Consider the following 72089-nt stretch of genomic DNA (forward strand, 5'->3'; position numbering starts at 1 on the left):
CTTAAATGTACAAAATAAAAGTATGCGATAAACAAAACTGCTGTGTGTACATTGGTACACATGCCACATATCTTTGGAAAGCTACATTTCTTGATTTTCTATTGATATAAACCATTTTAAGATACAATCACAACAGCAGGTACAATCTATATCTTTGTCAGACCACCAACATATAAACAACCAATAACAAAATTTAGGCAACTCACTTATGAAGCCTCATAGTATTCAACTGATCCATAACTTCCCGACAAAAACGGATCAAACCAATTACATCGAAGAGTGGAAATGACTGACGCATCGTATAGCCAATGAAATTCTGAAAACAGTGATATGCGGCTTTAGTGGGACGATTAGGGCATGGTGCTGTAATGTGTGTGCGCAAAATTGCCTTGCCATTACCCAGTGTTTTGTGCGTCTGTGCGTAAAAGTTTTGGAACTGTTTACACATTTGCCGATTTAAATATGGTGAAACGGATGCGAAAAACAGGATATTCACCCCAGGATGTGATATAAGAAGGTTAAATTAAGAGTTTGGAGATGAAATTTCTGAAAACAATACGGATAATTCGGAGGCAGAGTAAATGTTTATGGAGAGATGAGACATTGCTCTGGACAAGTAAGTGTTTTCTTGTGTTTTATAACATATATTACTGTATATTCCGCATAAATAAGCTTTAGTTTGAATAATGAATACACATTTTGTAATTACCCTTTGTCGTGTTTTTCCTCAGTGAGTGTTTGAACCGTTTGTGCGTGTTTTTTGTATTTGTTTGTGCGTGTGAGTTCATTGAGTGTTTGAACCGTTTGTGCGTGTTTTTTGTATTTGTTTGTGCGTGTGTGAGTTCATTGAGTGTTTGAACCGTTTGTGCGTGTTTTTTGTATTTGTTTGTGCGTGTGTGAGGTTTTAGTTCATTGTTTGTTTCAGATGTATTGACATGCTATATAGATGTTTTGTATATTTACTGTAAATATGTATTTATATATATATATAAATGGACGTGAAATATATATATAAATAAATCAATAAATATAAGTTGAAAATATGAATATATGTTGTGTTTGAGAGTCTATTTGTTACAATGCGGGGAGGTGGGGGAGGGTAGGCCCATCTATTTGTTACAATGCTTACATATTTTACATATAATACATATTTACACAGTCGAAAAGAAAAACTATATATATATATATATATATATATATATATATATATATATATATATATATAGAATACAGAAAAGATGGAAAAGTTGTGTCTAGCTTTGTAAATTACATTTATTTATTCTCACTGAATCAGATAGCGATTGGGAGCCGGATGCGGGCCACATAAAGTGGAGCAGCAGGACAGCACCTCATCAAGAGAGGAGGGCTTTCAGAGAGACCCTTGCTGAGGAGCTGGCAGAGTTGGGGTCTCACTCCACAGCAAGACCCGTATCTCCTGCTCCACGAAGAGCACATCACAGGCCATTGCACATCACCAGATCTTGCACCGCTGGTCGTCTGAAGTGCAGGCAGTGTCATGCAAAGACACCAGTGAAGTACTCTTCCTGTGATGTGCCTTTGTGCTTTGTACCCAAATGTGACTGCTACAATGACTGGCATGTTGCTAGAAACATGTACAATTTTATAATGGTTTGTAAATACTTTGTGTAAAAATTCATGTAAATAGTTTGTTGTGTATTTTTTATAAAAAAAAATTGTCCACCATAGCACTAGTTTTGACTCTTTTATATGCACAACATTTAGTTTCAAGAAGGGAAAAGGCACTCTAATGTGTTTATGCATCAGTTACTCTGTGTCAGCAAAACTAATAGTGGATCTGGATATGGAATATGATAGCTCTAAGTGTCATCTTTCATTAGAGCCCAAAATTATGACTGTACGTTGAAGCATTCAAAAGTAGTAGCCTTTTTGTCCTAGGTTACCAAAGGGTCCTTTTGGAGTATCCAAAAGGCACTTTTGTAAAACGCCTGGGTGTACCCTTAGAAAAACATGTGTGAAATATTCATTTTTTATGGTATTGTTATAACATTTGAACTTGGACTAGGTAAGGATTCATGCTGTGATCCCATTGTGTTCTCAAGCTAATAGCTACAAGTTATAGTCATCTGCAGGCATCTGTATGCAAAAACAAATTTCAGGCGGAAAAACAAACTTCTATTTCATTGTGTTCAAACTTCTATTACTCAAAATCAGTAGCACTTACAGTAATTCTGACTGCTGGGGAAAAAACTTCAGAGTGTCCCCTTTCAAATGTGACCAAAACCATGCATGTACTCCAAATGGTTCAAGAACAGCTTTAAATTTACTTTGGGTTATGCCTTGATTAGGCGTTTTAGGCTAATTTTACAGGATTGAGAAGTTTTGAATAGATGTAGTGGTGTCAGGGGAACTTGAAAATATGCAGGTGGTATGACAGGTGAGACCCCATTCTAGGACTGTGTTGGTGGACCCATCAATATTGGGATTATTCTGCAAAAGACAGCGGTGCCCAAGGACTACAGGGAAGTTGGGAGACTCCTGGTGTTGAAAAAATGGAAAGGCGAAGGTCTCATGCTGAGCTAAGGCGGCCCCCTGATGGGCAACTGCCTCAAGAAGATCCTGTGAACTGGACGAATCTGCTGGATCCATTTTGTGGCTCAGTGTTTTCTGTCAGGAACTCGGGGGTGACGCAAGGTCAAAGGAACTGAGCGTGGAATGTGGACCCAGTTGCAGAAATGAGAGCACAGTCAGGGAATACACTAAATGTTATTTCCAAACTGAAAACTCCAAAAAATGTCAAAAGATTTAATAGAAAAAAAATATAAAATATTACTAAAAGAAGATCTCAAATGTTCCAAAAGGTCAATGCATAAATCCAAAAAGTATTCGAAAACTCAAAGGGTAAAAGAGTGTCTTCAAAAAAGAAGGAAAAAAAAAGAAAGAGAGAAAAAGAAGAAGAGAAGGAGAGAGAAGAGAGAAGAGAGAAGAGAGAGAAAAAAAAAAAAACTAGAGAGGTTGGTCTCAACATATCAAACCCTGAGCATAGAACAGAGGAACAGAGCAACTTAAATACACTCACAGAAAAATGAGGCACAGGTGAAAACAATAACACTTGATACAAAGGCGGGGAAACTGAAATAAAATGCAATGAGGGCCTCTAGTGGCCAAAACTAGTCCATAAACATAACAAATACAAATTTCAATTGCATGATATTTAGAGTAAAAGAGCTGAATATGCACTATTTAGACTATGGACAAGGTTTTATGAAGGAGGTGAAAAAGCAGCCAAGCTCCTGTCCAGACAATTAAAACAACAAAATGCTCCTAACATTATTCTGGCAATTAAGAAAGGAGATACTATGTTATCATCGACAAAAGAAATAAATGAGGTTTTCCAGAAATTTTATAAACATTTTTATATATCTTCAGGTAGTCTGGATGGAGAAAAACTGAAACAATGTTTTTCAAATATAGAGCTACCTAAATTAGATGTATTGCAATCCGAGTCTCTAGACCTTCCATTACACAAGAAGAGGTCAAAGCTGCAATATCTTCTAAAAAATCTGGCAAATCACCAGGGGCGGATGGATTTCCAGCTGAATATTATAGAAAGTATGTTGACATAGTGGCCCCAATTCTAACAGAAGTCTATTTAGAGGCGTTTGAAGCGGAAGTATTACCTTCTACTTTCATGGAAGCATAAATGACACTGATACATAAAAAGATAGAGATTCAGCTGATCGCGCTAATTTTAGGCCAATAAGTCTTATTAATGTGGACTAAGGTATTGGCAAAAATGTTAACTTCACGGTTAGAAAAGGTTCTACCAAGTACAATTTATAAGGACCAAGTGGGCTTCATCAAAGGAAGGTCATCAGATGATAATGTGAGAAAGCTAATCCATCTGATGTGGCTAAATTCTTCAGAAAATACCCTGATCGCAGCTATATACTTAGATGCCGAAAAAGATTTCGACAGGGTTGAGTGGGGCTTTTTGGCCGCAGTCCTGTCGAATTTCGGGTTTGGTCACATTTTTAGGTCATGGGTTAGTTTATTATACAAAAACAACCTATAGCGGCAGTGATGACAAATGGCATGACTTCCTAATTTTTGACAATTTCAAGAGGTACTCGTCAGGGAGTCCCATTGTCCCAGTTGCTATTCATAATAGTTTTAGAGCATCTGGCCATTGTGATCAGAGCAGACCCAAACATTATGGGAGTAAGGGGGTAGAGGAGGGGATAGAGCACAAATTAATGTTATATGCGGATTATATTTTGATGCTATCTCGTGATCCTCTCAAATCTCTACCTCCATTAATGAGCATTATTAAATTATAATCAGGTGTGTCAGGATACAAGATAAACTGGGAGAAATCTGAGGCTATGCCAATATCTAGAACATGTCATTCCCATACAGTGAACTAATTCGGCTTTAAATGGATTTCAAAAGGTATGAAGTACCTTGGGGTTAAACTAACGCAGAATTTGGAGGATATAATGATGCTGAATTATGAACCATTGCTGTCAAAGATAAAAAATTATGTGGATAAATGGGAACTGCTGAAACACTCTCTGTGGGGCAAAGTGAATATTGTCAAAATGGTTATTGCTCCGCAGTTAAATTATATATCCATGATGACCTGTGAACATTCCAGACTCTATCTTTAAAAGATATGATAAAATGATCAAGGACTTTCTATGGGAAGGAAAAAGACCCAGGATTAAAATGAGCAAATTGACCTCCCCAAAGGACAAAGGGACCTTGGATTACCTGATGTGAGGATGTATAATCTCTCTTTTGAAATGGCCAAATTGGCTAAACGTTATGACAAGTCAGATTCTGAGTTGGACTGGATCAAGATAGAACAGAAACTGGCCTCACCGTTTCATCCCATTTAAATTTTTCACAATGCTCTGGAGCTAAATGGGACTCAAATCCAGTGACAATACACTCAAGACATGTCTGGAGCAAAATTCATAAAGTGTGCAGGTCATCAATTTATAGACAGTCATATGCATCATTGTGGAATAACACTGAAATTTACATAGGTAAAGCAAGGGTGTTTGGGAAACAATGGGAGCTTAAAGGGGTAACTGTAATCGGTGATCTGTATGAGAATGACATTTTTATGTCATACTCTGAATTGGTGAAAAAATATAATATTGGGGGCCAAGAAAATTTTTGGAAGTATCTGCAGATTAGACACTGTATCAAGAAAAAATTCAATGCAAGTGATAACCCTGTTTATGCCTTCTTCAGTTGCCACGTGAAGCTCAGACTGCTTCTATGTGTTACAAATCAATGCTTAGAGTAACTGCAGATAACTGTAATAGCCTGAAAACAATATGGCAGAAGGATTTGGGGATTAATATCCATGATAATGACTGGCTGTACATCTTATCTAATGTGGGTAAAAACATAAGGGAAGCTAGGGGGAAATTCATTCTTTACAGGATGGGGATAGCTGGAAATAATCTATGCTGGAAATGTAATGAAGAAGAGGGTACGTATCTACATATGATTTGGGAATGTTCTTTAGTTCACCCATTCTGGTGTAAAATTCTGGGAGTACTGGAAGAGTGGATGGGGCCTAATTTACCTGTGGAACCACAACTATGCCTTCTTGGAGATAAAACAGTGGCACCCAAAATAGCAAAAAATGCATTTACCCTTATTAAGATTGGTTGTATTACAGCTGCCAGGATGATTTTACTCAAATGGAAATGCGGGAGAGAGAGAGAGATCGTTTACGGACATGTCCGTCATGTGTGTGTGTTTGTCTTTTGTTTAAGTTAATCATTAAAATATTATTTATGTCGTCAAGCCGGTTCTTGCCTCCTCCTTTCCATTGAACTGCATGACATACGCATAATCAGTGGTCTACTTACAGTCTGTTTGCATCATATCAGATATGGTATTATCCTTTATTTATATTGGCTTAACCCTTGTGCACTGTTCAATTGTGAGTCACACTTTGGATTTTCGCAGATAAAATATGACCCGAACATTTGTGTGTAATATTTTCCCTTTAAAAAAAAAAAAATTTACTAAAGTAAAATCAAGAAAATGTGCATTTTGAGGTGGGGAATTCTATGGTATTTAGACCTTATTTAGCTCTAAATTACACCATTCATTTTCATATAATACAAGCAAATTTTGATATCTTCACTTCAATAATAATAATAAAAAAAACACTTAATTTCAGTAAATTGAAAGAGTCAAAACATCATCATTTGTCATGCATTGGGGGTCTCTGGTGACATCTGCTGGAAAATAATAATAATAATTACATGAAATGACAACTATGTCCAGTATATGGCCTCAGTGCTCTATGCATTGGCTGATCTCTATAAGCTCATGTTCTAAAAACCTTAATTTATAGATATTATCAGTTATTACCAAGTCATGCATTGGAAATCATATAAAAAAAAACTATTATTTGTCATATTGTTGCACTGTCATATTTTGCAATGATGCTCCAATATGCTGTCAAACATGAAAATGCTCCACAGTCAAATCTGACTGTGTAACAAAGAAAAGACAGAGCTATTATTTGGTTACCTGTCATTTATTGCAAACATCAGAATTCTAGCATAAGCTTGATAGACTCAGATTTTGACCTGCGTGGTACATTTGGTACATATAGACAGGCTTATCTACACCTGTAAGGGCCAAATGTCCTCATCAGTAAAAAAAAAATAATACATTCCTAAATTGGTCAGATGATGTTAATCTTAAAATCTAGTGATTTGCACATGTTTGTTTGATGGGTAGGTTTAGGTGTAGGGGTATAGTTTGATAATAGAAAACACTTTTATCCTGATATAAAATCATTGGAAGTCAATGAGAGATCACTAATATAGTCAAACAAACCTCTGTGTGTGTGTGTGTGTGTGTGTGTGTGTGTGTGTGTGTGTGTGTGTGTGTGTGTGTGTGTGTGTGTTTCTGCACTGTGGATGTTTTATAGTCTCACCCCTTCATTTATGTGGTTGTGTTCTGCATTCTGTCTGATTTGTATACTTATATTTGACCAATAAAAAAAAAAAACTATTATTAATAAAACTGTATTTCTATCTAGTCACTTTCTAAAGAAAAAAAATGTGTGTTCAATATTACAAAAGGAAAAAGCCATTTTCATGTAAAAAAAAATAAAATATTTGAAATTATTAATGCCATAGAGTAAGTAATCATTAGCAGTCCTTTTCTAAACAAAATATATTGATTATGCAAAATGTCACGGTTATGTACCTTGGTTAACCTGAGATGAAGAGAATGAGATATTGCGTGCTACCTTATTTGGGGAGTGTCCTTTCAAACGACCTAGTTGAAACCTCCCTACAATAATGCCAATATAATACTGGAGTGGTGGTGGCGTAGTGGCTAAAGCACAGGGCTGTTAATCAGAAGGCCATTGGTTTGAACCCCATGGCCACCACCATTGTGCCCTTGAGCAAGGCACTTAACTCCAGGTTGTTCCGGGGGGATTGTCCCTGAAAATTTGCACTGTAAGTTGCTTTGGATAAAAGCGTCTGCTAAATGCATAAATGTAAATGTAAATATTCTAATATTGGCTATGGCCTTTTAGGCGTGAAGCAGTCTGCTATAAAAGCAGGCATGTAAACACCATTTCTCAGAATTGTCTGACTGAGGGCCAAGAAGTGTATTGCTAACATCCCAGAAGAACTCAGAGTGTTGTTGAGTGTGATCATTGTTCTCGGCATGAACCATGGAATCTATCAAGACCAGTCTCATGACAATAGGCGAAAGGGTCAATAGCTATTAGCATTTTTAGAAATAGCATATTTTTGGTGGCAATGTCCTAAAACTCCCTTCAGAGCATGATGCCAAATACACGTACAAAGTTTCGTAATGATACGCAAAAGTTGTTCGTAAAATAAAGCATTTTATGACTCAATTCAAAATGGGCGACATACAAAATGGCCGACAAAGGAAAATGTGGTATCGTTGGATTCGCTATACCTCACTGAATCTTGATGATTTTAGGACAAACTGTTCAGAAGTTATAACAAAAGTTTGCTTTTTTTATATCTCGTGACCACTAGGTGGCACAGTTCAGAAACTGAGCAGGCACCATCAAGTCATGGAGCCTATGACAAATAATAAGTTTGGCATGAATACGCTAAAGCATTACAGAGATATACCCTCATGTCCATTTTGGTGTGGTCTTTGTCGAAGCGCCATTAGAAAACGGTATGGTTTATCAAAATTCTGTGAACAAATTTTTGTCGCAAGTGCCTCTAGATGATGCAGGCCAATTTGTGTGCAAATCAGACTAATGGCCTAGGGTGAGTTTGAAAAAGTAGGTTTTTCAGAAAATTCTAAAGTGCTAAAAAATTATCATGACAGAAAATTTATTCACCACTTCGGGGCTTGGCCCCTAATAAAAATAATTCTGTAATACATGTTAAATGTGTATTGTGTAATGGAATAGGGGAGTTAATGTCCATTATGTCATTTGTGAAAGTAACGAGTTACTCAGTACTTGAGTACACTTTTAATTGGATATTTTCTTACTAGTAATTAATTATTTATGTTAGTAATTTTACTTCTAATTAAGTAATTTTTTTAAGTAATTGTACTTTTACTTGAATACAGTTTTGTCTACTCCACCTCTGTGCAGGAGGGAAGGTGAAGGTGAACCACCAGTGCTCTGAAGGGCGTGGTTAGAACCTTAGGCACATAGCCTTTTCTGGGTTTGTCAGTGGCTTTTGAAAGACTGCAGCCAAATTTCAGACATAAATTGTCAATTGATAGTGCATGTAAGTCACTGATCCATTTTACTGAGGCCAGAGCCAGCAGTCGTGCAGTCTTAATGGAGAGCATGAGCAAATCAACAGAGTCCAAAGGCTCGAAGGGGGGCCCTGCGAGTGCTTTTAGGACCAAAGTTAGGTCCCAAGTCGGGACTGTAGCCAGCTTAGGTGGATTTAATCATCTTGCTCCTCTAAGGAACTTTATGATTAAATCATGCATGCCTATAGTGGCGCCAGCTTCAGGTGCGTGGTACACAGATATGGTCACCACATAAACTTTGAGCTTTGATGGAGTGAGTCCTGCATCTAATCATACTTGAAGAAATAGGAGAATTTCATGTATGGGGCAGTTTAATGCATTGCCATGTGAAAGACACCAATCAATGAACACAGGAAACTACTCGATATCGAGCTCTTGGACGTGAAGCATCTCCTTGTCAGTGGCGCATACACACTCCTCACCCTCGCTGGGGGAGGGCCGGTAGCATCATCTACTGAACACGTACCTGATGCAGCGAGAGACATAAGATCTCTCATCCCCAGTGTCACAACTGCCGAACGAGCTCATCATGCATATTATGTACCAGCATAGTAGATGCATTACATGGAGATTGAGGGGCTCGCAGGGCATGTGCTGGCACAATGTCCTCCTCAGATTCATCTTTCTCAACCTTGTGGCCCCGCCGTACCTCCTTGTGTGATCCCTCAGGTATCACAGAAGAGGCTGGTGGGAGGGCTTTGGAGGTTGAATCGTCTCTCAGAACGAGAGTGATTCGCGAGTGCAGCATCTTGAAACTCATGCCCTCGCATTGAGGGCAGTCTGTCTCCATGAATGCTGAGTCTGCATGGGCGAGGCCCAGACAGAGAGTGCAGCTCTCATGCCGATCTGATGGTGGGATGGGCCTCTTACACAAGGAACACTTACGGAACGACATCTTTAAAAAGAAGTGAACACGTAAGTGACTGTTTTAGATTTTATATATATATATATATATATATATATATATATATATATATATATGCATTAAACAATTGCTTTATAAGGATACACAACTCCTGCCGAAGGAGGAATCAGGATGCTAAAACGGCCCGTTCACCAGTGAAGCATCAAGCGGTGAGGCAGAGTGATGTTCACCAGAAAACTGCAGGGGAAAGGAGAGTCTTCTTGCTGCCGCGAGATTTCGCCCACTGACTCCTGTAATCGATGGCGAAGCAGTAGAGGGCTTATAGATGAGAGATGAATCGCTGTCTTGAAGGAAGAAAATGGTGGGAATGAGGAATGGTGTTTGTGCACCTGCTTCAATAGCGGACAGCTGTGCGCCTAAAAAGGCAGGACTCAAACACCAAAGAATGCCATTAATGTAGAGAGGTTGTGTGGAAGGACACTCCCCATATGTGTTAGCACGCATTGTCAAGTGTACTGAGTTGTTTGTACTGACATACAAAATCGTCTATTCTTGTTCTGAGAAAGGAAGGCTACTCCATCTGAGAAATTGCCTAGAAACTGAAAATCTTGTACAATGCTATGAACTACTCCCTTCACAGAACAGCACAAACTGACACTAACCAGAATAGAAAGAGGAGTGAGAGGCCCCAGTGCACAACTGAGCAGGAGGACAAATACATTAGAGTGTCTAGTTTGAGAAACAGATGCCTTACAGGTCCTCAACTGGCAGTTTCATTAAATAGTACCTGCAAATCACCAGTTTCAACGTCAACAATGAAGAGGCAACTCTGGGATGCTGGCCTTCTAGGCAGAGTTGCAAAGAAAAAGCCATACCTCAGACTGGCCAATACAAAGAAAAGAATAAGATGTCCTGGACAGAGGAAGATTGGAAAATTGGGAAATAGTGTTATAGACAGACGAATCTAAGTTTGAGGTGTTCGGATCACAAAGAAGAACATTTGTGAGATGCAGAGCAAATGAAAAGATGCTGGAGGAGTGCTTGACGCCATCTGTCAAGCACGCTGGAGGCAATGTGATTGTCTGGGGGTGCTGTGGTGGTGGTAAAGTGGGAGATTTGTACAGGGTAAAAGGGATTTTGATGAAGGAAGGCTATCACTCCATTTTGCAACACCATGCCATACCCTGTGGCAATTTGAATGACCCAAATCACAGCTCCAAACTATGCAAGCTTGACAGTATGTGTGAGAAGTGCCCATCAAGCCAATCCAACTTGTGGGAGGTGCTTCAGGAAGCATGGGGTGAAATCTCTTCAGATTACCTCAACAAATTGACAACTAGAATGTAAAAGGTCTGCAAGGCTTTGACAAAAGCATAGTTTGAAGGACTAAATTATTATTTCAATTAAAAATCATTATGTCTAACCTTGTCAATGACTATATTTCCTATTCATGTTGCTATATTTTCTATAAGTGTATATTTCCATGTGTGTATTATTTTCCATGTTTATTTCTAAGTTACCCCAAACTTTTGAACGGTAATATATATATATATATATATATATATATATATATATATATATATATATATATATATATATATATATACACTCACCTAAAGGATTATTAGGAACACCTGTTCAGTTTCTCATTAATGCAATTATCTAATCAACCAATCACATGGCAGTTGCTTCAATGCATTCAGGGGTGTGGTCCTGGTCAAGACAATCTCCTGAACTCCAAACTGAATGTCAGAATGGGAAAGAAAGGTGATTTAAGCAATTTTCAGCGTGGCATGGTTGTTGGTGCCAGACGGGCCGGTCTTAGTATTTCACAATCTGCTCAATTACTGGGATTTTCATGCACAACCATTTCTAGGGTTTACAAAGAATGGTGTGAAAAGGGAAAAACATCCAGTATGCGGCAGTCCTGTGGGCGAAAATGCGTTGTTGATGCTAGAGGTCAGAGGAGAATGGGCCGACTGATTCAAGCTGATAGAAGAGCAACTTTGACTGAAATAACCACTCGTTACAACCGAGTTGTACTTATAATGTGTCTCATAAATTTCCATATTCCTAAAAAACTAAATAACAAATACATTTTATTTTTTTTTTAAACGCAATAAAACATTTTTAGAGAGCCTGTGTGGTTTTTGTGAGTCCTTCTGGTTCTATGTCTCTTTGCACATTTCCATATATTCGATGTACCCACAGGCCTGCCAAGCTCAGGCTGTTTTTGTAGTTTTTTTTTTGTGCTGCTTCCTGTAGTGTGTATTTTAGGAGTGGGTAAAAACTCTTTCACTCGCAACTGTCAGTCAAAATGTCTGAACTTTTACTTTTTTATTTCGAGGTGGGATCCGGCTTCGATAAGACTGTTTAAATAAAATAAAAAAAAGTCCAACCACAGGAGTACTACAGTGTTTTAACAAAAATACAATATAAACAAGATTTCTTTTTATATATATATATAAACTAAGGAATGTGTCAGAATGTATTTTTGTTATTTTGAACTTGGAAAAATCCTAAAATGTCCTAAGATGCTAGCTTGATGTTTTTTTCTTTTACCACAAGATATATACTTATATATACTTATATAAAAGTATTTGATCCCCTGCTGATATTGTACATTTACTCACTGACAAACAAATGATCAGTCTATAATTTTAATGGTAGGTTAATTTGAACAGTGAGAGACAGAATAACAACAAAAAAAAAAAATCCAGAAAAACGCATTAAAAATTTTATAAATTGAATTGCATTTTAATGAGTGAAATAAGAATTCGACCCCTCTGCAAAACAAGTACTTGGTGGCAAAACCCTTGTTGGCAATCACAGAGGTCAGACGTTTCTTGTTGTTGGCCACCAGGATTGCACACATCTAAGGAGGGATTTTGTCTTGAGAAGGGGTTGAATACTTATTTCCCTCATTAAAATGCAATTCAATTTATAAAAGTTTTGACATGCGATTTTCTGGATTTTTTTGTTGTTATTTTTGTCTCTCACTGTTCAAATTAACCTACCATTAAAATTATAGACTGATAATTTATTTGATTTAAAATCAGCAGGGGATCAAATACTTTTTTCCCTCACTGTATATATATATATATATATATATATATATTAGTATACTGTATACATTATATATGAATCTAAATACTAGATTAATCTGTGCCAATTATTACACACAGATTTTATCAATAATTTGTATGTGTATATGTGTTTTATCTGAATGTGTTACAGCGTCTGAGAGCTTCATTCATGCATGTGTAGTCTCTGGAGAGATCAGACACACAACTGCTATGATTGGATAATGAAATGAAGACATCTCTGTGGCATCTGGATCCAATCGAGGCTTCTTTTATTCGGCTCTTCTGGTTCATGATTTATTATTAGAATTGGCTTTGGAAAGAGCAGCTAATTTTAGAAAAAGTCAATTTATATCAACAAAGAACATAGTGTGTTTATCTATGTGTTCCCCTTCTGTCGCTCTCTCCACGTTGTGTTGGAGAAGCGACACTAGGGGTCTCTATTGAGCGCCGAAATATGCCTCTGACTTATGAAAAAAGGCCAATGAGGAGTTGGCAGACAGTATTTGCATACCCCGCCCCCGGACATATGGGTATTTAAGCGGGGCAAATACGGGAGTTCATTCAGAAAATAGAGTCAATGGTCATGCATGCAGTTTGCTGCTTGTCACACACACCAAGTTATTCCTCTGACGCTCTGCATGCTGTTGGATTTGACGGCACACAACAGCGGCTGTCTCCTTCTTTGCACGGCTGTGCATTGTTGCCCCTGGGCACTTCGACAGCACAGACAAACTCGTAAAGAGTTCTATAAAAGAGTGATTTTATTTAAAAGAGTAATTTCCTCTAAAAGAGCAAAACACAGTGGCGTTGAATGTCCTTTTCAGGACGTGTCTTTTTCAAGATGCCTTTCCGCCCCTGTGTTGTTCCTGGATGCGGTAGAGTGCTCTCCGCTTCAGACAGCCACAGGCGTTGTCTCGTGTGCGATCACACCGAGGCTGCGTTTGTGGATGGTTTATGCTCTCACTGCGAGAGCATGGCCATGACCATGACAACGTTTTCTGTTGAAAGCAAGCCACTCCAGCCGCCCCCCGCATTGCTCCTTCTTCCCACGTGATTGAGGACGATGCGGCTGTACTGGAAGCGATCCGGGGATGGCAGCGGGTGCAGTTCCACCGGGTACGCCCCGCTCGTTGACTCCCGTCCGTGCTTGAGGAAACTGCGGCTCGCCTCACAGCTAGTCTGCCTATCCTCTCGAGCTCGAAGCCAATGAGCTCGCCGCTGCATCGTAGAGCGCGGTATCTGATGCTGAGGACTCCCTTGGGCTGCCGCTTTCGGGCCAGCAAGCCCAGGCTGAGGCTGACACTCAGATGACCGGCATGCTTTCCCGGGCCGCCGCTAGCGTGGGGCTGGATTGGAACCCTCCATCCTCCCCACAGCCATCACGGCTGGATGACTGGTTCCTGGGGTCTGGGTGCCGCTCACAGCCTTGCCCCACCTGGTCCCGTTTTTCCCGGAGGTGCATGATGAGCTGATGTCATCGTGGAGAGCACCCCTCTCCACTCATCACAACGCCACTCGCTCATCCGCTCTCGCCACCCTCGACGGCGGAGCACACCACGGATACATGGCGATTCCCCAGGTGGATATGGCGGTTTCGCTCCACCTATGCCCGGAAACCCTACCACCTGGCGCAGTCGCCCTGTACTCGCTGACCGCGAAGGCCTACAGTGCCGCTGAGAAAGGACCTTCTTTCTCAGGGACGGGGCACCCGCACCCGCATCCAGACCTCTGGAACTTCCACGTCTGGCCCTTGGTCGGGACGCGGAAGAGCTAGCCAGTCTACCACCGACCGTCATAGACACAATCAACCAAGCCACAGCCCCTTCTACCAGGCATCTTTATGCCCTAAAGTGGTGCTTGTTCGCAAATTGGTGTTCTTCCCGAGCTGAAGACCCACAGAGGTGCGCAGTTAGGTCAGTGCGTTTGTTCCTACAGGAGAGGCTCGAGGGGAGGCTGTCCCCCTCCACCCTCAAGGTGTATGTCGCCGCCATCGCAGCTTACCACGATACAGTAGACGGCAAGTCTTTGGGTAAGCACGACTTAATCGTCAGTTTCCTAAAAGGCACCGGAGGCTAAATCCCTCCCGGCCAAGCCTGTTCCCCTCCTGGGATCTCTCAGTGGTCCTCGCGGGCCTCCAGAGACCCCCCTTCGAGCCGCTAGACACAGCTGGACTCAGGGCCCTCTCTCTCAAAACGGCCCTGCTGATCGCGCTCGCCTCCATCAAGAGGGTCGGGGACCTGCAAGCGTTCTCTGTCAGCGACACTTGCCTGGAGTTCGGTCCGGCAGACACATATGTGATCCTAAGACTGCGACCGGGCTATGTGCCCAAGGTTCCTACCACTCCCTTCAGAGATCAGGTAGTGAACCTGTAAGTGCTGCCCCGGGAGGAGGCAGACCCAGCCCTTATGTTGCTGTGTCCGGTATGTGTTTGCGTATCTATTTGGACCGCACGCAGAGCTCTAGATGTTCTGAGCAGCTCTTTGTCTGCTTCGGGGGACAGCAGAAAGGGAACGCTGTCTCCAAACAGAGGCTCGTCCACTGGGTTGTCGATGCAATTTCATTGGCTTATCACACCCAGGCCGTGCCCCCCCCCCTTGCGGGTTCGAGCGCACTGGCCAAGGGCACCTCCCTAGCAGACATCTGTAGAGCAGCAGGGTGGGCAACACCCAATACCTTCGCGAGATTCTACATTCTCTCAAAAAGAAAATAAGTGGTATTGCCCATCCCTAGTTTGAACTGATAAAGTCTATGGTAACTCAGATAACTGCTCTGTACAGTTGTGGTGAGAAGAATATAATCTCAAAATACTATTCATAGATACAGGTTGGCACTGTTTTGGCGGCATGAGAGGAACCTACACAGTATTAGGCAGGTTGTTTTAAAGTTGTGGCTGATCGGTTTATATAAATCCTGTGTGTACACACACACACACACACACACACACATATATATATAGAGAATTTGTTTTAAATGATCAGACCATTTTCTCGACAGCTGATAGTTATAATTACCCATATAGGGTATATGGATTCAGAGTTCATTCAGATTATGTGAGCAGTAGTGATTGTGAATTGCGTTTTATGAAATACATGTTATCAAGCTGAAATGTAGATTTGATAAGATTAGGAAAATTGTAAAGTAGTTTCAACATGATGTTATATATTTTTAGCTATTAAAAGACCCCAAACAGAACATTAGGGTTAACTTATATCCCATTCATCTCCATGTAAAGGCATGTGTACATGATATCTGCTGACAACCTTTTAACCAAATCAGTCTGTGTAGTAGGACTCTCGGCATTTCATGTCACAGTGCTTCTTCATGTGGGATATGATATCTCTTAGCTCAATGAGGGTTTTTCTAATGTAGATAAGAGGATACTGGAAGAAGACATACTGCATCTCAACAGCATGAGAAAGAAGCTTCTGACAGCACAAAATCGATAACAGAGATGGTGGAGACAGAAAGCAGAGACATGTTGAAGAGAGTATTATATCACACACACACACACACACACACACACAGACACAGACAGACACACACACACACACACACACACACACACACACACACACACACACACACACACACACACACACACGTCTAATCATTAACCTCATAGACACTTTCACCATGACAACTAGCCCTTCTATAAACAGTTCAGGATGTTTAATGTTTTCTCTTCCTGTTCTGACTGACACACAGACACAATGCATGAACTTTGACCTCAGACTCCCAAAGCTTTTACCACCTGCACTGAGGTTTGTGCTATAGAGATGAATGAAACCTCAAATCTTGAGGTTGAGAGGCATGCTATTACTTTTGTAAGCGATTATTATATTTTTGTTGTTGTATTTTGTAATGATTTTCAGCTGGTGGGTGAAAAAACAGGTGATCCCATAGACTCACCTTAAAGGAGGATCCCGAGTCAAATCTAGATCCTTGTAGAGATTTCGGGGGAGTCAAACCTAAAAAGTGTTACTATCCTGGACAACAATCATCTTTATTAAAAGAGCATGACTAATTTATGGTCAAACAGGGTTAAGGCTTCAATAATAACACTGTTTTTTTTTTTGTCCAGCTCAATTTTATTATTCAAAAATACATATTACTTGAATCTATCATTTACTTGAATCTATCACTCTTCTCTATTTCTCTTTCCTAGTGTTTGTACCGTGTAGGTGCTGGGTCCGCTTTGTGATAGTCCGCATATACATATTTGATTTGGCACAAGTTTTACACTGGATGCCCTTCCTGACAGTGGCTGGGGGACTCTCATTCACACACAGCGGGGCAATTTAGAGTCTCAAATTCACTTAACCTGCATGTTTTTGGACTTGTGGGGGAAACTGGAGCACCCAGAGGAAACCAAAGTTCATTTAAAAGCTGAAACAAATGTTGGCTTAAGTAGTGCAGAGTAATCTTGTATTATTATTTCAGCAACACTTTACAATAAGGTTTTATTAGTTCATATTTGTAAATGCGTAAGGTATCATGTACAAACAATTAACAATATAGATTTACAGCATTAATTCATCTTAACTAATGTTAGTTAATAATAATATAATTGTTCATTGTTAGTTCATTTTAGTTCATAGTGCATTAACTAATATTAACTAATACAACTTTTCAATTTAGAAAATATATCAGTATTTGTTGAAATTAACATGAATTAATATAAATAAATGCTGAAAAAATATTATTTGAAAAGCTTTTGTCCACCAAATCAAAGTCATAATAGTAATAATAACAATAATAATAATCCCTTGTGACTGTTTGTGAATTCTGAAAAAGCTAATTTTTCCCTGAGAAAACGTCTTGATATCTTTGACTAAATATTGCAAATAAATAAATAATGCAATTACAGTATTGTAATATACCTTGACATGATGACATTTTTTAAGTAATTAAATCAATGTTTTGTTTTAAAATACGATTATTAGGGCAGTGGAACAAAGGAATAGAATCCGAAATTACAACAGTAGGTTAATTTTATTTATTTTTTTTACGTTTGTATGCTTATACGCTAACAGAGAGTCAAAAGACAAGAATAACTATAAAACCACTAGATGGCGATATTGCACGTGTGCTCCCTTAACACTCGCCCGCGAGGAATCATATGAAACCCACGTTCATTCGTAAAGACGTATATTACCAAATAACAATCCTAACGCTTGATTATTCACTCTAGTTGTGAATAAAATACGAATGAGCAAAAGAACTTAATTGCACACACAATAATGGGCCCCTAAAATCTCAAAGACATTTTCGGGGTTCTCATTCTGTCTGAAAGAAGCCCTCAGACTCCCATTCAGTCATAAATTACCATTCATCAATGACAGCATTTGTTTAAACTGCTGTTATCTTTCATAAATATTTACTTCCCCCGGTGAAATCCTACCCTTCACACCTCCAGTAGATGTGGGTCATGGAAGCAGCAGAAGAGAGAATGGCCCGCTGTAAACATCCCAACAAAAGGAACCAAACCAATGGAACCTAAGCAACTCTTCAAACAAATCCCAGAATTGTGTGTGTGTGTGTGTGTGTGTGTGTGTGTGTGTGTGTGTGTGTGTGTGTGTGTGTGTGTGTGTGTGTGTGTGTGTGTGTGTTGTAATCACAGACGAGCTGGGAAGTCAAGACGAGCATTGTGGGACTTTTTTTTTTTCTCTATTGTGACCCATGCAGCTCCTCATGAGACGCGTGACTACCTGCAGGATGAGATATAAACTGTCATCTGGGTGGAGAGCCACTCTACAGAAATAACAACATCAATACTGACTTAATCAGGCCTTTGACTATGACTGTGTTCAAAATATAGTGAGTGGCCTACCTAGACAGCCTCAGGCAACACAAGTGTGTTCAAATGATGGGACACTCACACATAAAAGGAATGCTAATGAGTTTGAACAAAACTATCGACACTAACATTAGACACTTCCAAATAATGTTCCCTCTGTTAAGTAATTTACAATTGCATAATAAATCACTGATATCCAGTAGTAATGCGAATAAAAAGGCAGCTTTTATGCTTACCAAATAGCAAGCATTTTAACGTAGGCCCTACATATTATAAATGTTTAATAGATACACTTATTCGTACTTTATTAAAACTAATAAGCAATAATAGTAAGCATTTTTTAAATAAAATCCCCTAATTCATGATTTGTCACATCGCAGCAAACATAGACTATTGAAGTGAGATTAAAAGGAGGGATTGTCATTTTGTGTTTATATGCATTACTATAATGTCTTGACTCACTTGTATTGTGACTCTGGTAACACTGATTTAACGTTGAAAGAATGGTGCTACTCTGAGTGCAGTCCCAACTAGTCCTAGTTACCTAAAGTCCTTTGCAAAAAACACTTTTGAGCTCTTCATGCTCATTCACAGCAAATATCATATAATACAGCCTGATGACCATTAAACCAGACTGAACTTTATGTACATGTTTCTAATGTTAGAAACTCCTTAATAAATGCTTCATATATGTCCACTTTACATTAAGGTCCATTTTCACAGTGTACTAAAGTTGAATAAATGTTATTAAGCATTTATAACATGTAAGGTAAAATAGCTCACTATTTGGCAAGAAGTACTGCATGAAAGTTTTGCACGCTGTAGCTACATATAAATGATTTATAATGCATTTGTAAATCACTTATTAGTCATTAATAAACCCCCTTTTTATTAGTAATAACAATAATAATAAATCCCTTTATCAAGGGAATATTAATGTAAAGTATTACAGTTAAATTATTAATAACGTGAGGTAAACTGGCTCACCATTTGGCATGTATTGCATGAAAGTTGTGCATGTTGTTGCACCCAATTCATCAAGCTGTCAGTTCACACACATAACCACAAACAGTTAGCTTACCTTGATTGTGAGTAGCCTATATGCATGTACAAGTGTATCTATATATATATATATATATATATATATATATACACACAACTCAGTATTTTTTAATCTAGAAGTGTATATTAAGTTTCAACTATATATTCAGGATTTACACCTATTATTTTAATACTTTAATGCTTTACTTTCAGAATTAAACACGTGCATTCAGATTTAGTCAATTAATTTGAATTATAAATACGCAAAATTAACAACTAGGCTATATAAACATATTGCATGTATTGTTTTCATCTTTGCACCCCATATGCATGTTACGTTTATTAGTGTTGTGGCATTGTAAAGCCTCTTGAATGTTGACTTGATTCGGACAGTGTGTCTAGGATGAGTGGGCTGGTCTTCAGAGAGTGCGTTTCAGATACACTCCACGCGCAGACAGAGTTCACAGCAGTCTGACTCGCGACTCCGTCTCTGTAGAGAACAGTTCAGGATACGCGCTAAAGGCAAGCGACGAACTTTGGCACGAGAGAAACTCCGTTAGACCCGAGAGCGCACAGCCAGATTCAGAGAAGACCCGACTCTAGGAATCTATCAAAGGGACAACTTTATCATACTTTCCGCATCAAACTCCCAACATTTCATAAAGTTTGTGTGCTTACACAACATTGTGTGCTGCTGCAAGACAACAAAATAATAGCTACAATAAAACAGCCAACTATTATTTCTACCCAGGCACACTTTTCTCTGGAGGGATTTTACCCAAGAGAATAAGGTAAGGAGCTTTCACCTCAACTGTTGATGTTTAGATGGCTGTTTTAGTGATTATTTGATTTCCACGCATTAGCTTCAGGAGGAGATGCATTTAAACCACCTCATCTAAATGTCCCAAAGAGCATTTGCACTATTTCCAGACATTGCTCAGATGTACCTGCCATAGTATTTCTGAAACGCATGATTTCATGCATCATGAAAGAGTTTGAAAACTTCTGCAGTCGTGGGGGAAACAGCGGGACTCTCCGGGGAGACAGATACTCTTTGAACATCTTGCCCGAACATGAGGGACGGGCGTTTTCCGGATGACAAACTCCTGGAAGTTAAAGATTTCGAACAGCTTTCCATCAAGCCTGAGCTCGCAGGCGATTTTAATGTTCTTCTGCAGATTGCCTCGATCTCAGAGGAGGTGCGTGGTGCTCTATAGGAGGTGTTTGGATGGGAGTTTCGGGCATGGACATTGTGTTGGTGACGAGGTTCCCATGCGTTCCGATCCGCCAGACGCAATTCATCAACATGCGTCCTCGCCCCTTTCAATTGTGCGTCCTTTTACTCAGTCTTTTATAGTGTTAAATGTTACTGCCTCCTCTCATCTGTGAAGGGAAAGTCATGTGGGGAGTTTTTCTTTTAATTTCTGCTTAGGCGCGAACTTCTCCAAACATTCTCGTATTACGTGCACCTGCAAGATTAGCAATTTTGGCACAAATCTATACTGCTGCTATGCAGTGAATTGTCTTTCTTTTGTAGGGCTTGTCAGATGCAACTACTTACATAGGCTACCGTAGGTCTAGGTTTCTTGTTTTGGTTAGTGAAAAGAGCAGTCTTCATCGGTGTCGACAGATAACACGAACTTTCTTTTTAAACTAAGATTTCAGGTTAAAAATTGATATAAGGGAAAGCATATTTTTGATCAAGCTATTGAATGAAAGTTCCAAAAGGTCCAGTGTTCTAAATTTCCTTCCCAGCAAAGATCAGAACAAACATAACTTACATAAAGGGATAAATATGTCATAAAGGTCTGAAATTATATAAGCAATGTGCATATCAGAAAAAAATTCAAGTTGACAGTCATAATAGCCTACCTTTTAAAAATAAGAAAAATAAAAGGGTCTCAGTTGTATCCAAAATAAAATCCTAAATAGTGTAGAATCCAATTGAATAAAATATTTGCAAATAATCAGTGCTGCATGAAGAACTCATTAAGTAAATACAACTTGTCAGGTTACAAGCTATAGCGTATGGCACTTCATATGTGGATTTTGCAATGTAAACAGGTCTTAGCTGTTTTGTTCAAAGAGTAAAATGTGTAAATGAATAATTTTTCATGTTCCGGATGAACCTATAATCCTGAGTTCGGATCTGGGCTGCGGCCTGCTAATTGCTGACCTCTCTTTTAGATGCTGGAGCTGATCACCATATCTTTTAAGTTTTTCAACATGTTTAAGCACCTTTTAGCATTTTTACTGTTCATTTAAATGGCCCTGTGGTGTGACTTGAGTTTGAAGAGTACAAATATCCCAAATAAATACTCAGTATAGAATTAATATGAGATCATAAAAACGGCATGTGTAAAATTGATGACACTCTCTGAAAAAAAAAAAAAATACAATTACTGTTTAAGACAGAGCAGCTGTGACTGGGGTGGTACCCTTTTTTGGGTACTTGTACCCTTATGGAGACAAAAAAGCCAGAGGAACAAAACATAAATGTACCTTTAAAGGTACACAATACGTCCAACTGGTACACAAAACCAGTAATACATTTTATTTAGAGTTACAGAAAAGGCCACTTGAGGGTACCACCCCAGTTCTGAAGGTGAATAATTGGAAAATGTTGTATAATATAGTTTAAGTATTGCTATACTGCTTGAAATTTCATGTCAGCGACCCATTTGCATGAGAGTTTGGTTACATTTGCATCATTATATTATAGGGAATTGTTAATCACTCCGATAAGATTGTAAGGATCAATCTACTATCAGACAAAAAGTTGGATTGCTGGCTACCTGATGGTGCTCCTGGAGAGAGTGATATTTTTCTCCGGGCTCGGGAGAGGTAATAAAAAGCAGTCTCAGAATGAGGGAATTTCAGTAACTGTATTTAGTGGCGAGGCCAAGCTGCACTGCCTCCCATCCTCTCTCGGAAAGAATGAAACAGGAACAAAAGTCCAAGAACGAGAAGGTCTGTGTTGCATAGCGTATCTAAACCCTTATTTGCATATGAAAACTCTGGCAGCAAAAGAATTCCGCCACTGTTGCAACAGCCATTTGTGTGTCCGCTGGAGTGACAGGCCGATGAGGTGATACAGTTATCCTACAACTGGTCTTTGTGGGGTCCGACGTGACTTTGTGTCATGTCCTGTTTAAGGATTTAATTGCAACTTTTCGAACGTTTTGTGACCCCCCACCTTTCCATCCTTTAAGTTCCACATGGGTTTATTCCCAAAGCAGCTGAGCTGTAATTCACTTTGAATTGATTCATCCAACATGTCCTGTTGGAGATACACACAAGGATCTCAATAATAATTTGTGGGTGAACTATCCTTTTACGGTCATTTCTGTGCATGTTGCGAAGATGTTACATAAACATTCCCAGAATGCCTGTTTGTGCTCTTGCTCTTGACATGGAGATATGGGTGGACTGGGAGGGACACAAATTGTCGCATTATTATCTTTGAGATCTGTCCTACTCGCAAAGACAGCAATCAAGTGAACATCAGTCAGAGCTGACCCCCCACACCCCTTTTCCATTCAATAGTCTGTTTGTGTGACACTTGGAGAAAGTGGCCCCAACACCATCAGCCTAGCTGCCGATGGACATTCCTGGATGTGGTACTAATTGGAAGTCTCGAGATAAGACCTTTTGAGAAGATACAGTACTTAGAGTCTAGAGTCTAGAGCCTAGAGTGGAACATTTCAGCCTGGACACTCTAGAAGGAACAAGTGGGGTTTCATATGTTCTCATGATTATTTAGAACAGTGTTTCCCAACCCTTGCAACACTACATGTTCAGCTGTCTCTATAATCAAACACCCCTAATTTAAGTCATCAGCTAATTAGTAGAGTGCTCCAAGACTTGAAATGGTCTGTCCAATAAGGGACACATCCAAAGTACTGTTGGGTGGTCTCCCGGAACAGGTTTGGGAAACATTAGGTTCTTTTCCACCATTGGGCCAAATGCTTCTTTTTGTGGAACCATTATTTTTCCATTGTGGTTCTGCAAACTCAAGATTAGAGTAGACCTAAGACTAAGTGACCAATAGTGAGTCACCACATACTAATTGAGTTCCACTAAGCACATTGAGTTTTATTAACTAACTTGAAATAGGTGTGCCCAATAAAGGACACATCCAAAATGGATAATGTTCAGGGTCCTCCAGGAATAGGGTTAGGAAACATTAGGCTCTTTTCCACCATCGAGCCAAATGCTTTTGCTTGCAGATGTTTTTCTTTTTTTTTTTCATCATGGTGCTGCAAACTCAGGATTAGAGTAGACTGACTAAGCAAGTGACTAATAGTGAGTCGCCACATACAAAAGGCATTCCACCAGTCCAGCACAAAGAGTTCAATTAACTAACCCTTCTAATAAATCTGGGCCAGGAACATTTAGTAAGCTGAAAAGCTAGTTGAACCATTACTCACTGTTCAGCATAATAGTGAAAAAAACGCTTATTGATGTGGAAAATCTAGACTTCGAACTGGACCATATACGTCAACTTAAAATTGCATGGAGACGTTATATGCCAAAGGCACACTGCTTATGAATATTGTGCACTTTCTCACACTCTCAAGTGCCCCAATCTCACAAATATCTTCAAAGATTTTACTAAAAAAAATGCTGTTCTGCGTTCTTACCAAAGTAAACAAGATGTGGGTAGTCAAGTGTCCACTTTGGAGTCCTGGACCTCAGCTCTCAAAACCAGTCACTGCCAATTAGTCATTGTGCCATTTGGCTGTTCAGGAGCACCAGAATTCCTCAGGTTTGGCACAAGCATGCAGCCAAAGTACGTTAAGCATCTCAGCTTTAAAGTGCAGGTTGTAACTCTGTTACAAACATATTGGTAAAAATGAGATGGACACATCGTAGTATCAGGGAAAAATAGGGCAAAGACAAGTAAGGCTTTTTTCACAATGCATCCAATTCTGATTCATTTTCCAATCTGATGTTTAGGATTGACCACACTGTTGTTTTGCAATTGATGCAGTTGAATTTGTTTATTTAGACAGTGCAGTCAATGGCATGAGACTAGAATAGAGTAGTTCTTAGTGTGCAGAGAATGACTAGAAAACTGGAGATTTTTGGCTATGCAAATGTCCATAATGACATCTTGCCATGGTGCTGAACTCATGAGGTGCTTCAGAGGCATTACTGTATTTACACATTGAAGCATATATTGTGTCTGAAACCGCTCATTGCTCATTCACCATTCCTCACTTAGCAAATGCTGCAAGTGAATGTAATGAGATCATTTGGACACAGCTGTAAGCACTACTGCACTTTATCTATGATGTCACTTACACACTGTGTCCCAGTCTGACCATTCAGACTTAAACACAGTTCCAGAAATGTAATTTTAATATAAGTTTTTATATATTCTATTGATTGAATTTGGTTTGAGTTAGAATTTATGCATTCTTTTCTGCTCAGAAAACAAGCTTCCAAACAGATTTGAGTGGGAAATGCTATATAAACAAAACCTTGAAGCAGCATGTTTCTGTGGTGGCATAGACTCAGTTTGAATGGTGCCACATCAGCTTGGCTTCTTATTGCACAATAACCACTATAAGGATGGATGGAGTTGGCCCATCCATCCTTACAGTGGTTATTCTTACAAACTCCAACATTGTCCTTATTATGTTTTTCTGTTGAGATTGGTTCCTCTTCACCTCCTTCGGCTTTCCAAACTCTGAGGTTTCAGGAAACACTGAAGGAGCTGAGGCAAACTCAGCCAGTCTCCACTTTCAGACTGTCCTGCCTCTAGATAAGCAGAATATGAAATATCTTGCTCATCTCGGTGGAAATGAAAGTTTTTTTCATGCTTTGCGCCTCTGCTTTTGATACAGGAAAGGGTTCAAATGTCATACTGAGCTGCATAGAGAGGATGTAGAGGCTGTATGGAGGCATACATGTTTAAAAGCAAGTGAGAAAGACATGACACCCCCACACAGGTTATATCAATAATGATGGCTCTCTGCTGTTTGTGGTAGGACTGCTGTAGTTTGATTGACAGGCAGTAGCTGCTCTGGTGCAGTGTGTGTTTGCACCCTGTCAGTGGTGCTGCGCTTCATGCACCATACATGTGTTATTCATCTGTGTGTGTGTGTGTGCTACATTACTCTTGCTGAGTCTGTTACATGCGGTGTTACCTTGAAAAAATTATATTCCAGAGTATTGCAATATTGTACCTCACAACACAGTGTCAAAAGTTTAACACCAAAAAATGTATGTTTCTTGGTACAATTTTATTTATATATAATTTAATATAATATATTTGTTTAGATTTAATAAAAAAAAGAGATTTTGGAAAAAAAAGAGATCAGGCTATTTTTTGTATTATTATTTGATTAAAATACAAACTCAGAATTCATTCAAAAACACAATGAAGATGAATGAGAAACCATTGAGTAAAAGATCACAGTATACTTTTAAATCGCAATACTAAACTTAAAGAATTGCAATATATCATATCACAACACAGATATTGAGATTATATAGTATTGCCAGGCCTCTGTTACTTCTAAACCCTACTTTGCAAATCGCACATTAACACATCCTGTCTGCGTTTCCATTAGCCGGTAAACACGGTTTTAGATGTTAAAACGTCCCAATGTCTAACAACTTCAAAAATTGTCAGACACAATGAAATATAATCAAAAAGCGTCAGCTTGATGCACTTGATGCCACAACTGTACAGATATGCCATTCATCCCAGTAATGGCAGAGCTTCACTGCCACAGAGGTTTAAACTTTCCCATCAGCTTGCAAAATCCTAATCCGCAACCGTAACGAGCTGTATCCCGCACACTGGAAAAAGCAGCCTGTGTTATTCCCATCTCACATGCCCACAGTGAGAAGCGTCTCACTAAAACAGCCTTGCGTTGCCTTCTTCTGGAGAAGGACACCAGGCTTTTGTACATATCACGCTGCAGAGAAACTCTGCACATATTTGACTTCACATCGGCAGCAAAACTCTTCTGTGCCATGTAAAACAAGAGGAAAATAGTAAAAAAAAAAAAAAAATGAAAGAAATTAGCCAAGGTGACAAATGATATGACATAAAATAAAAAAAATATGTTATATTAATATTTCTTTGTGAATGAAAAGATATGTGGTAAAAAGCAGTTAAGTGTTTTGCTTTGCCCTCAGCTTTTGTTTTTAATGTTTTTTAGATGCCAGTTTCATGACTGCCTTGAAAAGCTGCTATAAAGAACAACATTTATGGTTAATTAGGGCTGGGCGATATGGCAAAAAATATTATCACGATATTCTTTTTCATATCATTCGATATCGATATTTATCACGATATTCAATCACATTTGCACATTTTTTTGAATTTCCAAAAAAGAAGAGCAAACAAAATCCCAAAAATTCTAAATGGTCTTTACAAAACTGCATTGGGAGCTCAGACACCGCCAATGCAGTGGTGTCTGAGGGATCTTCTATGAAAATATTACAATATTTTATGGAGTTTATCAATTGAGTGCAGTTGGATATGATGTTATAAGATGATCTGTTCATTTTGAATCATAATGACAGTATATATATATATATTTACATTAAAATTATTTTCATATTTCTTAACATATAGATATCCAAGTATGGGGGCATAGAAGCCCTTGTGACTGAGGAATGATACTGTATGGGGGTTCAGGGGTATCTCCAGAGAGAAACTTTTGAAAATATAAAAGTCTGAATGGAACATTTTTCTATTTTCATTAAAGTGAGAAAGACTAGGCTTCAAACTATTAATTGTTTTGTCTTTCATCCTTGTCAGAGATGATGACATCTGAATAATTTCACAAAATTAGAACTGAAATCTATTTGTTTATTATTAAAGGCTTAGAACATGCTGATTAATAAAAGTAAATTTAGAAAGAAAAATCTATATGGTCTAAAGGCACTCTGGAAACACACACCTCATGTTTACTCACATGTGGAGAAAAGAGGATGCGGCCCGGGACAGGGCATCAGTGAAGCTTGTTTCAGTGCAAGAGAAAAATATTCAAAAATACAGCGCAGAAAGATCAGATATGAAGTAAATGGCACAGACGATGAGAGGGGGCGTAACCGTTGTCATGGTGTCTTGCAGTCAAACTGGAATCAATCGGGGGTCCTGCATAGCGGGGGCAATAGCAACTTCATACAGGCAACTTCTGAGGCTGCATTTCCACTGAAGAGGAAGAAATCCACACAAAGCCACTCCAAACGCAAGGGAAGCGATTGCCCCACACTGCTGTCATGCTCTGCTTCCATAGGAAGGAATTGAAAGCGCTCACTAACATTCGCTCAGCACGTGCCAGTGGAAACATATGACAAGAAAGCCAAACTGCTAGCGTTTTTAGTAACACACATGTCTAGATGTAGAACACAGGCTAAATATTGAAAATGACTCAAAAGCTTATCGTCGATATCGACGAGTATTTTAGCCCGATTAATATTAATATTGATACTGTTACAAAAGTAGAGACACAAGACATAAACAGTATGCATATAAACATGCTTTTAGTGTAATAAAATTACTTACTATCCTTTTCTGTGTAAAGTTATAGACAACTATACTTTGTTGCTGTGACGAAGTAGTCAACAAATCCTAAAATGACTGTACATATGACAATTTAAATAATATTACAACACAAATAATACATGTGTTTTAACAGAAGAATTAATGGAAGTGCTTTTATAAAATTATAAAATTCACATTTCTGCCTTTAAACCCTCCAAAAATCTGCCCTATTTACTTCCATAGTGCCTAACTAGCTACGTTTACATGCAACCAACTTTAAGACTGCAAGGGAAGCTCAGCTTCCCCTATAATGTCAAAAAAATAATGGTCAAATATGTACTATTGTGTAAACAATTTATTGACTAAAATGCGTTAGAACACGTTCATCTCGAAGACGAGTTCGTTCAGAATCAGCTACATTACATATAGCAGGTCAGGCTGACTCGATTTACTTCTCATACATTCCCGTGAGCGTCAGTGCATTTCCCTGTTGAAGCCGAGCATCCATTCAATGGGGCTGCTCTGAACAGTTTTTTCAGTGCTCGAAAATAGACGGTCATTGGATAAATGCTGCGATTATGTCCCACCCACGGACGCTCAGCGTCTCTGGGGGTGAATGAGGAGTGGGCTGGCCCGGACTCCGGGCTTCAGCGTGATGATTAGAGGATCTGTCGAAAGACTGCATCTCCTTTTGATTGACAGCGAATCTGTACTATAAGAAGTCACTGAAGCTATTTTGCGCTCAGTCCCATCGTGATTTCTCAAGTGTAGTCGAAAGACAAACTGCTGCAACCTATTTCTTTATATTTGTTTGGCGAAATTGCTAGTCAATTTGCATAATACATTTCACACAATTATACACCACATTCCTTGTTTCAGTTTTACCAAGTTTAATATATTTTGTTTTAGAGCGTTCGTTCGTTCGCTCGTTGGTTCGTTCGTTCATTCATACAGTAGGCTAGGCTAGCGTCGTACGGGTGAAACTGCGCACGATGGCAGACGGTGCTAATATTGTCGACCTGATTTTGGCGAAGCCATTTGAAAGTCTTCCTTACGAGGAAAAAATTAGAATTAAACAGCAGGGCAGATCAACACCTAAGATTGATTTAGTGCAAAAAATAGGGTAAATAAGTTTATAATGTAGGCCGAAAATGAGCTTCCCCTCTTTGAAAGACCAGCAGCCGCCACTGCATCAGATACAGTAAAAAAGTACGTTCTTAAGCAGCAGGTTCTGGTGTTATTATTGTTTAGTGATTTTTGCCAAGTAGAGTGAGTAACATAAGAAGAAAGCTTTTCTGGCATATTGTTTTTAGGTATCTCAACAAAGCAAAAACAGCAATTACGGTTTTTGGTACCATTCTCACTTTCTCAGCCTTTCTCCGCTTCTTCAGAATGCAACGACTACCGCTCTTTGCATAAACAGGAGTATGGTTCAGAATATGTGTAATGCAAATGAAAGCGAATATTTGTATCAGACTGCAAAGTTTAGGGGATAAATAAACAGTGCATCCCAATCCGATCTCATGAAAATTTGTACATAATTTACGAGTTGGCTATTTCGTATGGTCTCGCACGATGTTGTTCACATAAACTAGTATGAATTCATCACATGCAAATTCCCGGATGTCTAATGTAGAAGTAAGCATGACTTCAACGCATGAGGTGTTAAGGACATACTTATTAATATTATGCCCTAACCCAAACCCCTAATTTGAACTAAACCGATAAGTAGAGTGTGTAAACATGATAGGAAGCTGTTGTGTGTGACAGAAGCAAGTAATTGTCTCGTATTAGATGGAAACGATGGATACATCATTGGCTGTAGTGAAATCGTAGTATTTCAAACGAGTGCAGTCACAGGATACCACACAAATTAGCCAAATTTAGAAAAGTCGTAGAATCCTGATGATTTCGCAGTGAGAGTGTGTTGGTACTTTCAGAATCTGCAATCTGATTTAATATATTTGGATTGACGAAAATGAGTGCATGTAAACATAGTGACTGTTACCCATATTGTTGCTTTTTTTAAAGAAAAGGAGGGACGAGGCAAAAGTTGTTTTTCTGGTAATCAATATTATGCCACAAATGCCATTAATTGAGCTTAACTTGTATTGAATCCGGAACATTCCTTTATCTTGATTGCGCCATTATTATATTGCATATTATGAATAGACATTGCGTTACAGTGCAAAATAAACATGTTGGCTGACACAAATTTCTCAGCGGAAACTGTGCTTCCTGTAGTGATTAATCAGTCTATTGATTATTTGACTGATTGAATATTTAACGACAGGGTAATGGTAATATCTCCTCTTAATTCTTTATTAATCAGTCAGACTTTGATATTTCCCAAAACCTCTAAACTCCCAGTGGAGATAAATTGTTATTTAATTTGATTTGTGTAAACACATTACAGACGAGAATTATATTTCTCTCTCCAGGGAGATAATTAGATGAACTACAATGAAGGAAAATTGTGCTATCCAGAGTGGAATGCAGCAAAACATTTTTAGTTTTGCACCTGTCACACAATTCTTATAATCCATTTGTGTTGCAGGATTATCTTTTAAAGAGTAAATATCAAGTTTAAGAGTAAATTGTTTAAAAAGGACCACTCCATTTAAATTTGTCACTATTTTACTTGCACATTAGTTGATTAGAGGCATTTTATTGGGGCGGCTGTGGCTCAGTTGGTAGGGTTGGTGGTTTGAATCCCGGCCCACATGACTCCACATGCCGAAGTGTCCTTGGGCAAGACACTGAACCCCAAGTTGCTCCCAATGGCAGGTTAGCATCTTGCATGCTAGCTCTGCTGTCATTGGTGTATGAATGTGTGTGTGAATGGGTGAATGAGTCAAGTGTATAGCGCTTTGAATACCGTTAAGGTTAAAAGGCGCTATATAAATGCAGACCATTTACCATTTTGAGGACAGCAATTCAAACATTGCAGTTCATTATGTTCAAAGGGTTTAAGCTGTTTAACATTATGAACTTTACTCTATGGCCTTACCACTTACAGAAACAACACCATAACAACATCTAAACGTTACACACATGTACACACATATTGTACACACTTCCTAAGTGATCCAGAACCCCAATGAACCCATTCAGTCACAGAAATATTTGGAAAAAACAAATGCAGCAAAACAAAGTTGGCACGATTGCGGCTAACTCTGCCTTCAAATTACCCTTCCCCAAATTACGATCAGACTTTCTCCACCGCTCTAATTAAACATTAGCTTTTAGTTGTTCCAGATGGGGCTTTGTTTTGAAGTTTTATTTAGAAAGAGATTGCTTTCTGCTCTGGGAAATGCAACAGTATACATAAAACCTGACAAAGTTGAAGAGGAAATCCATGTTCCTTTGTTTCCTTGCTTTATACTTAGATTGAATGTTCAAAAATATATACTAGAATACTGTTCCATCTGCTCCAGGTGATCCAAGTATAATCTGCCCATGATTGTCCTCTACCACACATGCATTTCCTGTCCCAGGCAATGATCATCTACTTGTACACATTAAGCTGATTTGTTCTGCTAATTCAGTTCAAAGCTCTCCACTAAACAGTAAGAATGAATTGTGCTCACGTAGAGTGATACTTATTTACACTTCGAGATTTTTGTAGCACCTGACTCAATGAAGAAATTCCTCAAATAATATTACTGTGCAAACAAGGCCCAAAAATTGTTACTAGATGCAATTTGCATGTCACAAATCTTGCAGACCAGTTCTAAGTGCAAAGTTGTGGAGGATGCAGCAGAATACAGTGATCTATCATACTTTACTAAGACTATAAAACCATCACTCCACCACTCATAAAGACACCCACCAGCTTCCCATGGGTGATAATCGCACAGTGTTAATTGCACCAGTCAAATAGAGCTATGGTGTAATTTGGTGTATTCTATTATTAGCCTAAATTACATAGAAAATAGGCATATTTGCGCTGAATAGAATGTCAATGAGTTTGTTTAAATACTCATGGTGCAGATGGCACCTAGTGAATAAGACACATCATTTGCGCTGAAATTCCACACACAAAAGTGTCGCAAATGTTTATTTGGGTGTCCCTGGACCACTGTTTTTTAAGAGTATGAAGTATAAGAATATCCACTATAATTCAACTGTCCCATATGCATATTGAGGGATTCACTTTTAGAGGGCACATTAAAGAGAATAAAATAACAATGGATGAAAGTGGGGTAGAGAAAGAAATAAAGAAGGAACTGAGAGTGGCAAATAAAGAGTGAGTGAAGGAGGTAAAGAATAGAGGTAATAAAAGCTGAAAGATGAGGAGGGATGACAGGAGAGGTTGTCAAAAGGACAAGCACTCACTCGCTGTTAATGATAGTAGAGTATCACTCTAATCTCTGCCATCATTAGCCAGATTATATCAAGGGAGATTGGGCTTTACATTTAGATCCAATCATTGACACCAAATCAATAGAAAGAGGATATCATATAACCCTGCGATAGAGCCAAATCCATTTTAGCCCAGCCAAGTTGAGCCCACTACAGCCAGACTCAGTACAGCAAAGCTGAGCCAACTTTCAGCTTAGCCTAAACCGCCCAGCACATTCTTATCCAGCACAAAAGAGCCAAACTCAGTTCAGTTCAGCCTAACCTGCCCAGTCCATTGTAATCCAACAAAGCACAACCAAACCTAGTTCAACTCTGCCTAACCAACCAGCACATTCTATTCAAGTCAAGTCATTTTTATTTGTATATTGCTTTTCACAACATACATCATTTCAAAGCAGCTTTACAGAATATCATGCATTAACAGAAAATGAAACTGTATCTATAAATTCTTAAGAGTCATAATTGTGTAGTTTGATTAAATATGATTGTAAATTGTGTATAAAAATAAATACTTAAATAATAATTGTATTTAGAACATCTGTGTGCAAGCTGAAAGTGACTGTGACAAGGAACACAAAACTCCATAAGATGTTGGTTAATGGGAGAAAAATAACCTTGGGAGAAACCAGACTCACTGTGGGGGCTAGTTCCTCTCTGGCTAAAAAGCATGAATATAATGCCAATATTAGTTATTTATGTGCCGTGCAAGTCATGGTTTAAAATGTGTAAACTAAGTAAGTGTTTAGGGTCAGTGTTTAAACAAAGATTTTGTATGAACTGTAAGTTTAATAACTAATGTCTTTGAAGTTCATCCTGGATTAACTGGAGAAGTTCACGTAGATGCAATTGTCTTTTGTTAGTTGGCTGATGAAGACTTTTGTTGGCAATTAATTGGTAGTCTATGTTCTCCAAGAGTGTAATTTAAGAATATTTAAGAGTGCAGTCCATCATTAGGCCAAGGTGATTATATTTATAGTATCAGTTCATCTCTGAAGTTGATCGTAATAGACTGAAGTGATGTCTGGCTGGCACCGGCTGCATTTAGTTGTCATCAATCAGAGACACGTAGCAGCGGAGTCCGAAACCAAGCAGAAACGGAGCTGGATCTGGCCCGAGGTTGAGACAGGGAAACAAATAGAATTGATGATTAATGTTTCTGGTTCTGGCCAACCTAACTAAAACAGCCTAATTGTTATTTGATGGATAAATTAGGTGTATGCCTGGCTAAATAGATGAGTCTTTAGGCTAGACATAAACAGAGTGAGTGTGTCTGCATCCCAAACTGTGTTAGGGAGACTATTCCATAGTTTAGGTGCCAAATATGAAAAGGATCTTCCTCCTTTTGTGGATTTTGATATTCTAGGATCTATTAACAGGCTAGAATTTTGCAATCATAATGAACGTGATGGAATATAGCATGGTAGAAGATTATTTTAGTACTGCGGAGCTAGACCATTCAAAGCTTTGTACGTAGTTAACAACATTTTTAAATTAATATCAAATTTAATGGATAGCCAATGTAACGATGATAAAATGGGGCTAATATGATCATGATTCTTGGTTCTAGTCAGCACAATTGATGCTGCATTTTGAACTAATTGAAGTTTATTTATTAAACTTGCTGGACATCCTCCCAGTAATGCTTTACAATAATCTAGTTTTGAGGTAAATGTCTCAGGAATTTTCGGCATCAGCAACAGAGAGCATGTGTTGAAACTTAGCAATATTTCTGAGGTGGATGCTGTTCTACAAACACTGGAAATTTGGATTTTCAAAGGACTTTGTCAAATATAACACCATAATTCTTTGTTGTAGAAGAAGATGTAACAGTACATCCATCAAGAGTCAAATTCTATTTTAACAGGTTTTTTCAGAATTGAGTAGAAGGAAGTTTCTGACCATCCAATTTTTTTATTTTATTGATACACACTGGTAATTTGGAGAATTGTGAAATTTCGTCAGGATTTGAAGAATTTGTATTTGTAATTAGTTATTTGTAACTTTGATAAGTGCACTTTCTGTACTGTGATGGGGCTTAAATCCTGACTGAAATTGTCCATATATACTATTTCTCTGTAGAAATGAACATAGTTGGGAGGACACTACCTTTTCTAGTATTTTTGACATAAATGGAATATTTGAAATCATCTATAATTAGCCAATTCTCCAGGATTAAGCTATGGTTTCTTAATAAGTGGTTTGATAACTGCCATTTTAAAGTTTTTTTGGACATGTCTTAGTTGGTATATCTAACATACATGTTGTGGCTTTTGATGTTTCAATAAGTTGTGTTAGCTCTTCGTGACATATGACAGCGAAGGATTGAAGTTGCTCTTGAGGAAAATTATGAGACACTATTTTCTGAGGTACTGTGACAGACGATTGCATAATTCCAATTTTATTTCTGATCATTTCAATTTTATCAGAAAATAAATTCATTAAGTCATTACTATTGTGCTGCGATGGAATACCTGGTTACCTCGAGGCTTTAGTCTTAACCAATTTAGCCACAATACTGAACAAACTCCTAGGATATTTGTGGTTATTTTCAATGAGTTTGCTAAAATATACAGACACTATCCTTCAATGCACTGCGAAATACCAATAATTTTGTTTTTTCCACTCTTGGGCTCGGGCTTTTTTCTTAAATTTTCTTTAATTGAAGGTGGGGTGGGGTGGGGGGCATTATCAAGAGTGCTAGAGAAGACTGTATTTATATTTTCTTTTATTACATCAACTTCTTCTAGACTTTTTGACTTACTGTGTACATATCTTTAGTGGTCAAAAGAATAGTTCTACCTGAAGGATATCATGGTGTAGATTGAGTAACATTAGCTGATCGCAGCATACAAAAGACAAGGTAATGAGTTGTCGTTGCCCTATGTTAGAATTTCTGTAGTATCAACATCAACTCCATATGACAGAATTAAATCTAGCATATGATTAAATGCCATTGACTTGATGACATTGATTAACCCACCCCAGCTCAACCAAACCCAGTGCACCACAGCTTAACTCACCCTAGCACATCCTAACCTAGTTCAGCACAGCCTAACCAAACTCTGCACAACCAAACCCAGTTCAACACAGTCTAACCCACGTTAGCAAAGCCAAACACAATATAACACAGCATAACTCACCAAGCACAGCATAACCCAACCCAGCACATCTAAACACAGTTCAGCACAGCCCTCCCCTGCACAGCCAAAACAAGTTCAGCACAGTCTACCTCAGCACATCCAAACTGAGTTCAGCACAGCCTACCCCAGAACTGCCAAACCCAGTTCAGCACAGCTTAACACTCCACAACAGAGCCAAACAGAATTGATCACAGTCTAACCTGTCTAATATTCTTTGGAAACAGTGTGTTTAACACCAACATGGTTATTTTTCAAACTGTCAGATTGGACACTGCACACATGCATTCAAACAGTGATTAGCGAGTGAAAGTGTGTGTGTGTTTGTATCCCTTTAACAGAGCCAACTCAGACAGCAGTTGTGTGCATCTGTGAGTCTCTGTGTGTGTGTTTGTCTATGCCTGGGTGTTCTCATGAGTTGTTTGAATGTTGTTTGCATGTAGAATGTACCTCTGCATACCCGTATTTCACCCCAGCTGTGCCTCCCTTGAGTAAGCACCAAAACTTCAAAGGTGGTCAATGCGTACATTCATTTGAACTCCTTGGCCCAGATTAGCTGTAGTTTGGTTTGTTTGTTATGTGGTGATGGTACCATCCAGTCATTTGGCTAAATGTTAAGAGAAATTGAAAAGAATGAGCTAACATTATGAAATTATTTTAATTATTTCTTTTATTAATACTTTTTCTTCTTTGTTTTTCTTTTGAAATTTTTAAACATCTGTTGATCACTAATATTGGTTTAACTGTTTTTATTCTGCATCACTGCACATATATTTTAATGATTTCCCCATTTTAAAGGGATAGTTCACCCCCTAAAAAAGTTTAAATATAAAAATGTGTCATTATATATTCACCCTCGTGTCATTCTAAAGCAGTATGGTGGGGGGGGTCTCTCTGTGGAACACAACATTTTTTAAAAATCTTTTTGCATACCACCCCTGGAGTCTGGAGTTTGAATCCTGGGTGTGTTTAGTGACTCCAGTCAGGTCTCTTAAGCAACAGGGTAGAGTCACATGAGGTAACCTCCTCGTGGTCTTGATTAAGTAGTTCTCGCTCTCAACGAGGTGCATGGTAAGTTGTGCTTGGATCACGGAGAGTAGCATGAGCCTCCACATGCTGTTAGCATCCGCGGTGTCATGCACAGCAAGCCACATAATAAGATGTGCGGATTGATGGTCTCAGAAGCGGAGGCAACTGAGACTTGTCCTCCGCCACCCAGATTGAGGTGATTAACCGGACCACCACGAGGACATAGTAAGTAGTGGGAATTGGGTATTCCAAAATATTGGGGAGAAAAAGGGGAGAAAATATTTATAAAATAAAGAATCTTTTTGCAGCTCTTTCCATACAAGGACAGTTTATAGTGACCTATCAAGTGACTTGTCATCCATCGAGCTCCATAAAGGACAAAAAAGCACAATAAAAGTACTACATAAGGTTTGTGCACTAAATTCCATGTCTTCTGAAGCCAAATGACAAGTTGTCATGATAATCTTCCACAGGACGAGTAACTTAAATGTAATCTTCGAAATGAACTTACATTTTTATCTATCCCTCAAGTAATGCTTTTGTATGACTTTTGAAGACTTTGAATAAAGCACACAAATTGTATTATCAAAATTTGTGAGACTTACATATTGCTTCTTTGTGTTTTTTGTCCTTTTTGGAGCTTAGCTGTGCAAAGATTCTTTATAAAGGTGTACTTCTGTGTTCCACAAAAAAAGAAAATACAGGTGAAACTCGAAAATTAGAATATCGTGCAAAAGTTCATTAATTTCAGTAATTCAACTTAAAAGGTGAAACTAATATATTATATAGACTCATTACAAGCAAAGTAAGATATTTCAAGCCTTTATTTGATATAATTTTGATGATTATGGCTTACAGCTTATGAAAACCCCAAATTCAGAATCTCAGAAAATTAGAATATTACATGAAATCAAAAAAAAAAAGGATTTTAAATACAGAAATGTCGGCCCTCTGAAAAGTATAATCATGCATGTGTACTCAGTACTTGGTTTGGGCCCCTTTTGCATTAATTACTGCCTCAATGCGGCGTGGCATGGATGCTATCAGCCTGTGGCACTGCTGAGGTGTTATGGAAGACCAAGATGCTTCAATAGCGGCCTTCAGCTCTTCTGCATTGTTTGGTCTCATGTCTCTCATCTTTCTCTTGGCAATGCCCCATAGATTCTCTATGGGGTTCAGGTCAAGCGAGTTTGCTGGCCAATCAAGCACAGTAATACCATGGTCATTGAACCAGGTTTTGGTACTTTTGGCAGTGTGGGCAGGTGCCAAGACCTGCTGGAAAATGAAGTCAGCATCTCCATAAAGCTTGTCTGCTGAAGGAAGCATGAAGTGCTCTAAAATGTCCCGGTAGGCGGCTGCGTTGACTCTGGACTTAATAAAGCACAGTGGACCAACACCAGCCGATGACATGGCTCCCCAAACCAACACAGACTGTGGAAACTTCACACTGGACTTCAAGCATCTTGGATTGTGTGCCTCTCCATTCTTCCTCCAGACTCTGGGACCTTGGTTTCCAAATGAGATGCAAAATTTGCTCTCATCAGAAAAGAGGACTTTGGACCACTGAGCAACAGACCAGTTCTTTTTTCTTTAGCCCAGGTAAGGCGCTTCTGACGTTGTTTGTTGTTCAGGAGCGGCTTGACAAGAGGAATACGACATTTGAAGCCTCAGTCCACTCCTTGTGAAGCTCCCCACACATTTGAATGGCCTTTTCCTGACAATTCTCTCCAGGCTACGGTCATCCCTGCTGCTTGTGCACCTTTTTCTTCCACACTTTTCCCTTCCACTTAACTTTCTATTAATGTGCTTTGATACAGCACTTTGAGAACATCCAACTTCTTTTGCAATTACCTTTTGAGGCTTTCCCTCCTTGTGGAGGGTGTCAATGATGGTTTTCTGCACAACTGTCAGGTCAGCAGTCTTCCCCATGATTGTGAATTCAACTAAACCAGACTGAGAGACCATTTAAAGGCTCAGGAACCCTTTGCAGGTGTTTAGCTGATTAGAGTGTGACACTTTGAGCCTACAATACTGAACCTTTTCACAATATTCTAATTTTCTGAGATTCTGAATTTGGGGTTTTCATAAGCTGTAAGCCATAATCATAAAAATTATATCAAAGAAAGGCTTGAAATATCTTACTTTGCTTGTAATGAGTCTATATAATATATTAGTTTCACCTTTTAAGTTGAATTACTGAAATTAATGAACTTTTGCACGATATTCTAATTTTTCGAGTTTCACCTGTAACAACATAATGGATTCGCATAGAATGAACATATAATAATGGAATTTTTGTGTTTACTCTCTTATTCAATAAATCTTTGTCTTTTTTTCTCTCTCTCTCTGTAGGATGAAGCAGATATGTGGATGTTATGGTTTGATGTGGCTGGTTTTGGGGGTAGTAGGACAGAAGCTGCCCACGCGAGATGAAGGCCTCTTCCAGATGCAGTTTAGGGATAAATCTCAGTTTCACGACTCCTCTGTCCTGCCCGATGGAGCCGAGATCAGTGGATATCTGTTCAGGGACACACCCAAAAGGTGGGATCACATCACACACTTGAATAAGCAAACACATGAACATCTGCTGTAGGACAATAAGTTGTCATTCGTTAAACATTTACAACAGGATGTTCCCATTAATAAAAGCCTGTTCAAACAATGGACAGATTATGCTCCTGCAAGGTTCTGGAGTACCAGCTTACTGTATGTTGATGCAATTGTGCAATGTAATTTCCAAGTAACAAGAAATGATAATGCAACTGCAGAAATAATGTTGCAGCTGTGAGATATGAAAAACTCACCCAAGCCTGCATTTAAAAAAAAAACCCCATCATGGTTACTATCGTAACATCCGTTCCCTGATGGAGGGAACGAGACGTTGTGTCGATGTAGTGACCATTATTGAGAAAAGGCCAATGAGAATTGGCGAGTGGAATTTGCATGCCACTCCCCCAGTCATATGGGTCATATGAGTATAAAAGGAGTTGGAATGCAATTCCATTCAGGTTTTGTGCTGAGGAGCCGAGACAAGGTCCGGCCAATTCAGCGGCTAGTACAGTGTTGTGGCAGAGGGACACAATGTCTCATTCCCTCCATCAGGGAATGGAGGTTATGGCAGTAACCATGACATTCCCCTTCTGTCACTCACTCGACATTGTGTTGATGTAGTGCCACTTGGGGTCCCTATAGTAAAACGGCAAAACAGCTGAACCGTGTTACGTGAACTGCTGATGCAGGTGCAAGCATGCTGCTGCGTGCGTAATAGCAGGTGCATCAGACTGCACGTAACCTCCCCCAACGCCCCAAAAGACGTCATATAGTTCCCCACATCCCTGAGGGTGGGGGAAGCGACGTAACTAGCATGGGAGCAGGCCGTGCCAGCCACGGCCTTTTCTCTCTATGATTCCTCTCCACAGAGAATTAGATTCGGCTGGGGCTATCTAGCTATCATACACATCAGGGAAGGTTCTTTTCCTTTCCTATTATTTCAGACCACATCCTGCCAAGCACATGGAAGAGGCACGGTGGTAGGTTCTCCCACGATTCTAGCCGACTCAATTGACCAGACGAAGCTCATCTCCATGGTACTGACCCTGCACTTTAAGCCGTCTTAATGCTTAATGTAGGTTCCAGAGATCTGGGTGCCAGATTGTGCCCCATCCCTGAGAAAGAAGGTCCTTCCTCAGGGGAGTCTGCCAGGGAGGTGCTGTCGTGAGGGGCGTGAGGTCCGAGAACCAAGTCTGGGTGGGCCAGTATAGGGCCACTAGGGTGTCTTGTTCCTTGTCCTCCCTGACTTTGCACAGGGAATGTGTAGCAGGCTGTGTGCCAATGCGTCTGTCCCGAGGGGGGCTTCCGTCAAGGAATACCAGAGCGGGCAGTGGGAGGATTCCCTGGAAGAGAACAGGTTTACCTGTGCATTGCCAAATCGAATCCAAATCAGCTTGACCATCCGGGGGTGGAGTCTCCACTCTCCGTTGAGCATTGCCTCCTGCCACGACAGCATGTCCGCTGTGGCGCTGAGGCTGCCTGGGATATGAGTGGACTGCAGCGACCTCAGCCACTGCTGACTCCAGAGGAGGAGATGGCGGGCGAGTTGCAACATGCAACGAGAGCGTACGGTGCCTTGGCGATGTGTATATGCTACTGTCGCGGTGTTGTTGGACTGGACCAACACATGCTTGCCCTGGATCAATGGCAATAGCCTCCGCAGGGTGAGTAGTACAGCCAGCAACTCTAGGCAGTTGATGTGCCAACCAGTTGTGGTCCTGACCAGGAACTGGCGGCTGCGTGCGCATTGCACACAGCGTCCCAGCCCAGTTTGGAGGTGTCTTTGGTGACCACGACATGTCTGGACAACTCCTGCCCGTAGAAATGCAAGGTCTGTCTAAGGGCTGAATAAGTGGCAGTAGAGTGGCTTGATAGCTACGGCGCCATACTCATCTCGGGACTCGAGTCTGAAGCCAGTGCTGAAGCGGTCTCATATGCATCAACCCATGAGGCGTGACTGCTGCTGAGGAAGCCATATGCTCCAGGAGCCTCTGAAAGTGTTTGAGTGGAACCGCTGTCCTCCTCCTGAATGACTTCAGGCAGTTCAGCACTGACTTCACGTGCTCGCTTGTGAGGCTCGCTATCATTGAGACCGAGTCTAACTCTATGCAGAGAAAAAAGATGCTCTGATCTGGGGAGAGCTTGCTCTTTTCCCAGTTGACCCGAAGCCCTAGACGGCTGAGGCGCCTGAGCACCAAAATCCTATGCGTGTACAGCAACTCTCAAGAGTTTGCTAGAATTAGCCAGTCATCAAGGTAGTTGAGTATGCAGATGCCCACTTGTCTTACGGGGCAAGAGCTGACTCTGCGACATTCGTGAAGATGTGAGGGGACAGGGACAGGCTATTGGGGAGGACCTTGTGCTGATACGCCTGGTCATCGAATGCAAACCGTAGGAAGGGTCTGTGTTGAGGTAGAACCGAGACGTGAAAATATGCATCCTTCAGGTCTACTGCCGCGAACCAATCTTGATGCCGGAGGCACGTCGAAATGTGTTTTTGCATCAGCATCTTGAACGGGAGTCTGTGTAAGGCCAGGTTCAGAACTCGCAGGTTCAAGACTAGCCACAACCCACCGCTTTTCTTTGGCATGGTGAAGGGCTGTAAAACCCTTTCCCCATCTCGGCTGAAGGGACAGGTGCAGGTGGCAGCGCCTGGTGAACTGAATTGCGTAGCCGAGTCGGTTGGTCCTGGCCAGCCACTGCGATGGGTTAGAAAGCGTTAGCCATGTGTCCAAGCTCCGGCCTTGACAACGGCGGCTGTGGACACTGATTACATGACCCAAGGAGTGAGGAAACCGCTCTCTTTTTGACAACCCATTTGGGGTGTGGCAAAAAAAGAGAAAGGGAAACAAAGGATTTACCTCCCGGCCCTCCAGCGGGGGATGGAGGGGTCTAGATACCAGCTCCATAGTGGACGTCTCGCTCCCTGGGTCGTCCATCTCAGGGATGTTCAGGAGCCTTCTGGGTTCTCGTGTTGGCCCGAAAGACGGGGGGCGTCAGCTTCCAGCGGGGGGCTCTACACTGGGGCCGTGAACTGGGCTCGGGCCCAGAGGGTGACGTTGGTCACCGAGGGCAGCTCCTGCAGCACATCGGGATCAGGACGACCCACGTGCAATTCTTTTAGTGCCTTGGCCTGGTGTACCTGCTGGATGGCCATGGCATGCAGGGCGGAGGCGCCCTGTCCAGCAGCACTGCAGGCTTTGGTCGCAAGAGACGATGTAGTCCTACAGGCTCTGGAGGGGAGTACCGTTCGATCCTTCCAGGTGGCGCCGTTTTGCGGGAACAGGTGCATAGCAACCACCTTATCCACCTGAAGGACCACTGTTTACCCATGGACCGCCGCGCCGTCGAGGGTAGTGAGAGTGGACGAACCCGGAAATCTGTTTCAGGCAGCGAAAGGTGCTCTCCACAACCTCGTCTGTTCGTCGTGCACCTCCGGGAAGAAAGGGACCGGGGGGACGTGGCCGTTAGCGGCCCCCCGAACTGAGGAACCAATCATCAAGCCGCGAGCATGGAGGGTTCCAGTCCAACTCGATGCTCGTGCCGGCCCGGGTAAGCATGGCGGTCAGCTCTTCGTCAGACTCAGACTGGGAGGGCAGACCCGAAGGTGACAGCCCAGTTGAGTCATCGTCATCCGACATAAGCAGTGCTTTCCGATGCAGCGATCAAAGACTCATCCCGCTCACAGGCCCCAAAAGAGATGTCATGCTGGCCGTGAGGCGGACTAGTCTCATTTCGGGAACGGACGGGAGCAAACGAGCGTGGTGGGGATTGGGAGGTCCGCGGGGAATTACCCGGCGAGACCGTGCCCATTGAATTCTCCAAATCGCTTCCAGCGCCAGCTGGGTCCACCTCATACCCTTTGGGTAGAAGGTGCAGTGCAGGGGGCGGCTAGAGTGGCTTAACAACGGAAGAAGGAAAGCTGCAACCGCAGCGTTGCCATGGTCATATTCTCACAATGAGAACATGAACCATCCACAAATGCTGCCTCAGTGTGATCGCTGCCAGATACGTGAGGCAGCGCCCGTGGCCGTCAGAAGCGGATAGATAATGACTGCATCCAGGAATCACACAAAGATGGAAAAATATCTTTATAAAGACGAGTCTTTAAAAAGATGTTCAACGTCAGTGTGTGTTCTCTAATAGAGAAAATATACTATAGCAGGAATATACACACTTTTTGCACTGTCGAAGCGCCTAGGGTTGAAATCTGCACTCGACGTGCAGAAGGAGAGAAAGCCGCTGAAAATGTGCCGTATATCCAACAGCATATGTTTCTTAAGAGGTGAATGGAACAGCAGTAGTATTCAGCTCACTGATAGTACAACCACTTGGCTCCGAAGAAAAAATCTGAATGGAATTGCATTCTAGCTCCTTTTATACCCGTATGTCTGGGGTAGTTTTCTCATTGGCCTTTTCTCAAAGAGTGGGAGGTGTTCAGGGCTTTGAAGAGTGACCCCTAGTGTCACTACATCAACACAACGCCGAGTGAGTGAAAGAAGGGGAGTCTAATATCATTGCAATAATGTATTTCAGACTCAGTGCAAAGGAGTTCATAGAGATGCATTGTTTCATTTAAAACCATGCAGTGCATGTTTTTATACCAACAACTCTGAGAGGAGTGTTCTGTGAAGAGGTATTCTTATAGAAAAACTTACATTTAATCTATGTAATGAGGATCTACTCTATTTGACCTATGTTAGATGGTTGACATGTTTTTTTTTTTCTTCACTTGATCACATTCCATTTTTGAAAATCCTTCGATGGCTGCTTTTGAATTATTATGTTCATGTGTAGTTAATTAATTATTATGCAACAAGAAAAAATATGGAATATATTATGGCCATAGTGCATCAGATGAGGGTAAGTTACTGTATGCATTATGAATGAGATGCTGGGAAATCAATGATGAAGCAGTGCTCTGAGTAGCAGGTGCCCTCGAAGGTGAACTTTACCACATGCTAGGTCTTTGGAAAATGATGAATTAGATGAATTAATCAGAATGTACATACCACAGATAGTCATATGCTCTGAAATTAAAAAAACACTTTGTAGTATTAATTTACCTCCCTAGTTTTTTTTTTATGTCCATGCCATTAATTTCTTAAATTTTGTGTCCTGCTAATGAACTGCAAAATGTGCTAATAGCACTGATTACATGACAATCTAGTATGCATTTATAGAGTACATAGTCTGCAAGTGGCATCTAGTACTTTAATTTACAGTTCATTCCGAAATAAAAGTCAAGTCAAGTGCATTTAATTGCAGGATGGAGTGTGCTCTGTTACATACTGCACATTTTGCCATTTGTAGTGTGCTGGTTATTCCATGCATACAGATAATTTGCCCACTCTGCACGGTATATATTCGATATACTTCAGATGTATTGAGAGTAGCTGTGTAGAATGCTATTCCGAACTTTGCATATTTTATAAGAAAACTCTAAGTCTAATGCATTGTTAAAACTAGACTAATCCAGATGCAACACAGTGCTAAAACTACAATAAAGCTGCAAAGATGTGTTTAGACAGCAAAGCTAACGTACTGTAGCAGCGTTGTGTTTAGGGAATATGGTTCTAATTCAGTAGCACTCTTTGAAAGGCCAGCTAGTTCTAATTTCAGTACATTGTGTCTTGGGACTGGTTTTAATATAACTCAAGTACTTTTATAGGTGAAACATGACTGCAATTTAATCTGGCTAAATTAGCAAAGCCATTATACAGTATGTATCCTCACTAAAACGGTAGTCATATACCTAGGGATTTGTAATGTTTTCAAGCCCTAATGCTTAAATGCTTAAAAGCAATCACATTCTGTTTTACGTAATCTGGGTCTAAGGTGAGTGAAATGTTTTCCAAACAGATGTGGTTTTTACGGTTAATTCTCATGCGAGTTATAAATAAAACTACCCTAAACCTAACAGATTGTTTGAAAAGCAAATGTGAGATGAAAAATGAAATTGGTGAAGCAACCATGTCATTTTGTGGTGCTTCTATGATTCTTTCAGCTCACATGTCAACTCGTGCCCTCCTATATCAGTTGAGCTACAGTGCAACTTAATCAAACCTTATCTAATGCAAACATTCATTTTAAGGCGATATGTATGAATGTGCTTTAGGAAAAGTGTTTGGATTCCATAAGTTGGCATTGTGTGATGGTGAAAAGGTGATCAAAAACAGGGTGAACTTAAAAGAAGTGTCAGAGAACCTAAATATTCAGTTTTCCTCATACATTCATAGCCATTTTTATCTAAAATATTGATGTCAATTTAAAAATAATGTAAGTTCATGGACTACCCATCTGTATTTATAAAGGAGACCAACAAATTTAAATGGCTACAGATGGCTAGTTTTCGCACAAGCATCAATAGCAGTTTAGCCCAAACGAACAGCAAAATCTGGTACACAACATTCAATGAGTCACATTTAATTTCTGCTTTTTATTAAGCTATCCATTTGTGTAAACACTGTCATTTTCGGAGAACACATTCACTTTGCCTCATTTTCTCATTCCCATTCCTACAGGTATTATTTTGTGGTGGAGGAAGACAACACCCCTCTGTTAGTGACAGTGACGCCTTGCGATGCTCCCCTCGAGTGGAGACTGACGTTGCAAGAGCTCCCAGAGGAGCACAGTGGAGAAGGATCAGGTATCCAAATTAAATCTCTCAATCAATGTTGCAATTCTGCAGTAACCTAAGACACAAGATGGTTTAAGATGTTTATGTTCTAAACTATTATTAGAAAAACTGCTCTCAGATCTGTGGAACAAAGGAAATTCTCCCATAACAATTCAAAAAAGCTTAAGGATTAAAATCTCAATCTTCATTGATCTCCACATGATTACAATTTAGAATGTTGTTCTATACAGCATTAGGGATTCCTTCCAAATTCACACTAATGTGTAAAATAATCTGAAAGGATTAAAGAAAAATTTAAATACAAATAACTGTAACTGTAATAATAATGTAGAAATTCCTAGCAATTCATTGTCTCTGTTTCAAACCTAATGAGCTGCTTACACAGGCAGCATTTAAAGGCTTCTTATGCGCACTCCAGGCTCAAAGGCTACGTTCATAGTCAGTGTTTGGGAAACAGCGGCTAGATCTTCTTCGGATGACACACAGCTCATTTCTTCGTCTCCGTGAGTAAACAAAACCTCACATGAAACACACTAGACATGAGCATTTACAATGCAGCGTGACTGTCTCGTAACTAACAAATAGTTGTCCAGTACAGTTGTTCACACAGCACAGGTTTGCCGAAAATGCAGTTGTGAGTCCTGAAAATTTGTGGGTGTCAGTTTGGTTAAAGAATGCGGTTGTTTCTATCGTAAATAACCGAACTGCGTGTGAATGTAACAGTTTAAAGCACTGAAAGACAGGACTGACAACCATATTTTGCTGCTGTATGAATGTTGCCAAAGGTTGTTTCAAAAGTTAAGCTGCATAATTATACTGGCTTTTTAAATACCTAATTTTGGCCAAATTCATCGTACAACATTTATCTTTCACGGAGAAAGCATTACCAGTAAAAAATCAATTTAAGATTGCAGACAAAATGATGAAGTGTTTATTATAAATACAGCCAATATATAAAACTTAATTAAAATTCACAATATTTGTTTGTGCTGTGTATTTTTATTCTAATTATTGTGTCACAACTTTTAGCTAGGCAACGTGCTAACACCAAACACCATTGAAATCAATTGTGAGTCAAATCTCCTGTGTTCTTTGTGTGAGGAACGCTATTTGAATACAAATATGCCATGTAGAGCATTTCAAATTAAATTAGAAATCGACAGCATATGTGGGATAGTGTTGATTGCCACAAAAATGTATTTAGACTCGTCCGTCCTTTTCTTAAAAAAAAGAAAAAGAAGCAAAAATCGAGGTTCCAGTGATGCACTTATGAATGAAAGGGGGCCAATATATTAAGTGATACAATCACTTACTAACCGTTTCTGTGTAAAGTTATTGCCAATTTTACAACTTCATTACATGACAATGTAATGACAACAAACCCTTAAACGACTATATAAATGATTATTTAAACAAATTTCCTTTTCCAAAAATACATGAGTTTTAAAAGAAGAATTAATGTAAGAACTTTTTATGAAAGTATAAGCTTTTTCTGTGTTTAAACCTTCCAAAAATTGTCCCCATTCACTTCCATTGTAAGTGCCTCACTGTAACCTCTCGATGCCTGAAGACAGCTGGCTATGTAGGCTGCTCATTAGCTTTTGGAACAGAGCCTTGGAGTTCTCAAGTTCTTAAAATAATTTAACTTAAAACATAAAGGAGCAGTCAAAATGAATGTCCCACAGAGATCTTCATGGAAAATGTTATGCTAAAATTGCCCTAATTTGAAAAAGCAGAAAAATAAGCATGGCCACAGGTAAATAAGTATTTTTTGTGAAGTCATGTTGAGCATGTCCAGTGAGGGTCAGTGTTTTCCAGTGTGGTCAATAATTATCTCCATCTGTGTAAATGTGTGTTTGTGAGAATGTGTGAGTTTGGGCTCACTGTGACCACACCTGGCGAGCTGATGGACTGTATCTGATGTCTGCTGTCTGAAAAGTTAGGCAGCAAGAAAGAAAAAGAGAAAATGCGTTAAACCTGTCAAGAATATGCCCAGGTCATGTTTATCCCTAAAAAAGAAAAAAGACTTATAAATACTACATATATTGTTTTGTATTTTATATAAAATATAGATATATAAATATTAAAATATATACAATTCATAAATATAAAACTTTAATATATTTTAGATTTTTATATTAAATATAAATAAACAATAATTATACTGTATAATTTCTAATTGTTTTAGAAAATAATTAAAAAAAATGTTGGTAGCAGTTTATTTTACTGTACTGTTCTACTTTATTAGGTACACCTGTACATCTACTTTTTCATGTGATTATCTAATCAGCCAATCGTGTGCTATTTAATGTATAAAATAATGCAGATACGGGTCATGCTCTCATCAACAAGGCATTTTCATCCACAGAACTGTCGCTCACTGGATGTTTACTGTTTTTCGCACCATTCTCTTTACACTCTAGAGACTGTTTTGCGTGAAAATCCCAGGAGATCAGTAGTTACATAAATACATAAATACATAAACAAACATGTCACGGTCTAAATCACTGAGATCACATTTTTCCCCCATTCCGATGGTTGCTGTGAAGATTAACTGAAGCTCCTGACCCGTATCTGCATGATTTTATACATTACACTGCTGCCACACAATTGGCTGATTAGATAATGGCATGAATAAGTAGATGTGCAGGTATGCCTAATAAAGTGGCTGGTGAGTGTATATTCCTACCATTGGAGCTATTCATGCTTGTTGGACCACCTGTTTTCAGCACAAGGCAGTAAGCACAACTCCAGCTTTATTGGTAATGTGCAGCTGTGCAGACAACAAACCACAATCAGGCTTGCCTGACACTAGAGACAGCATAAGATGTGAGCACATTTTTGGATTAAAAAAATAGCTAGACAGAGTGCAACTCCAAGTGCCATGATCTTGAGACATGTTTCAAACTACATTTATCATGATACATCAACCAAACTATTTGAGTTTATGACGTGACACAACCAGAGACACTCCAAAGCATCCTTTTGCCGCATATATACATTGACACGTCCTTAAAAAAGCCCTTGTACTAAATCTATCTCAGACAGACTGATGAATTCAGTTGCAAAATGGATTGCTGTAGTCTCATGGCTAATGATAGGCTAATGTTCAATAATATGGAAACAAAAAATATATTGCCTTCTAAAGCCACTTTTTTATATCAAAGCTTTACTCATCTGCCATAATAATGTAATGCACTTTAATTATTTGAATTCTATTCATAATATTTTTGTTATTGAAATGAATTATGTAATCAATATATATTTAATTATTGTTATTTTGGGGGCTTTATCAGAAACTGCTATTAAATATGATTAATTGCGAATGTCAAAAGATGAAACTATATATATATATATATATATATATATATATATATATATATATATATATATATATATACTGTATATATTGAATATATATATGTGCATAATTTCTTATATTTTAAGAAAAGGTTTGTAAAAATCATGTTGATCTTGTTTTATAAATCTTAATTTTGTATCTCTTCGTATTTTCATTTTTTTATTTATTTTTTTTTTTTAACATTTGACCTGGAAATGTTTTCATTCAATTTAATCTTAGAGTCGTAGAATTCCTCCCACTGTTTTCATAAACTCGGTGAACTGTATGTTTCAAGGAAAGGTCTTGACCGGTGCTCATCTTCAAAGACTCTAGTGTTCACTGTCAGCTGTGCTCTCCTCTTATTTCCTTCCCTTCCTTTTACTTTTCTATTTTCTTCACTCTTCCCCATCACTTTCTCTTTCTCTACAACTCTCATTTTCCATCTTGTATTTCACTCCAGACACATGCAGCAGGGTAACGGTTACAGTTAAAGTGCATCTGTTCATGTGTGTGAAACCAAATGTATAGAACAGAAGAACGTGTGTCACAGCAGAACTTGTCCATGTGTGAGCGTACATAAAGACATAAGTGTCTCCCTTTGAGACATCGAGGGTTTCTGATCATCTCTGATTTTCTGAGGGCCATAATGACTCCCAGACTTAAGGTTTCCCTCTTCCTCTCTGTCTGTGGCCCAGTACAGCTGTCTCGCTGATGAAACACAGAGCCCCATCATTCAATGCTACAGTAATGCACCATTGGGTTTTACTCAAAGGGTCTTGATTTGTTACAAAATACAGCATGTAATGATGGCCTCAGTTCGGTTAACATCGTGACTTGGCTGCGATTAGATCCTGAAAGACAAATCAATCATCGCTAGACGATTGCAGCCTAGAGACTAATTTCTTCTCTCATTCACAAGCATTCTGTTGGCACTGTATATAGTAAAGAACATTTTAAAATATGTCACATTTTTCCTTAGACTGCAATGAGATTATATAGACCATGCTGGTCCAGGCTGGTTAATGCTTGCAAGCACTGGTTTGATGCTAGTCTAGCTGGTGGATCAGTATAGTTTAGCTTACCAGTGAAATTTTGCTACGATGGCTTGTCAAACCAGCATGGTCCGGTGATGTTGGTTGACCAAGGAAGTCATGCAGGTTAAACTATTCAATATGCCTTGTTGGAACACCAGCACACCAGCATCCAATTCTAATACCAAGATACCAAAATCAGCAATTAAAAGTCAGTTTTTTAAATAAGACTGAAAAAGACAAGGGATATGGAAGGTTAGTTTCAGTTGTTTTTGTCGGTTTCAGTGCTAACAGTAAATAACAGTAAATATACACTCAAGTCTTTTCCTATGTTTGCTGAATATATCTGGGAGCCGGTCTTTTATTGCAATGCGTATAGTCCATTTAGTTCTACATTTGATAAACAGAACATTATGCTTTCACATCCAACTGAAAGGAGATGGCTTGGAGAGTAACTCAGAGACAGTGAAGCAACAAGGTGTCTCTGTGTAGCTTAGGATTCCTGGGGAAAGCAAAGAGAAAGTCATCCTCTGATATACAGGGCTATTTGGATAGAAAACACAGCGGCCAGCTGGTGAATGGCTATCCGTCCATGCGGGGCAGGTAGCTTCAAATTACCTCACCAGGATCAAGACATTCAATGACGGTCTTTCCATTAAGATGGAAATGTTTTCTTCTTTTTCCACTGGTGCTAATTAGGGTGTGAGGAGGAAGTGAAAAGTAAACAACTAGATGAGAGGATTTGGAGTGTTGGGGGAAATGTGTCATTATGTGGCGCTTAAGGTTCATTTTAAAAGTTATTTATGTTCAGAGAGAGCTTAAGAGTTTATATCCATTTGTTCAACAGTTTATGTGGCTTATGTTTGCTTGTGGTTTAAACAAATTGTCATTCAAAATGTGCATCTGTAAATAGCATAATGCAGTTGTACCCCTACAAATCTGTCTTGCTTTTGATGTTTGTGGTATGTTCTGTTGGCACACACATTTCCCATAGTCTTTTGATTTTCTGAGCTTGTTACCCAGTTGGGGTTTGGAACCAAAAAAAAATTAAAACAGTATTATTGTCCTGACTTTCAATTCTGTTAATGGTTCTTGAAGATCGATTGGCATTTCTTAATTTTAAATAATTGAGAAATGACAATCAATTAATTTCTTAATTAATTTCCAAATATTTCTTCCTCAAAAGTAGAAAAAAGTGTTAATAGAATCATTAAAGAATCAGCAACGTTAAAGGGGCTTCCACCACCCTTGCATCAGCATTGCAGAATATATTGAAGTCAATGAAGTGAAAAGTTGTGCATGCCATGCTTAAAGCTCAAACAATTTAAACTCTGACCCTGTTGCCACTGACCTTTCATGGCATCAGCCAGTAGTTCATGGACAATTCAGATAACTTATAATTACTTAGGTACTGCCAGCACTAAAGTCAAAACAAGACATTCTCTGCAACACTTTTTGTGTGGTCAAAGTGACTCTTGATGCTGGCATTGAGCTGTGTGTTGGCACCCCAACACAAATCATGTAGACAACCCTTAGGAGAAATTAGATTTAAAGCCAGAAACATTCAATTACATATGATTCCTATTCCCAAAGTCTAATTTTGTGATTTATTTTGTTTTGTGTGTATTAGGTGAGCCAGAACCTCTGGAGCAGCAAAAACAGCAAGTCACAGTCAGTGAGGGTAACGAACTCTTCACCTACAAAGGAAATGACGTTGAGTCATTCATCGCCACCAGCTCTCCTTCAGGCTTGTACCAGCTAGATATCCTCTCAACCGAAAAGGACAGCAACTTCAAGATCTATGCTACCACAACTCCAGAGTCCGACCAGCCCTACCCAGACCTGCCTTATGACCCCAGAGTTGATGTTACTGCACTGGGTCATACTACAGTCACGCTAGCTTGGAAGCCCACTCCTACAGGCTCTATAATGGGCCAACCGATCCATTACTGTGTGGTAATTAACAAGGAGCACAATTTCAAGAGTTTGTGTGCAGCGGAAGCCAAAATAAGTTTGGATGATGGCTTCATGACTGTTCCAAAACCAGGCCGGGACTTCAGCCCATTTGACTTTGCTATTTTTGGTTTTCTCCCATCTGATAATGATTTTAGTAAGGATCGCTCCCTTACCACCAATCGAGCTCAGAGCAATAAGATGAGTCGCACATATGTACCTAAGCCCAAGGTTTTAGACATTCAGAAGATCTGCATGGGCAACAAGAACATTTTTACAGTGTCAGACCTAAAGCCTGACACGCAACACTACTTTGATGTGTTTGCCGTGAACACTGGCACCAATTTGAGTACTGCGTATGTGGGTACCTTTGCCCGCACCAAGGCAGAAGCCAAGCAAAAGACTGTGGAACTCAAGGATGGGAAAGTATCCAACATATTCATCAAGAGAAAGTCTAGCAAATTCCTTCATTTTGCACCAGTGTCCTCTCATAAGCACGTCACGCTCTATGTCCACACCTGTTTGGATGCAGTGCAAGTTCAGGTGCACCGTGATGGGAAGCTTGTTCTTTCTCAGAATGTTGAGGGTGTTCGTCAGTTCCAACTCCGTGGCAAGCCCAAAGCCAAGTACCTGATTCGTCTACGAGGGTCACGTAAGGGCGCTTCCACTTTGAAAGTGCTAGCCAGCACCCGTGCTGGAGGAAAGCAACCTTTCCCCGCATTACCCGAGGATACCCGCATCAAGGCTTTCGATAAGTTGCGTACCTGTTCCTCCATCACCGTGGCTTGGCTTGGCACTCAGGAGCGCAACAAGTACTGCATTTACCGACGCGAGGTCTCTGAAAGTTACGGCGAAGTGCATCGACGGCGTGAGCAGAACCAGTGCACTGGACCAGAGAGCCGTCGCAAGTCCGAGAAGGTGCTTTGCAAGTACTTCTACAGCGCCAACCTGCAAAAGGCCGTCACCACAGAGACCATAACTGGCCTCGAAGCAGGAAAGAGCTACCTCCTGGATGTTTATGTGGTGGGACTCAGCGGCCACTCAGTCAAATACCAGAGTAAACTGGTGAAAACAAAGAAGTACTGTTAAAAAACAGAGAGACTCTTAAGCATAGACTCTGTACATAAGTAAATATATTATATATATAATGAGAAAAAAATATGTTTATTTAACTCGAAGTGATATTCTACTAAGGAGAGTTTTGCAGACTGACTACTTGCACACAATGCTAATGCTAACTACGCATGTGTTGCAGTTTCCAAACTGCCTGTAGAGTTTGATATCAACCTCTGTATTTATGTTTACATTACCGAGTCGAAGTCTGATGCTCTCAGATGACCTTAGGCACCTGAAGGGTTTTTCTCAGGGGGTGCCATCGCTGTTGCCATGGAAATTGGAGTTTTGAGGAGCCACAGTTCTCTTTTGGCTACTGCATGCACCATTTGTCTGCCGTATGTCTATGTTCTTTCTGTTTGTTTTAGTTTTTAAACCAGCTATCGCAGAGGTAGATCCATGATTCCTTCTCTCCGCTCACCTGCCCTGTATTCAAAATATGGTTTAGATAATTGTTTTTATTATTTCATACTTTTATTTTTTTTAGATATTATTTTGGGTTATTGACAATAATTATTAGTGATAAAAAGTTTTTTAAATCTATATGAAAGTCGACGTTGTTGAAACGTTTTCCCACTGTCAGTTTCTGTGTATAACGTATAGTGTGTAAATGTGTTTCTTCGTCTCATGTACAGATTTTTCTCATTCAATATTCATGTACATAATACACTAAATATAGACATCTGTAATCCCAGTGGTGCTGTGTTTTTCTGCCAAAATGATGTGCAAGTTGGACACTGAATGTGTGTGTTTTTGTGATGTAGTAAAGAAAAGATATTTAGCGCATCAGAGTCATAGCCTTGGGGTTGGTTTACTGCTCTGACACATTGACCTGTGGTGTTCATAAGAGTTTGAGTCTGGCTTGCTACATTTGCCAATCATATCCCTGCCTTCTCTACCCATTATTTCCTGTCATATTTACACTATTACTATTAAAGGGTCATGAAATCCACCTATTTCAGCACTGGTCCTTCACACCTCAGCTTTGAAAAAAAGTCTTAAAAAATGGCTGTGGAAAGGTGGGGGGAATTTCATCGTAGAGTTATCTAAGGCTGTTCAGTCTCATAAATAATGTTATCCATGAGACTGAACAGCCTTAGATGACTCTAAGAGACAAATGGCATAGACCTTTACCTTGAACCTATCACAAATGTCACATTCAGTGATGTTCAACTTCAGTTTCAAAGCCAGGAAAAAAAACTAATAATTAAAAGCATCTTTGTCTTTAATATTTAAAGTGACTTAATAGTTGCCCTAACGTAATAAACAACTTTCCCTGAAAAAAAAAAATACATGCTCCTTCATTGAAGACAATCATTGTTTTCCATCAAGTGCATCATGTACATATCTCTAAAGTCTCGATAAAAACAGTATTTCATTACCATTTAATAAAAATGTCGAAAAATTTCAAAATGATAAAGATCAGCACTTAGTAAACTTTCTCAGGCTATAAAAAACATTTGTGAACAATTCATTAACTACATATAGAGTTGTTTGTAGATATAGGGAGTTATATAGTACTAGTGTGTTCATTCTCCCACAAGGTTATAAAAGTCAGGAATAACCTGATTAAAAATTATGTTTGTACTTTTTTATTAAGCTTATTTGCTCAGGATGTAATGAAATTAAATTTTCACAAACACATCTGTCAATCTAGTGTCTGTCCTGAGGAGTTCAGTGTCTTCAGCCTGTCAATCACTACAGATATGGCAGATGCTCACATGGCTTACATTAGCCTTATTGCTGCCCTGTAATATGGGGAATAATGTGAAAGAGTACTGGGAACAGTGTGCAAATCCTTGAGGGAACGGTTAGGGAAGTTCTGTCTGTGTGTGTATGTGTGTGTGTGTGTGTGTGTGTGTGTGTGTGTGTGTGTGTGTGTGTGTGTGTGCAAACTCATATAGAGGTGGAGAATGTATTTGTTTTTAATAAAACTAAAATTCCCTTAATCCCAAGTCAGTCATGAGTAGAGGTGGCCACAAATACAAAACAAAAAAGGATTTATTTTCTTTTCTCTGTTCAAAAGTGACTGATTTAGAATGCTCTACATATGTAGTAAATGTACGGCACAAAAATAGAGTCTGGTTCAGGAAGTAAAAATAAAAACAATTTCAACAGGGGAATTTATTTAATGATAACTTCTAAACCTTTAAGACAGACCTATCATGAGCTCCAAGGATGTAATCAATGGTATATGGTTCTGTTGAAGCTATCAGTCCATGTTATTTAAAAAGTCTTGTTTAATAGAGGAATTCCTGGTGAATAGTGCACTACATCAACCAGAAGAGAATGATCCACCAATCAGAAAATTGTGACCAACAAAGCACACCATAAGAGCTCTGCAATGACCACTCACCTCCATGGTGCACTTTGAATGATGCAATGAAGTTGGTCTCCCTACCTTCTTAGGGCTCTATTTTTGAAGCCATGTTAAGCGGTGCACTATGCAAAATCAGCTTGTGCAAGATCTTATCCAAATTTTGTGAGCGCGCTAATTCTCTGTTGGTCGGAGTGTTTACTCTTTCTGTGGGTGTATGCACGCAAACTGTAGGTGTATTATATGTTAATGAAGTGGTGCAAAGAGCAATTTGCTTTTTTTATTTATTTTGTTGCAATTTGCTGTTATTTAAATAGTTCATTGCACTAAGGCGTTTTAGAAGCAGGTTTGTTCCCCTTCTGTCGCTCTCACGACGTTGTGTGGGAGAAGCGACACTAGGGGTCTCTCTTGAGCGCTGAAATATGCCTCTGACTTATGAAAAAAGGCCAATGAGAAGTTGGCAGACAGTATTTGCATACCCCGCCCCCGGACATACGGGTATTTAGGCGGGCAAATACGGTGAGTTCATTCAGAAAATTTCTTCGGAACCGATGGTCGTGCATGCAGTCTGTTGCGAGTCACACACACCAGTTCCTGCTTTTTCCTCTGACGATCTGCATACTGTTGGATTGACGGCGCATAACAGCGACTTTCTCCTTCTTGCACGGCTGTGTATTGTTGCCCCTGGGCGCTTCAACAGCACAGACAGCTCGAAAGAGTTATTATATAAAAAGAGTGATTTTATTTAAAAGAGTAATTTATTCTAAAAAGAGCAAAACACAGCAGCGTTGAACGTCCTTTTCAGGACGCGTCTTTTTAAAAAGTTTTTCCGCCCCAGTGTAGTTTCTGGATGCGTAGGTTCTCCCCACCTCTGACGGTCATCAAAACTGCCTCGCGTACCTGGGCTGCGATCACACGCAGGCAGCATTTTATGAATGGTTATGGTCTCAGTGCGAGAACATAGCCATGGCAGCATTGCGGTCGCGGCTTTCTTTTGTAATGAGAGAAAGCCACTTCAGCCGCCCCCCACGCCTCGCCTCCTTCCTACAGGATTGGGGCAGGCCCCACGGACAATGAAGACGATCTGGGGATAATGACGGGCTCCGTTTCACTGGGTAAAATCCCCTCGAAACCCCCCGCCTCCCCGGCACGCTTGCTTGTTTCTGTCCGAGCTCGGGATGAGCATTCTCTCCGATGGGTCATGTTCTCAGTGTGAGAACATAGCCATGGCAGCGTTGTGATCTCTGCTGTCTTTTGTAATGAGAGAAAGCCACTTCAGCAGTCCCCCGCGCCTCGCCACCTTCTTACGGGATTGGGGCAGGTGCCGCGGGCAATGAAGACGATTTGGGGATAATGATGGGCTCCATTTCACCGGGTAAATCCCCTCGAAACCTCCCGCCTCCCCGGCATGCTTGCTTGCTTCCCCAAGCTCGGGATGAGTGCGGTCCGCTTAAACGGCTGGCCGTCCGGTCCCTTGAGTTCCCAGACATTGGATGACGACATCACCACTGCATCGAAGAGCATTACAGCAGCATCTGATGCAGATAACTCGCCTGGACCACCACCTTCGGGTCTGCTCGCCCAGTCTTAGCCTGACGCACGGAGGTCCGCTATGCTTCCCTGGACTTGATTGGTTCCGCGGGCATGTGCACCGCTCACAGCTGCGCACCCCCCCAGGTTCCTTTCTTCCAGGACGTGCATGAAGAGCTGAGTAAGCCGAGCTTCCTCGCTCCTCCGCTCTCGCTACCCTCGGCGGTGGAACGGTCCCAGACCGCTCCACCCTGCACGCCATGGCCCCCTCCTGCAAGTCCACCGGGCCAAGGTACTTCAAAATTTGCACTTGGGTAGTCCTGTTTTGATGTGCCGCAGGAACTGCACTCAAACAGGCGATGGCCACCCTCGTGGTCCGGAAACGTAGCACATGGACTGGACCTGGTCGCAGTACAGGAGGTAGACAAAGCAACAACGGCCCTGTCTCCCAGCTCCGTCCATTCGGCGACACCATTTGGCGACTCCACCCAGCAGTCCTCAGTGGTGAAGAAACAGACGGAGGCTATTTCACACATCTTGCCCTGCCGCAAACCTGCCACCATGGGCCATGCCCCGTCTGCTTGTCGAGGGCGTCCTCCTGCGGCTTTCAAGAAAGAAAGAAAGTGTTGCTCCGCCTCTAAAAACAAGACTGGGCCCGGCTCTCAGCCCCAGCGTCAAGCTCCCCGCAGAAGGTGGACGCCCCTCGTCTCATGGAGCCCCTTGAGGACCCGGAAGGCTCCCAGGTGCTCCTGAGATGACCGACCCAGAGACCGAGACATTAGCTACGGAGCTGGTAAGACCACTCTGTTCCCCGGTGGGGGGCCGGGAGGAGAATCTTTTGTTGAATTAATTTCATTGGCCGCACCCCCTAACGGGGGCTGCGGTACTCATATTCTCTATTTCCTTTTGTCTCTGGGTCACCTGGCCCACAAATGCCATTCTCACGGCACTCTGCCGCCAGATTTCAACAGTCCCGGCACACTGGACGCGGACCACCGCCCTCAGCCCCATGACTGTTCCCGGCCGGCTGGCCTGAGCTGGCCCACGTGGCTGCACAAGTACGCATTCCCCCCAGTGAGCTTTCTTGCACAGGTGCTGTGCAAGGTCAGGGAGGACGAGGAGCAAGTCACCTTAGTGGCCATGTACTGGCCCACTCGGACTTGGTTCTCGGACCTCATGCTTCTCGCGACAGCACCTCCCTGGCGAATTCCCAGGAGGAAGGACCTGCTTTCTCAGGGATGGGGGAAACACTCTGGCATCCGCTCCCAGACCTCTGGAACATCCACGTCTGGCCCTTGGACGGGACGCGGAATATCTAGCCGGTCTACCACCTACTGTCTTAGACACGATCAACCAAGCCAGAGCCCCTTCTACCAGGCATCTTTACGCCCTAAAGTGGCGCCTGTTTGCAAATTGCTGGACTCAGGGCCCTCTCTCTCAGAACGGCCCTGCTGATCGCGCATGCCTCCATCAAGAGGGTCGGGGACCTGCAAGCGTTTTCTGTCAGCGACACTTGCCTGGAGTTCGGTCCGGCAGACACATATGTGATCCTAAGACCGCGACCGGGCTTCGTGCCCAAGGTTCCTACCACGCTCTTCAGAAGATCAGGTAGTGAACCTGTAAGCGCTGCCCCGGGAGGAGGCAGACCCAGCCCTTTCGTTGCTGTGTCCGGTATGTGCTTTGCGTACCTATTTGGACCACACACAGAGCTCTAGACGTTCTGAGCAGCTCTTTGTCTGCTTCGGGGGACAGCAGAAAGGGAACGCTGTCTCCAAACAGAGGCTCGCCCACTGGGTTGTCGATGCCATTTCATTGGCTTATCACACCCAGGCCATGCCCCCCCCTTGCGGGTTCGAGCGCACTCAACCAAGAAGTGTTGCGTCCTCGTGGGCACTGTCCAGGGGCACCTACCTGGCAGACATATGTAGAGCAGCAGGGTGGGCAACAACGTCGAGAGCGACAGAAAGGGAACGTTTAGGTTACATATGTAACCTCCGTTCCCCGATGGAGGTTGTGTCCTCCCCGCCACGTCGCTGAGCCGAGCCACTGTTGTGGCAGGACCATTACCGGCTCCTCAGAAAAATCCTGAATGAACTCACCATATTTGCCCGCCTAAATACCCGGATGTCTGGGGGCGGGGTATGCAAATACTTTTTTTCATAAGTCAGAGGCATATTTCGGCGCTCAAGAGAGACCCCTAGTGTCACTTCTCCGACACAACGTCCCGTTCCCTCCATCGGGGAACGGAGGTTACATACGTAACCTAGATGTTTTCACCGCAAAGCTTAAAATTATGCAGTGTGGAGATTCCACCAGTAGGTGGTAATAAAGTTCATGTCCAAACTCTGAATATATTGTAAAACAGTGGTACTCAGTAGGAAGACTCCAGTCCAGTCCGAAGGATATTTAAATCCGGACTGAGCTCTAAATCTTCCTAAAAAGTTTAAACTTAACATACGGCTTTAAAAGGAAATAATCCTCCAATTGGAAAACTTGAAAATGCGATTAAATGCACGAGGATAAGAACTTCACGTCTATTCCTCAGTGTGTCTGTCTGATATCAACATGCAGGGTGACAAGATGACAAGCACACACATCTGAAACTGAACTAACACAGGTACTCAACTAAAACAACCGATAATTCTGCTTGAAATGTTGTGTTTGTGCTTAGATTAAATCTCAACTGCATCTGGGAGAAACAGTGTGACCTTTTGTTCTTGCTTTCTTTGTATTTATAAATTTTTTGCAGTTTATTATCGTTTAGTAACACACTGATATAGTGAATGTCCATACAAAATCATACACGCTCTCTTCAAAATCCCAAAATCAAAAATGTTGAAGTGGCGCCTTTATACTATAACATTTTTTTCCCTGTCTATTTTTAGCTTTATTAATCAGCATGTTATGGGCCTTTTTTGTCCTTATTTTGTGAAAATTAGATGTCATCATGGATGGCAAGGAAAGCCTATTTATACTTACGCATACAGCATTTTAATGCTTCACTGTTATGTAATTTTTTGTTTGTTGTTAATAGATTCTCACTTTAAGGAAAATATAAAAATGGTCCGTTCAGACTTTTACATTTTTATAAATGTTCTCTCTGGAGATATCCCTGAACCCTCATACAGTGTTTTTTTATTTGTCAAAAGGCCTCTTGTATCCCATACACAGGGTTGGGAGGGTTACTTTTCCATTGCAGATTACAGAATACATGCTGTAAAATGTCATTTGAAATGTATTTCATTAGATTACTCAAGGTCCGTAACATATTCTAAATACTTTGGATTACTACTTCAGATCTCATTCAGATCAACACATTTTTTTAGAAACAACACGTTTGTTTTGTAAGTCAAAATACACATGCTAAAAAAACATTCTCTGAAAAACCTAAATATCTTATACAGTGTTGTTTCTAAAACAAGATGAAGCAAATTTATCTTGTTTTAAGTTATGTGCAAGTTGGACAGTATTTGCATCCTTGAATGAATGACTGAATGTGTGTGTGTGTGTGTCAAATTGATCTTGTTTTAAGGATTTTTTTATATTTTTAACTGGAAAACAATACAAAAATCAAGAATACAGTTTTGCCCTAATATCAAATGTCTTACTAGAAAAAATTATGATCCAAAGTGAATGTTCTTGATAATAAAATATGACTGTTCCTGGTAATGTGCATGTAAAATGGCAAGAAATAGCCTTTTAGCTTATCGTAAAGCTGACAAATTACACAAGGTTTATTTCTATTTCTCCTGCTCCAAACTTACTTCAATCTTACTTCTCTGTCTGCTCGAATGAATGTAACACATCATAAGAAAGTGTTTCACCGCTGTTCAAATGCACTATGGATCGCATCATTTATATGTAGAAATGTTTTCTAACTGAAAGGACTAAATATTAAATTAAACAAATGACAATAAAATGCAAAGTAATCTCTTCAGTAATCAAAATATTTTTTGAATGTAACTGTATTCTAATAATTGTATTCTACCAATTATTTAAATTGTAACTGTAGTGGAATACAGTTACTTATATTTAGTATTTTAAATATGTATTCCCATTACATGTATTCTGTTACTCCCCAACCCTGCCCATACATATATATATATAAATATTTAAACACAAAAACTGGACTGCTGTCATTCAACTTCAAAATGAACTGTTGATCTCATCTTTTAATATTCATTTCCAAGTGCCCTCCACTGATGAAGTTTTGATTAAATATTTTAATCCTTTGGTAGAAGATCCCTCAGATACCACTACTTTGGCTGTGTGTATATATATATATATATATATATATATATATATATATATATACACACACACACACACACACACACACACACGCACACATTGCTGCCAGTGTGGCAAGTTAAAAACAATTATAAAAAGATACATAATTTCCTATTCATATAACTACTGACACCATGTAAGCTACATATTATTATCAGGACATTTGGTGGGAAGGAAATTTAGAGACCGGACATCCTGGTACTTTAATTGAGTACCCCTGTAGTAGCACATCAAATTATGTCCCTGACAATCACTGTTGTGGCCGTCTTTAGAAACAGATTTGTGTTTAACCATCTAGAGGTCATAGTTTACAGTATTTTTTAATTATTATTAGCATTATTGTTATGTTTATATTTACAATTGTATTTATGGTCTAATTTGTATTATTAGTGTATATTATTTGTAGTAATATTCCAAATTTTGTTGTTGTGGGTATTTTTTGACCACTGTTATTTTGATTATATTTAAGTTTTTAGTGTTTAAATAAATCAATTTAATTTTTAAAACAAAATCAACCAGCAGAAATAAAAAATCTCTCGATCCACAGCCTAACTTGGAAGGCCGTTACAATCACAGTGTGACACTTGATCAAAATGATTAATAATACTCTTATATAATAATTCAATATTATTGAACAAAAATATACCAACTTCTTATTAATATGCTGTATTTGTTTATATCATTGGTGCTTGAGGGTATATTCTAAATAATAAGATGCAAACACTGCAATAACCGGAGAAGAACCTCAGAATTAAATTGCACTTGACCCAACCGATTAGAACTTCGTGCCGCAAAATTGCCAAACCCACTTGCATCTAGACTTAGTGCAAGTGTGCACGAAAACACCAAAATGTCATGGCCGTGCCCATTGACTTTGTGCATATGACTTATGGCATTGCGTTGTGCTTAGCGCTAGCACTCTTAAAATAGGACCCCTAAACTACTTATACATTTGCAAATATCTAACTATTTGCAAAAAGCTACTAAAATACTTTATATTGTTTCTAAACGTATAACCAACAACTTAAAATCATTAGTTTTTTATATTTACATAATTTTCATTTTATTAAGTCATTTGCAATGCTTCAAGATATTAAGTACACAATCTTGTCCTCTGTTTGTCAGATTTGCTTCAAGTCTACTTCAAAGTTTGTAATGTTGTGATTTACCCTGGAGCTGGTTGGTTCGGTTCATGGCTTAGAACTTTTTAATTAAGCATTTAAAAACCTTATGGAAAAAATTTGTGGGAAAAACGCTTCTGGGATTCAAGACCGCTGAAAAAGTAAGACATTGTTGCGCTCTACAGTGCACCTCATGTGAAGCACTCAGGAGACTAGATTCACTATTTATTCCAGAAAAGTTTGGCATTAGCGTGTTGCTGAGCTAACAGCATCAGAGACTACTTAGCAAAGACAGGCCACTTCTATTTAAATTAATGGGAGATAACAGATGTAAAAAAGAGCCCTTACAAAAATTTAGAGTTCACTGCAAATTTGCCACAGATAATTTTCACATACAAATGAGCTTTGCGGCATACTTGTGGCAAATTGTCCATTGTTGCCAAAGGTTTGCTGGAGGTTCACCACTACCGGTGCAGAGCTGCAAACCTCTGGCAAACACCATAATTTTGACTAACCATTTTGGAGATTTCGGTCTTTCTCCATTTAAGTAGATAGGAGCTGCACTTGTATGCCGCTTTTTTACATAGGAAAATAGCTGCCCAACCTGCCCGAGAGCATAAAAAGATGGCCACCGACAAGGGACTTTTGATCAAATATACACAGAACACACAAATATTGGATTTAATTTTGATAGTGAATAAAATATGAACACATTTATCACCAGCATTTCTTGAAAGAAGTGACTTTCCAGAGTCACATGGTCGACTGGGCTGTCCTTTTCAAACATTGATTTATGATCCTTTGTGGAGGATTCTTACAAACTCCCACTCAAAATTAGTGCATGTTTAATCATGAACTTTTATATCTTGAAAACGGTACAAGAGACATGACATTCATTGTCATCAACATTCTCAACATAAACAAGCAAGCATTTACAATCTAAATATGACATTCTTTCATGAAGATTATACATGTAAATAACAAACATGAAAATCCCTGGTTACAAATCATACTGGTTAATTAATTAGTTTTACAACATGGATAATACATTACACGTTATGAGAAACCTGATTGTCGGAGTATAATATCCAGTTGAATCTTGAAGTTACCATACAAGATTAAATATTATAATCATTGATTTGTTAGTTAAAAGTGATTACAAATCACTACACATATTTTAAAAAGGTACATCAGGCTATAATCATTAATTTATCAGTTATAAAAGTGATCACATGTCATAGAGTCATTTTCAGAATTATCTATCATGGCTAGGGTTAGTGTATATTTTATGGGGTTAACTCACAAGTACTGGAATGAGAATCTCGTGAGGATCGCATGGGGATCTCATGAGTAAACCTTTCAAAGAAAACCTGAGTTTTGAGACACTTCCGATTTAAGCTGCCCACATCCAGTTCTATCCGAATATAGAGAAAGATTCAGATAATTTTGTCTTAGTAACAGATACAGATAACAGCTTCACTGCACACCCCATTACATTGTTTATCGATTATTTGATTTGATTTTAGGGTAAAAAACAACTTAAATTATGGTCCGTTTATTATATAAAGTGATCATAATGCCCTCAGAATACTTGCATTGAATATTTCTATGAGACTTTTGGGTGCTTTTATATTTTTTTAGGTGAACAATTCTTTTAAAATGCTGAATAGATACAGGGTAAGCAGCTGAAAGTTTTGGAACAGTCATTTTCTCTCTCTCTCGCTCTCTCTCTCTCTCTCTCTCTCTCTCTCTCTCAATCTCTCTCTCTCTCTCTCAATCTCTTTCTCTCTCTCTCTCTCTCTCTCTCTCTCTCTCTCACACACACACACACACACACACATTTCATTTACCTCATTGTATCCTTTTATTCTGCAAATGTTTATGAACCCATTTGGTGTGGTCAGGCTCCAACACTCACTCAGAGTAAGATGATAACAGCACTTAAAAACAGCACTTTTCTTCTTATAAAAGCAATTCACTTTGGTGTTGTAAAAGAGGAAATTACTCAAAGTAAAAAACACTGAATAAACAGTCTCGTGCTGGGTGGCTGCTCTCCATGGACTAAAAAATTAGAGAGATATGTTAGTGATATGTTTGAGTGAAGAGTGAGCAATATACAGCCAGAGAAAACAGCGATGGAGATAAATATAGAGTGATGGAAGCCACATCTCAGATTGATGGGTTTCAGTTAAAAAACTGTGAACTTTTTACGGCTCTTATCTGATGTTTGGCGTGTGTGTGTGTGTGTGTGTGTGTGTGTGTGTGTGTGTGTGTGTGTGTGTGTGTAAGTGTGTGTGCGCATGTGTATGGCTTGCATCCCTGCTAGTTCCTTAGAACTCAATTTTGAAGATAGTTTGTGAATAAATGCCCTGAAAGGACTCTCTTTCTCTCTCTCTCTCTCTCTCTCTCTCTCTCTCTCTCTCTCTCTCACACACACACATAAATATGCACACACACACACACACACACACACACACACATACAAACTTGTTTTTATATCATTGTGTGGACTCCACATAGACTTCCATATATTTTATGGATTTTATACAGATCTAATGATAATTTATATCACCTAAATTTAACCTTAACCCTACCCCTAAACATAACCATTACAGAAACCGTCTAGGTTACGGATGTAACCATGGGCAGGTATTTTACGTGCCAAAGCGACCAGCTGTGCCAGGCTGCACATACCCATCCCCAACGCCCCATAAAGTCGTCAAAGCCTTCTGGTTCTTTACCCCCGACAGGGGGGAACAAGGCGAAGTGCCAAGCATGCGAGCAGGCCGCGCCAGCCAGGCCGTTTCTCTCTCTATGTTTCTCGCATAGAGTTAAAGCGGCTGGGGCCATCTTAACACTATCATGCGCATCAGGGAAGGCGATCATTCACAGTTATCCTATTCTTTCAGGGGGGAAAGACCCTGCGGAGACCACACCTGCCCAGACTGGGGGAGGTAAAGAGTGGTGAAATACATCACATGGGCTTTTAGGTCACATGTGGAGAACGGCACGGTGGTAGATCCTACCTCATTGGGAGGGAGGAGTTACTACAAACACGCCGACCGGGGGTCCGTGAGGACTGCCCAAAGGAGATGCAGGTCTGCTCACAAGGGGACCGTACCACTGAAAATACACACAGGGGGAAATGTCCATGTGGGACCCCGTCCTGTGGAGCACCTATTCCAGTACATTTGTCTTGGTCAGCGAATTCCTCCACTGAATTCACGGACCAGAGGGCTAGGGAGGAGTCATCCAGGGAGCCGAGTCTGTGGGATCTCCTTGGGTAAAAGCGCACAGTATTACCTCAGCGGAGGCAAAGGGTGCTAGGTGCAAGCGGTCCACCCGGTCAGTTTGTCAGCGTACCGAGTTCTACCGGCTCGGACCTGTGAAAACATGGGACGAAAACGACTCAACCTGGAGATCGTAAAATCTCGCAAAGGTATTGGGCGTTGCCCAACCTGCTGCTCTGCATATGTCTGCTAGAGAGGTGCCCCTGGCCAGTGCCCATGAGGATGCAACACTTCTTGTTGAGTGTGCTCAGACCCGCGAGGGGGGGGGCATGGCTTGGATGTGATAGGCCAACGTAATGGCGTCCACTACCCAGAGGGAAAGCCTCTGTTTGGAGACAGCATTCCCTTTCCGCTGTCCACCAAAGCAGACAAAGAGCTGCTTAGAACGTCTAAAGCTCTGCGTGCGGTCCAAGTAGATGCACAAAGCACGTACCAGACACAGCAATGAAGGGGCTGGGCCTGCCTCCTCCCAGGGCAGCGCTTGCAGGTTCACTACCTGGTCCCTGAAAGGAATGGTAGGAACCTTGGGCGCATAGCCCGGTCACAGTCTTAGGATCAAGTGAGTGTCTGCTGGACCGAACTCCAGGCAGGTGTCGCTGACAGAGAACGCTTGCAGGTCCTCGACCCTTTTGATGGAGACGAGCACGATTAGGAGGGCCGTCTTCAAGGAGAGGGCCCTGAGTCCAACTGATTCTAGCGGCTCGAAGGGGGGTCTCTGTAGGCCCGTGAGGACCACTGAGAGATCCCAGGAGGGGAACAGGCTCATCCGGGAGGGATTTAACCTCCGGGCGCCTTTTAGGGACCTGATAATTAAGTCGTGCTTACCCAAAGACTTGCCGTCTTCTATGTTGTGGTGGGCCGCGATAGCAGCTACATACACCTTCAAAGTAGAGGGGGACAACCTCCCTTCAACCTCTCCTGCAGGAATGAAAGCACTGACCTAACCGCACACCTCTGTTGGTCTTCAGCCTAGGAAGAACACCAATTTAAGAACAAGCAAAACTTCAGGGCATAAAGTTGCCTGGTAGAAGGAGCTCTGGCTTGGCAGCAGGTGGTAGATCAGCTAGATCTTCCGCATCCCATCCAGGGGCCAGATGTGGAGGTTCCAGATGTCAGGGTGTGGAAGCCAGAGCATGCCCCATCCCTGAGAAAGAAGGTCCTTCCTCAGGGGGATTTTCCAGGGAGGGGCTGTCGCGTGGAGTACGAGATCTGAGAACCAAGTCCGAGTGGGCCAATAGGGAGCCACTAGAATTACTTGTTCCCCGTCCTCCCTGACATTGCACAGCACCTGTGCAAGCAGGCTCACTGGGGGAAATGCGCACTTGGGCCAGCTATGTGCCCTAGGGGAACCTCTGTTCAGGCGTACCAGAGCGGGCAGTGGGAGGTCTCTCGGGAGGCGAACAGGTCTACCTTGGCCTTGCCGAACCGTTTCCAAATCAGCTGGTCCGACTGGGAGTGAAGCCTCCACTCTCCACTGGGCAAGCGTTGCTGTGATAGCGCGATACCACATTGGGGTTGCCCGGGATGTGAGTGGCACGCAGCGACTTGAGTTGCTGCTGGCTCCAAAGGAGGAGACGAAGGGTGAGTTGTGACATGTGATGGGAGCATACGCCGCCTTGACGATTTATGTTCGCTACCGTGGAGGTGCTCTCTGATCGGATCAAGACGTGTTTGCCCTGAATTAGTGGGAGAAACCTCCCTTCCTCCCTTCCAACATCCAACTCTGAGTAAAAATTTGAGAAATGAGAAAATTTCTGAATGAAACAGATGCATTTCCCTCCCTTTACACCCATATGTCTGGGGGCGGGACATGCAAATTCTGTCTGCCAATTTCTCATTGGCATTTTCTCATAGATCAGAGATGCGAAAGGCTCTCAAGAGAGACCCCTAGTGTCGCTTCTTCGACACAACGTCGAAGTGAGCGACAGACGGGGAACTTTTTTTGCATTTTTACATTTTCAAAAAAACATTGTTTAGTATGTTTAATAAGTCATTTCTCTTGTGGGGACTGCTGGCTGGGCACCACAAAGCAGGTGATATAGGGTTTTTCTGGTGATCTCGGGTTTTACCATTTTGTGTGGATATTTGGACACACACACACACATACACACAGACAAACATGTTGGTGTGGCTATCCTTATGTGGACTCTCCATGGACATAATTAATTTTATACTTTACAAAATATAGATTCTATCCCCTAACACTACCCCTAAATCTAGCCCTCACAAAAAACTTTCTGCATTTAAAATTTTTCAAAAAAACAAAACAAAACATTATTTTTTATTTTTTTAAGCAATTTGAATTACGAGGATTAGACACCACATTTAAAGCATATTTCCCTTTAACTCGTCAGTCAATCATTGTTTTGAGGAATGAAGGCTATACAATGCTTGAAATTACCAAAAACAAATACGATTTCATACAAAGCTGTACACTACAGTCTTCAAAGACAAAGGACAACTGGCCAGTAAAGGACATTACTGATGTAAAAAAAAACAGCACCATCACTATTTGAAAAAAGTAATTTCTAGACAAGCCCCATTTCCAGCAGCCATCACTTCAACACCTTTTTTTTTTTTTCACTTCAACACCTTATCCTTGAGTAATCATGCTAAATTGCATACAAAGGTGTACACTACAGTCTTCAAAGACAAAGGACAACTGGCTCTAACAAGGAAAGAAAGAGATGTGGAAGGCCAGATGTACAACTAAACAAGAGGATAAGTACATTAGAGTCTCTAGTTTAAGAAATAAGCACCTCACATGTCCTCAGCTGACAGCTTCATTGAATTCTACCTGCTCAACACCAGTTTCATGTACAAAAGTATAGAGACGATTCAGGGGTGCAGGCCTTATGGGAAGAATTGCAAATAAAAAGCCAATTTTGAAACAGAAATCAAAAAGAATAGGTTAGATTGGGCAAATAAACACAGATTTGACAACAGATATTTGGACAATAGTGTTATGGATCTTATGGAGGTGAGAGAAATGCCTGACAAGACAGCCACATCTATGGCAAGTGCTACAGGAAGCGTGCAGTGAAATGTCACCAGAGTATCTGGACAAACTGACAGCTAGAATGCCAAAGCTGTGATTTTTTTATAAGAACCATTTGAACTATTTCTGAATTTTTTTTATCAAATTGTAATAGTAATTTTTCATGTTATTAATGTCCTTACTATACATTGTGATCAGTTGAATGATTTTTAATGTAAACACCTGTACATTCTGAGGACACTTGCCAAATCTCATCATTTTATGATGTTAGGTGGCACTACAACTAAAGAAACTCTCTAAACTTTTAAACTGTATGTTGACATTTTCCTTCAATACAACTGGATCCTCTACATCAGCAGGATCTGTTTGTTTAAATTTGGCAATCTTGGTCATTTCCAAACTGATTAGACCCCAATGATTGCTCTTTGTGGCTATATTTTTAAATTATGCCTGCATAAAGCAGGCAGAAAGCAGAATTTTCTTTGATAGAGATCTTAGAGTTTTTTATTGATTGTGGCAGTAGCAATGAGCTTTATTGCAGCACATACGTATATTCAGACAAGTGTTGTCAAGCCCACTTTCAGCTTCTTGATGAGGTGATTTATGTGTCGGGATTACAGTGGTGGTGGGATGCTGTACAGTAAAATTTTCCAGTTCACAGTCGTCTGCTGCATCCTCCACAACCTAGCACTCCATAGCTGATCTGCAGTATTATTGAACAATAGTGTTGTCTGGCTGAAGGTATTATGAATTGCTTTTGATACTTTTATGAATCAACGTGAATCAACACTACATTTATATAATGCTTATCTGACACTTCTCTCAAAGTGCTTTACACCATGAACAGGGGACTCTCCTCAGCCACCACCAGTGTGCAGCATCCACATGAATGATGCAACGGCAGCCATAGTACGCCAGTACTCTCACCACACACCAGCTATTGGTGGAGAGGAGAGAGCAGAGATATAAGCCAATTAATCGGGGATTATTAGGAGGCCATGATTGAGAAGGGGGGTTGTCCAGGACACTGGGGTTACCCCCCTACTCTTTATGAGAAGTGCCCTTGGATTTTAATGGCCACAGAGTGTCAGGACCTTGGTTTAATGTCTCATCTGAAGGACTGTGCCTTTTTAAAGTATAGTGTCCCCGTCACTACACTGAGTCTTTAGGACCCACACAGACCACAGGGTGCGCACCCCCTGCTGGCCTCACTATTACCTCTTCTTTTAGAATGACTGATGTACATATAAGGTATAATTCACCCAAAAACAAAACGTTTTGGTATCAATTACAAACCCTTATGTCATTGCAAGTAAGAGTCTACTGAGTGTGCATTAGAGTTTGCATTAGTATTTGAGTGCCAGAAGTTGTTAGTTTGATCTCTGTGTGGCCCAATGTGCTTCCATCCCCTGACCCCTAGTGACCTCTGGGAACCCAGTGACCCCTGCTGTCGGCACACCTGCAGTGAGGACTCTATGGATGTAGGTTTACGACGATTAGGGCTCAGTGACCCTTCTTAACCTGACAACCCCCCACTACTTGATAAATAACCACAAACCCAATTTTTTAACCTATGTTGACGCATTTCCTTTTGAAACAGGACGTTTTTTTTAACCCTAAGACTTTTTTACTTCACCATGAACCATGCTTTGCTTTTTGTTATTGCTATTCAGAGGCAGGTGGTTATAAGTAGATGGACATTCTCATTCTAGAGAGCATTTTATTGGAAAAATTGTCTATGGCCTCAAAGCTAACGTTAAACAATCATTTAAAGTCTTCTCTTCTGTTGACATGAACTACATTGTTAAGAATGGAAATCACAGGCACTGTTCTTTTATATTAAACACTAAACATATTTAAAGGTTCTTTCCATCCAAGTTGTTTTACCAAGTTTACCAAGTCTCAAATAAACATGCACAACATTGAGCTCACTAAATAGCTTCAGATAAATTTAGTAAAGTAAACTATAAAATAAAGTAAGAAATTAGTCACATGACCCTGGTCTTAACCAATCAGAACAGGCTTAGACAAAAAACACAAAGTTGTTGAGATAAACAAGGGTGGTAGCCTGCGTAAACAGCACACCACAATGCTGAAAAGACGATGATTAGAGGTGTGTGTAATTTATTGGATGTTAAAATACATTTGCCAATCCAAGCTTTATATACAGAGACAACTATAAGTAAGCAGTTCCTTAAATAAAAATATATATTTTTCGAGGTACGTTGTTTTTCTTCTGCTGTCTGAAGTTTTGATGCCTTTCAGTTCATACGTATAATTGCAGTATATCTGTTAGTTGCTGGTTAAAACACATTTTACATGAATGACAGATGCTTACACTGTTGCTTGTAGCTGCAATTGTCAAGTATAAGTAAAAAATAAAAGAATAATCCACTACAAATTAATAATTACTTCTCTAAAATTTTAATTATATTACTTTACTGGTCACTGTAATCATACATTACATTCTTTTGAAGTTACTTTCTAAAACACCTTTCATACAAATGTTGTATTATGCTGAATGAATCCAATATCATGTCAATATTTCCTCCAGATATTGAACATATTTCATGTTTTAAATGGATTGTAAACAAATACTTCAGAAAAAAGTTTAACCAAAGCAATTCACTTTGTAAGTAAGCACTACTTGTTTTGTAGTCACACTCATGGTGTTCACGAGTCAAAAATTACCCGAACATACAAGTGGCGATGATGCTCCAATGTGCTGTCAAACATGACAATGCTCCACAGTAAAATCTGATTATGTAACAAAGTAATGACAGAGTAATTATTTTGAATCTGTCATTTATTACAAACATCAAATTTTCAGCTTAAACTTCATCACCCAGGGGTCAGACTCAGACTTCGACCCATGTGGTATGTTTGGTATAAATATAGACAGGTTCGTCTACACTTGTGAGGGCCAAATGTCCTCTTCAGTAAAAAAAAAAAAAAACTCCTAAATTGTTCAGATAATGTTGCTCTCAAATCTAGTGAGGTGCACATGTTTGTGTGATGGTTTAGGTTTAGGGGTAGAGTTTGGAAATAGAAAATATAATTAGCCTGATTTGAAATCAATGGAAATCAAGGAATGATCACTAATATAGTACATGTTTTCTGCATTGTGGATGTTTTACATTCTCACTCCCTCATTTATGTGTGGTTGTGTTGTGCATTGTGTCTGATTTATTGATTTTTATTTGACAAATAAAAATACAAAATCTCTGTATTTTTGTATATCCCATTCATTTCCTATGGCAGGTAAATTTTGACCCGAACACCAAAAGTGTT

General features: G+C 40.2%; 1 protein-coding gene across 1 annotated transcript; it reads left to right on the forward strand.

Annotated features, from left to right (window-relative positions):
* The first annotated feature begins 20066 nt into the window (after positions 1-20066).
* LOC127628655 (protein NDNF-like) lies at positions 20067-54339 on the forward strand. Its single transcript, XM_052105431.1, has 4 exons — positions 20067-20373; positions 38978-39166; positions 45700-45824; positions 51817-54339. Exons 2-4 carry the CDS (start codon positions 38979-38981, stop codon positions 53226-53228), a joined length of 1725 nt encoding a protein of 574 aa, XP_051961391.1. The 5' UTR covers positions 20067-20373; position 38978; the 3' UTR covers positions 53229-54339.
* The last annotated feature ends 17750 nt before the right edge of the window (positions 54340-72089 follow it).

This window comes from Xyrauchen texanus, chromosome 35, assembly GCF_025860055.1.
Source record: "Xyrauchen texanus isolate HMW12.3.18 chromosome 35, RBS_HiC_50CHRs, whole genome shotgun sequence".
Classification (NCBI taxonomy): Eukaryota; Metazoa; Chordata; class Actinopteri; order Cypriniformes; family Catostomidae; genus Xyrauchen; species Xyrauchen texanus.

What these genes read in the sequence shown, in the direction of transcription:
- LOC127628655 (XM_052105431.1), top strand. Translation starts at nt 38,979, where the DNA reads ATGAAGCAGATATGTGGATGTTATGGTTTGATGTGGCTGGTTTTGGGG. An exon ending in TTCAGGGACACACCCAAAAG is followed by an intron (nt 39,167 to 45,699) that starts GTGGGATCACAT and finishes CCATTCCTACAG; the next exon opens with GTATTATTTTGTGGTGGAGG. An exon ending in GCACAGTGGAGAAGGATCAG is followed by an intron (nt 45,825 to 51,816) that starts GTATCCAAATTA and finishes TGTGTGTATTAG; the next exon opens with GTGAGCCAGAACCTCTGGAG.